We start from the raw sequence: 72,089 nt of genomic DNA on the forward strand, positions 1-72,089 counted from the left end.
ACAATGCACATAGTCTGGAGCTCACTGGGGTCCTGCATATGCTTTAATCAGGCTTGTCCATTTGGCTATCCGAATGTTAACGAAACGGACCGACTTCCGTGCGCATCAGCGGCTGTCGCATTAAAACAGCTTAATGCGCTTTTACCACTCACGCAGCCAGGTTTCCTGCTCCTTTCCTGGGTTACAAAGTGAGGTGACGCAGCCTGTCCTCTGAGTCTCCCCGCCTCTCAGAGACTTATTTCTGGGTAAAAAAAGCCATGTGCTCCGCCCCCTGGATCTCTGCATGTTTGTGTGCCTGTGAGTCTCTGGCTACTGTCCACATGCCCGCATTATGAGGCACTATTTTCGGATACATTTTCTCATTTTCACCACTTTTCCCTGGGTAAAATTAGGTCTGTCACTTTGGCTAACCGCACCACTGTCGGTCGTCTCCCGAGAGTGGACGACCATTGCCTGTAAATAGGGTTAGGGTTAGGAAGAGATGTAGGAAGATGGATAAAGAGATAATGAGGGTTAAAGGGATGTAAGTAGGTCGTGGTGAAGGGATTTAGGGATGTGGGTAAGGATGAGGTAGGAAGGGGAATGGACGAATGGAAGGAAAAGGGAGGTGGGTCATGAAAAAAGAGATGAATGAGTGAATGAGGCTGCATGTGTTGACCGGGTAACAGTAGCTCAGCAGTTAATCAGAGGTGTGGTTGAATTGTCGCTCTGCTTCATAAGAAATATTCATGTTGGATGCACATGAGCTCTTTTTGTACATCTTAATGGGACCAAATATTCATAAGTTTAGTGTGCAGAGCATGACAATAACTCTTTTTTGCAGAACAACATGCGGGTAGATGTGTTAAAAAGTCATTCATTATACTTCATTAGAGTTCATTTAGACAATAGTTACTGTTTCCATTACTCATGTCTCTGTTTTGTATCTGGTCAACATCAGTGGTTTAGACCTGCAGAGCTCTGCTGCTGCTGCCACCACAGCCACAACAACACCTCTTGGTTCTCAGAGGTACAATTCATAGAAAAACCACCAGGCCTCAGACCACTGTGTGTGCATTCAAACACCATTAGCAAGTCTGTTTTCTGATAAAAATGATATTAAAAAAACATACTGCAAGTATTTATGGAAACGAATAATTCATAATAGTAATAATACAGAAACAACTACAGAATATATAATGCTATATGTACATTCTCTGCACGGTATTGCTTTAAGCACCTACCTGCATCAGAGGAACCTCCAGAGCTCTGCTGCTGTTATTAACCACATTCTCACGGAAACACTTCTCGTCCGGTTCTCAGAAGAGAAATAAAGAAGCAGCCGGGGAGAGACTCCGACAGTCGAGAGCCAGAGACCGAGAGAGAAGCACGATGTCTGAATTCAGAAGGATCATGATGTCTTCATTCCTGATGCTGCTGCTCCACTTTCCAGGTGAGGATGCAGAGAACACACACTGTTTACGACTGTTAATGAAAGCTAGTGAGGGCGTGTCTCAATTGAAATCGATGTATCCTTGGGCAAGATGCTGAACCCCAAGTCTCTCCCAATGGGGAACGGTGTGTGAATGATACCTTCTGTCGTGGAGTTTGAATCTGTTTCTACATTTAATATCCACTTTCCTCTATCGGGGTGTGGGTTATGACGCGCCTCTCTTTGCTTCATAACTAACTTTGCAGAGATCGTTGTAGCGTTGAATCACATCAGGTTTATTATTTGATGAAGGCTGCATACAAACATGAAGACAAACTTCCTCGCTTCAAAGTAACTAAAAGTTCTCCGTATCAAAAAAGAACAAAAAGAACACGGTCAAAAGACTCTACCACTTCCTGTCTAATCACACCCTCAGCTGTGAACCAACGCCATGACATATATAGACATACAGACATAAAGACATGCACGTCATATCTGACAGCAAATAAGTGAGGCTTAAACTAACATCTTTTAAAGCGTAGTGTGACTCACTAAAATAAATAGTTAAGAGTTTCCTCTAAAGCCTTTTAGTAATAAGACAAACATTCAAACCATAATGATGAAAGGGAAATGTCTCTAACCCCTTCAGTGAGCAAGGGGCACATTGCTCTGTATGAACTGGGTGTGAATGGGTGACTTGTTGTATGTAAAGCTCTTTGAGGGGGTGAGAGACTGGATAAAGAGCTTTATAAATACAGTCCATTCACCATTTACCAATTACATGAAATAAAACAGCTTTGATATCACTAACGGTACTTTACTACGTACTGTTCCTTTAACTGAGAGTGATGAGTTGTGTTTGTAACGTGGTGACTTTAGTGAACTCTTGCTCACTAAAACCCACATAGCAATATTCTTTAAAGTGATCGTCACACTCACTATGAACACTTCAGTTAGTGATGTGGATCTGTAATTAACTCTGGTTTTAATGTGTCGTTAAAATATTCATTAAACAGATCAACCAGAACTCTAACTCTTTACCTTTTTATATAATACATCATTATTCTGTCAGCATTTATGACGTCTATATTTCTTTCTGCTTTTTTCCCCAACAGCTGCAGATGGGAAAGATCACTCCTTCACCGTCAGACCTGGAGATGAAGTCACTTTGCCTTGTGACAATGTGATAGATGATCAGGATAAGTGTGAGAGAACTACCTGGACCTTCAGTGATTCAAGAAGCTCAGTGACGCTGTTTGAAGACGGACAGATTCACAAAGAAGCCAATGCTAAATCAGACAGACTGAGAGTTACAGAGAAATGTTCTCTGGTTATAAAGAAGGTCACAGAGGAGGATGCTGGTCGTTACCTCTGCAGACAGTTCAGATCAGGACAATATCAAGGTTCAGACTCTCCTGTTTATCTGTCTGTTGTTACCAGTGAGTATTTACATCATCATGTTTTCAAACTGTCTTGTTAAAACAATATGCTAAAACATTAAAATAATAACGATTACAGTGATGAAGTTAATGTTACTCTTCTTATCTTTCTCTCACAATATCTCCATCTTCAGTGACTGAACATCAGAGCAATGATGAGGTGACGTTAAGCTGCTCTGTGAAGACATATGGAGACTGTAGACTCTCAGTGAAGTGGCTGTATCAGGGTCAAGATGTGGATAAAGATCACAGAGAGATAAAGACATCACAGTCTTCCTGCTCTGCCTCTGTGACATTTCAGACTTCTCTTTTTAGTTACACAACATGGTCTAAGTTGTTTAAATGTGAAGTAAGAGATGGTGAAAATGTGCAGACCTTCAGCCCTCAGTCCTCAGGTGAGAACATGATGATCTGTTTAAAGTCACTTTTTACTGTTGATGAAAATGACTTACAGTTTTGTTATTTTATGGAAGTTTCAGAATAAATAGTTTGTTCAATTGTGTTCATCTGCTCAGGTATGAAAACAAAACCAGCAACGACCAAACCAACAACAACAACAACAACAACAACAACAACAACAGCTAAAAACAACATAAATTCAGGTAAGGTTAACTTTATTTACTTGTAAAATGTTTGATGGTTACAGGACAGAACTGGGTTACGTAATGTAACCCAGCTTCTATGAGTATAGGCGCAGCCCTCTAAGGCTATCGCTATTGGGTAATCCCTCCTGCACGTGTGCAGCACTGACAGATTTAATCCACGCCCACCTATGACGTGGGCCCCACCTCCGGGCTCACTTCCGTATAAATAGGAAGTAGTCCCTACAATCTGCTCCCACACAAACAGCTTTTCTTCAGCTATTCGCGGAGCCAGTGGGGCCCGAACCTTAGAGGGCTGCGCCTATACTCATAGAAGCTGGGTTACAGTACCTAACCCCAGTTCTTTTTCGTATAAGGCTTCGCTCTCTAAGGCTATCGCTATTGGGTTAAGGGCGAAGCAGGATGTAGTCCACGCCCCACTGGTTCCGTCCGTTACCAGAAGCACAAAACACACCTACTCAATTAATAACCCATGTCCATTTCGCCATGCGTAATGGAGCATCACATTCTCAGGGAATATAGCATTACAAAATGAATATTCTCCATCAGGGAACGAAGGTAGGCTTACTTAGGCTACCTGTCATTTATAGAAGATAGAGACCGAGTCTCCTTAAATAAAACGATCAAGAGAGGGGAAAAAGGGCAGCTCTCTAAGTGCCTACAGGCAGGAGAGAATGCACACAATTCAAAACCCCGACATTACTCATTCTGACAGGCTATTCAGTCCTGAGTGTGTCAGAGAGGAATGGGAGACATCCCTCAAATAAAAACGAATAAAAGAACAGGGTGAAGACCAAGATGCAGCAGTGCAAATGTCTTCCACTGTCATTCCTCCGTGCAACGCCGAAGAGGTTGAAACTCCCCTGGTGCCGTGCGCTTTAATGTTCTCCGGGGGATCCAACCCAGCGGAGACATACGCCTGTGACACCGCCTCACATAGCCAGTGTGACAGGCGCTGTGTAGATAGAGGCTGCCCTAATGAGCGCTCTCTATAATGTACAAACAGACTCTGGGATTTGCGTAAAGCAGCCATGCTATAAGCCAATTCCTGTCCAGCAACAGCTGGAGGAATGACAGCACGTGAGGCAGGGGACACGTAACGGGGTCCAAGCCTTTCCCTACACACCAACGCTGGAACGCTGTCCATTTGGCTGTGTAAGACGCCCTGGTGGACGCGGCCCTAGACCCCTGAATAGTACTCACAACATCTTTAGAGAGGCCAAGCCTCCCCCGCTCAGGGGCCATGCTAACACTGGGTGACTGCTGATCGCTCCCTCCACCTGGGAGAGAGCATCCCCCCACCACGGAATTTCTCACGCTCTCCCTGACAGCATCCGCTGTATGCATGGAAACCAGGACGCTCCCGTGCGCTCCGGGGCTATTAAGACCGCTATCAGCCGCTCCTCCTGCACTCGGTCCAGGAACCGAGGGATCAGAGGGACTGGTTGGAAAGCGTACAGTAACACCCTGGGCCAAGGTCTGTGTGCGAACGCGTCCACCCCCAGGGGGGGGTGATCCTGCCTTCTCAGGGAGAACCAGAGAGCACATTGCGCGTTCCCGCGTGCAGCGAACAGATCCACCTCCGCTCTTCCGAACCTGCTCCATACCTGGGAGACCAGCTCGGGGTGGAGGCTCCAGTCCCCTTGTCGAGGACCTCCTCTGGACATGAGGTCTGTCCCTCTGTTCAGCTCGCCGGGAATATATACTGCTCTGACAGAGATTACGTGTGTGCGCGCCCAGCACAACAGCCTCCTGGCTGTGTCCAGCAGCTGCGCTGATCGTCCACCTCCCTGCCGATGCCTTGTTGTCCGTTCGAATCAACACATGATGATTCCACAGCAACGGGTCGAAGTGCCGGATTACTCTCCATATGGCGAGTAATTCTAGCGTGTTTATATGGAGGGACATGTGAGGCGGCCACTGTCCCCCCACTGCCTGCGACATGCATGTTCCTCCCCACCCTGAGAGCGATGCGTCTGTAAACACCGAGGTGTGTGACGTCACTCTGCTCAGGGGAACCCCCACTGACAGGACGTGGGGATTTTTCCAGTAGGTCAGATCTAAACCTACGGACAGAGGAATGTAGACCATGCGTCTCTTCTGACGCACGGGGTCGATGCGCAGGCGAATAAGCCACCTCTGAAGTCTCCTCGTGTGAAGGAGACCCAGGGGAATCACCACGTGACCAGCTGACATCATGCCCAACAGCTGCATCACGGAGAGGGCTGTGACCACCCTGCCGGGTGTGACGCGCCCGAGGAGAGCTGTCAGATCCTCCACTCTCCGCTGTGAGAGTCGTGCTCTCATGCGGGCTGAGTTGAATTCCACCCCCAGATATATGATAATCTGGGAGGGAAGAGGACAGCTCTTCTTCCAATTGATTATGAAACCCAGGCTTGACAGGTGAGATACAAGTTGTACCGTCTGTAAAGCAGCTTCCTCTCTGGAGCGGGCCAGCAATAGCAGGTCGTCCAGATAAAATAACACTCTCATCCCTCCTCTGCGTAGCGGCTCCAGCGCCGTCTCTACACACTTTGAAAAAGTGCGTGGAGCCAGAGAATATCCGAACGGCAGTCGGTTGAACTGGTACGCTATTCCCTGGAATGAAAAACGCAGGAATTCCCTCTGTTTTGGGATGATGGTTATGTGGAAGTAAGCATCCTTCAGGTCTATGGAGGTGCAGACCAGGAGCGGGGGCTCTTTGTTCCCCTCAGACTCGACGCCTGTAGATTCTGTCTCTGTGGCGGAGGAGCGGAGACCTGGGACAGAGCCCCTGCAGCTGCCGAAGGGCGATTCTGACGCCGTTGCTGTTCTCGCCGTTGCCCGCGCTGAGACTGTTGCGGGGGCTGCGGGTGCTGTCGTTGCTGTCGCTGCTGTTGCTGAGGACGTTTGTCCTGAAGCCAGCTAGCGTGACGCCTTATGTCGTCTGCCTGCTCCGCGGCAGACTTCATAGACTCCACCATGGTGTGGAACTGTGGCCCAAACAGTCCTTCCGGACTGACTGGAGCCTCCAGGAGCTCCTTTCCTGCACCCTCCGGTATATTCCCCTGCTGTAGCCAGAGGCACCGTTGAACCTGTGTCGCCCATGTCGCAATCCGCGCCTGCGAGACTGCAACTGCTGCGCACAGGCTAAGTGCAGTACTAGCCGCATTACCTATCTCCTCAGCCTCCACTGAGGACATAGTTTTAGACTGCTCTGACATTTCCACCATGGAGTTTGACAGCAACCCTATATTGTTTGCCGCCGCCGCCTGGAACGCACACTGATGCATGCGGTCGGTCTGTCGGGCGACAAACCGATCTTTGGCGGCAGCCAACATGGGTTGCCGTCCGGAAACCGTGCTGGCCTGCCTAGCCCCAAAGAATGCCGTGAGGTTCGGCTCTAGAGGAGGCACGGTCGGGAATTTCACGTCCGTGAATCCCTCCACTCTCGTGAGTGGCACGTATGTCCCTATCGGAGCTTTCATTGCTCCAGGGCCCCTCGCTGCCCCCTCCTGGTACTTCCTTATGGCCGGGAAGCGTGGCCAGATCGGGTCACTCCTAACCCTGTGCACCCGGGAGAACAACCCGGACATATCATCCGGCGGTGAGCTCTCCTGAGCTAGGGGAACGGGGAGATTTCTCCAGGCGGCCGCCTTAGATATAATCTCCGGAAGTTCTAGGAGGATCCCGCCAATCAATGGCAACGCCGTGGCGTTGGAGATAGGGATCACTGGATCGTACACCGGCCCTGCACCGGGCCCCATACCTGTCTCCTCCGTCCGGAGGGGAGAGATGATGGGGGAATCACCCGGTGATCCCTGAATGGAGGGGACGTAGTCGTCCGACTCGTGCCCTCCACTCGGATCCAGGAAAAATCAAGGACTTTGTCCCCGGAGTACTCCTCCTGGACGGGCCAATCGTCCTCGGCGGCCGCAGCAGCGAGAGCGTCCGCTCTCTGCTGTCTGAGGGCCAGCGGGAGACGGGCACAATGCGAGCAAGACACCCCGGGATTGAGAGCAGCGTTCGCATGCTCTAATCCCAGGCAGGACTCACACTGTGAGTGCCTGTCAAAACTCATAATGTAACCTGTTCCGCATACGAGGCAATCCCTGACACAGCCTTGACTTTCCTGTCCAGTCTCCATTTTACCGGAAAACAGAAGCTTTTTAGGAGGAATGCTTGCTTTTCGGTAAGTAGCTCTTAACAGAACTGTTTTTGCCTGACAATGCTTCTGCAACGGAGTGCTGAAGAAAAGTGGGAGTAGATGGTAGGGCCTACTTCCTATTTATACGGAAGTGAGCCCGGAGGTGGGGCCCACGTCATAGGTGGGCGTGGATTAAATCTGTTAGTGCTGCACATGTGCAGGAGGGATTACCCAATAGCGATAGCCTTAGAGGGCGAAGCCTTATACGATATAGAAGGGAACAGCTGTTTCTCTTCTGTCCAGTAAATCCAGGTAGAGACTGAACAGAACAGAGACAGTTAGAAAATACATGTTGTTGATTCAGAGTTTAAAGACAAAGAGATAAAAACCTCTGTGTATATGTAACTCTTCTAACTCCTCTCTTCCAGGTTGGTGGTGGTGGTGGTGGATCATCGTTGTGATCGTGGGTGTTGCAGCACTCACAATAATCACTGTGGCTGTCATCAGACGGAAGAGGACTCAAGGTGAGGACATTCACACATTATACTTTACAAACAACAAGCTTTTGATGAACTTGAATCTTAACTGTGGAAGATTAAGTCAATTTTCTCTTTTTTTTTTTCTTGTAAGGGACGAGAACAGAGACCGATGATGACATGGTACATTTTAAAATACAATAATTGAACTTTTACACAATTGTTATTTTAGAAATGTTTCCATCTAAAAGAGACTAAGTAACTACATTTCTGAATTTGTTAATCAGAAAGTAAGAGGTAATTAAATAACTAATCATAATACATTTTATTTGTGTAGGCTGATCCTGAAGATGGTGTTTCCTACGCCTCCATCAGCTACACCAGGAAGAGCAGCAGGAAAGCCAGGGTGAGCTGTCTCATTGATTACACTGGTGATGTTAAATGAAGAGTATATTAAAACCTATCATTTACTTTTAACTAAGTTGTTATATATTTATGATTTATTAATCTGATATCAGTCTCTCTGATTTTAATCTTAACCCCGCTTTGATATACATATATTCTATGTGTATCCACTGTCACAAGCCGAAAATCACATTTTGAAACATTGGCTATGACTGTACATAAGGAGTGGAGTAATTACCATTACATCACTCATTGGTTTGAGGAGTGCCTTTTTAAGCCTTGGGTTTTGTCATTTCGTTTGTTATTATCCTTGTTTTTGCAACCAGAAGTGGCATGACAGGGTGAATCTTTATACAACTGAACGCTGTAATACAATTTGTTATGTTATAACTTTACCAAAAATGTCTAAACATTCACCAAAAACATAAAAAATCCCTTTCGTAAAATGACAATATACAGGGTTAAAGTTGTAAGGTGAAAACACGAAGAGCAACCAATCACGGTCAATGTCGTGGTACAAACGTGTCAATCACAATGTAGCCCCGCCCTAAATCACACTTTGCTTTATCGTCTATTTTACTTAAAATGTGAACATCATTTACCAAAAAACGTCATTCTTTATTAAAGAAGACCTAAAACTAGGGATTGAGATGATAAACTCATCAGGAGAATGTTTACTAAGGTAATACATCAAGTGGGCAGTAGGGTCATTTCCTCATAGACTTCTCTCGACTGCTTTTTGGAACCAGATGTGTTGCCCCCTGCTGGCCATGAGAGGGAATGCAGGTTTAATGCACTTCCAAAAGCTGAAGCAGAGGGAATGACTCAGTTGTTACATGGAAGCAAAATCAGGAATTTCAGAACTCTTTTATTTGAATTTCATGAGATTTACTCTTTCCCTCCAGTCTCACCTTCATGATGATGATGAAGATGATGCAGTGACCTACAGCACTGTGAGAGCTCCCTCCTCTTCCTCTGCTGCCTCCGCTGATCCCAGCCTCCTCTACGCCACCGTCAACAAACCAAGAAAGAAACCGATGTAATGTTTAAATCAATAGCTTGATCGCTTGGATCAAAGATGTAGAGTTTAAGGGCACAGCTAGCAGAGTTTAATCAGATTTATATTAACCTTGTTTTTGCTTTCTTTGGCTTAAATGCAGCAAAGTGAGAGTACAGCAGCAGCTTTAGGAAAACATGTGAGTCCCTCTAGAGGTGGGTTGTGAAAAAGGTTCAGACATGTTGGAGATTTACTGTATTCTGAATAATTAGAGCATGGGCAAAATGTTTTTTTTTTAATTAATTCTTGCTTTGTTTAATTAACCGTTGTTTAGTTATAGCATTTAATGGAATATTTCATTTTCTTTAGTATATTTGATTGTGTTGTATTTGACCAAATGAAGTTACCTAACAGCCTTACCAGACTGCAGATGTATTTCCATGTAACACCTTTTCAGTGAAATATGTTTAGCTTTGTTTGGAGTTTTATGTTGGAATTAAAAAAACGTTCTCAGGTGAAAATAAACTCTTTTAAAGGAGTTCTTGTTCAGCTGTCTTTAGTTTCAAACACTTTTATTTCTCACCAGTAGGAGGCAGCAGAGATCCTCCCAACATGTGGAGGTCTCTACTGTCCTCTCACACTGAGAAGCAGATCTCTGCAGACACAAACACAAACACTCTCTCATGTGTGAATAATGTGAGTATAGGTTGAGTTAGTGAACTGTGTGCTTCTGAAAGTGCTGCATCAGAGGGAGCTCGTGCAATGAGACTTTACTTTACTGTAAAACAAAGCATATTCTTTACTTTGAAAGATATACTTTCCAAGAAGCAAGCACATTTAGAAAATCAAATCAGTATTCAATTATGCAATCGAAACTTTAGGAAAAGAAAAGTTAAACAAATGTTCAAATTAATAAATTTGCATTCAAATATCTTACTGTCAAAAATAGTCCTGCTTTTTTTTGTGGTGCAAATATCTCGTTTTTTGGTGGATTGTCATGTTTTCAGATTAGATTTAGAATGGGAAGTGAAAATAGAAGTAGTGAAAGCATGGGGGAATGAAAGAGGGAAGGAGAAAATATATTAAAAGGACAAAAAGTGAAGATATGGAGTGAACATTTAGTGATATTTCATGTTTGTCTGCAAATAAACTAAGACCCAGAGCACCAAAAGATGAGTTTCAGGAAAATGAACACAACTACCAGATATTTAGAGATAATAAGGCGGACAGTATTTCCCCTTTGATATGAAAACATAGTAAGTAGGAAAAGAGAGTGACGTTTTTTTTAAACAATGCTATTTTCTCCCCTTATCTTTTACCAAAGAACATACTTAAAGGTGGGGTAGGTAATTCACTTCAGATTCACTTTTTGTTATATTCCATGGAATGCTCTTAACATCCCGATAGCAATGAATATATTAAATGCTTTGACAATAAATACATAAAAACATTTCATCTCTGGAAGCCGTAGCGCTGTAAAAAGCACGACCAATCATCTGAGCCGGCCCGGCTAAAGTAACTGGATGGCCTACCTGCCTGTCAGCCTTCCATCTGTGCACAAACTTATCTCGTGCCCTCATTGGTCATGTGCGCGTTCGTGTGTGTTGGAGGAGGGGCCCTGTGAGGAAGTAGCAGATTTTTTCCAGTTGTGTATTTTCAAATTCTAGCGCACTCGAGCTGGTTTCTCCAAAATGAAATACCCCACCCAAGTTTTTTCTTAGCAGATTCATTTGAACTATTTAACAGCCAGCACCACCATTTGGTAGAGCACATTTTGTGTCTTGATATCTAGTTGAAAATAAATAAAAGAGTCTTACTCCATCTGATTCAGCCAGCTCTACCATTTGGTTGACATGTCTTGGGGTCGGGGGGCCTGATCATTTATTCCGGCAAATTACTCAGACCTACTAATTGACCTAACAGAAGTTATTGAGTCGATGTAAGTTTACTGCTTGGCTCAGATCCACCAACGTCAGCAAGATCTCACCTCTATCAAATCCTGAAGAACCAGGTTCAATGAACTGCTGTTTCAATTCAGAGGACCCGCTAAATCTGTTTAAGAGATCCCGAAGGGTTTTGATATCAGTAAATGAGGTGTGGCCCTACCTAAGTGTGAGTGTGGCAGGGTGCAATCTTACCTTTGAAGCAGGAGAGGAGAGCGCAGGTGTCTTTTAAGTTGTCCCAATCCAAAAGGTTGGATCAGTTTATTTGAAGAAAAATTGTTCCACACTTATACAGGGTTTCTACCTTCTCTCTTTACAACATGACATTCCTACAAAACACATTATGCTGTGGTCATGTTCTAATATGAAACCTCAATTCACAGTTTTACATTTATTACACTAAATTGTTACTTCAACTGCCCAATTCAGTTGTGACATTTAAAATCGTCCGACAGAATTTAGAGGCATCTCCTCATAAATGACCGGGGATAATAAAAAGCACATTCAAACTTTCATTCAACAAATCAATTCATATACACATCTAGTCCCGCATGAATTCGGAGGACCTTTCCTCACAGGTGGCAGGGTGCTAAACTTTCAACACACATCAATTCATTCCGCATTCAACTAAGAAGTGTGAGTGTGTGTGTGTGTGTGTGTGTGTGTGTGTGTGTGTGTGTGTGTGTGTGTGTGTGTGTGTGTGTGTGTGTGTGTGTGTGTGTGTGTGTGTGTGTGTGTGTGTGTGTGTGTGTGTGTGTGTGTGTGTGTGTGTGTGTGTGTGTGTGTGTGTGTGTGTGTGTGTGTGTGTGTGTGTGTGTGTGTGTGTGTGTGTGTGTGTGTGGTGTTTGTGTGTGTGTGTGTGTGTGTGTGTGTGTGTGTGTGTGTGTGTGTGTGTGTGTGTGTGGGCATCTGTTTTCAGAAGATATTATGATAGTGTCATTCGTTCCGGTGCACTCCGACAGGACTAAGCACTACATCGAGATTAAATTAAATTAAACACATTTCTTTCACTTGGGAATACACACATACCTATGGAGTTAGCCAGATGTGTGTCAATTACTGTTCATTGTAATTTGAAAACAAATGCCAGTGTTGGACACACACAAACACACCGAACACACACACAGAGCGGAACTGAGCAAAAACACACACACATCATGCGCCTTGGTGACTGGACATCTCCTTCATAAAACGAGTAATAGGGGGAATAATCGGGTAGTTCGATGTGTGTAGAGGTGTGTGTGGTTAAACGTAGCAGCCTCAATCTCTATTCAGCTGTTCTAATGAAGGGAAACACAGTGAAGTAAACAGTAAAAGGCAAAGCTCTTTGCAGCTGTTGCTGCTCTTCTCAGATTCTGCTGAGTTACACGTTACTGCCTCCAGTGGCCTGTACGACGAAGCCAGTTCAACAGACCCTGGACATGCACAATATATCAACTCACAACCATGTGTTTATGATACAAAACTCATTTTGTAAAGTAATTGTTAAATGTCCAATGTTTAATTCTTTGTACAAAAGTATTGGCATCAAAATATATTGAAAGTAGCGACAGTAAAAGTAGTCATTGTGCAGATTGGTCCATTTCAGAATAATATATATGATATGTTTTATAATGATTGATCATGAAAGTGTTCTCAAAGCTGGTAAAGGTGCAGCTAGTTTGAATGACTTTGTATACTGCAGGGTAGCTTGTGAATTTACTCCAGGTGGAACTAAAGTCTGATTCAACATTTGATTATTTCACATCATTCATCCAGATCTGAGAAGTAACTGAAGGTATTAAATACTCTTCACAACATCAGGAGGATACGTCCGCAGCTGACCCAGAAATCAGTGCAGGTTCTGGTCCAGGCTCTCGTCATCTCACGCCTAGACTACTGCAACTCCCTCCTGGCTGGTCTACCTGCATGTGCCATCCGACCTCTGCAGCTCATCCAGAATGCAGCGGCTCGTCTGGTCTTCAACCTTCCTAAATGTTCCCACACCACGCCGCTCCTCCGCTCCCTTCACTGGCTTCCAGTAACTGCTAGAATCCACTTCAAGACACTGGTACTTGCGTACCATGCTGTGAATGGATCTGGCCCTTCCTACATCCAGGACATGGTTAAACCGTACACCCCAGCACGTGCACTCCGCTCTGCATCAGCCAATCAGCTCGCTGCACCCGCACTGCGAGGGGGACCCAAGTTCCCATCAGCAGAAACACGTGGGTTTGCTATCCTGGCTCCAAAATGGTGGAATGAGCTCCCCATTGAAATCAGGACAGCAGAAAGCTTACACATCTTCTTCAGACTGAAAACTCATCTCTTTGGACTCCACTTCGAGAGATAGAATTACTAACAAAGCACTTATATACTAATAAAGGGCTGGCTTATCTAAAGCCAGTTGAGTAGCACTTGAAATGTTTGGCTCTATGAAACCTGATGAACTTATATGATTCTCTTTTCTTCAAGGTTGTATCATCCTGATCGAATGTACTTATTGTAAGTGCTTTGGATAAAAGCATCAGCTAAATGTAATGTGATGTAAATACATGTAGTGGAGTAAAAGTACACGATATACCTCTGAATTGTAGTGCGGCAGAAGTACAAAGTATGTAAACATTGAAATACTCAAGTAAAGTACCTCCAAATTCAGTAAATGTACTTAGTTACTTCACATCACAGTTTTCCTTGTTTTCAGTGTCGGGGAACAACTTCTACGTCTACGTGGCGGGAAAAAACAACGGTGCTCATCAAGCCTTTGTGGAAAAGCTAACAGATGTGGGTCATACGGAGGTGACGAGGCCTGATATAAGTGACTACCTTCTGGTTTTCTGTCCCATCACTTCACGAATTAAAACAGACATCGATGCGGCACTGAACAACATCGCAGGTAGGAAATGTCTCGGTCAATGATTAGCTAACTTCATGATGTGAAAAACGACCTGTTTGTTTTTGTACATGATCTTATTGGACGGTTTGGACCCCTTTTTTGTATCTTGGACTCCCAAGGCCTAATATGTTCCTTATCTCAAGGCATACAAATTGGGGTTTTCATAGTGTTTTAGATCGTTATGGTCACTGATTAGCTTTGGAGCCTCAGAATCAGAATCAGGTTTATCGCCATGTTTTGGGGTTTTCTTTCTGCTGTACAGGAAGTAAACCAACTATTCTGGTGGTGATGCATCACACCTTCAATCCCCACCAAGTTGTGATCAGCAGCAGAAGAGCGGTGAACAATGCAAAGGTTTTCCTCACCGTGGACTGTCTGTTCTACGAGGGGAACCTCCTGAACTGTGAATGCAACAATATCGCGTGGGATGAAATCAAGAATGCTCTCGGAGTTTCCCGTCTCCAGGTAATCAGATAATGTGATATTAAACTGTAGTTTGGATGCTCTGAACTGAAGTCATGTTGTATGTTGAGATACTTTATTAATAAATGCACGTCACAAAATGAGATGCATTGTGGAACATGTAGTTTATGGACAACGTGCTTCTGTAAAGCGGCATTCAACCGTATAATAAACATATTATATTCTTTACAAGCTCTTGCGGGGACACAACAAATATAGTCGCGGGCCGGATTTGACACCGCTGCTCGAGGGTGACAAGTGCATGCTGTATTTTTCAATAAGATGAACAGATTCAGCAAAGATGGAAACAGTGGCAAATCGTTTCCACATACTGCACTTGGTGTTGAGCCACACAGGGCCTGGGAATGCAGTCATCTCAATCAATCAATGTTTATTTATATAGCCCAATATCACAAATGTTACATTTGTCTCAGTGGGCTTCACAGTTTGTACAGAATATCAGTATGACAATACAAACCCTCTGTCCTTAGACCCTCACATCGTACAAGGAAAGACTTCCAGAGAAAACCCAAAGTTTAAAATTGAAAAATGGGAGAAACCTCAGGGAGAGCAACAGAGGAGGGATCCCTCTCCCAGGACGGACAGACGTGCAATAGATGCCGTGTGTAAATTGAAAAGATAATACATTTGCAACATAGGTAGTCCAAATGTTTGGAAATGCATGTGTGTATAATAGGAAGATGAATCCACGAGTATATCCATCCAGGACTTATGATCCAGGACCACAGCCACGACTCAAGATCCACGACTCAGGACTGCAGGATCATCCATGACTCCGGATCCCGGCGTATATAGACATCAAAAAGAAAGACATTTGGGGAAGCTGGGTTAATCGGAACATGAGAGTACACAGGTATAGACAGAGAGAAGGAAGAAGTAAGATGTCCCCCGACAAACTAAGCCTATATCAGCAAAACTAGGGGCTGAATCTAATCAGCCCTAACTATAAGCTTTATCAAAAAGGAAGGTCTTAAGCGCACTCTTAAAAACGGATAGGGTGTCTGCCGTCCGAACACAAACTGGAAGCTGATTCCACAAAAGTGGAGCTTGATAATCTTAAAATAAACATCCAGATTGTGTCTCAATGTAAGTTTGGCTCGGTCCTCCACAGTGACTGGATGTCAGCTCAAACTGATCTGTCTCGTATCGGCCTGAATTTTTCCTCTGCTGCTCAGCTGAATGCGTGCCTGAGGTTTTCTATATGAGGTTTTCAGAGCTGCTAGTGTTCGATCGAAACACTTCTCCTTCAGTTCTCAGAAGAAAACCACTGGAGGTGAAATGAGGAACCAGAAAACATCTTCCTGTTCAACTTCCCCTTTTCTGTCGCGTATCTGCTGTTACCATCGGTACTGAGTTCTTGTTAAAGAAGCAGCCAGTTAGAGACTCTGACAGTCGAGAGCCAGAGACCGAGAGAGAAGCACGATGTCTGAATTCAGAAGGATCATGATGTCTTCATTCCTGATGCTGCTGCTCCACTTTCCAGGTGAGGATGCAGAGAACACACACTGTTTACGACTGTTAGTGAAAGCTAGTGAGGGCGTCTCTCAATTGAAATCGATGTATCCTTGGGCAAGATGCTGAACCCCAAGTCTCTCCCAATGGGGAACGGTGTGTGAATGATACCTTCTGTCGTGGAGTTTGAATCTGTTTCTACATTTAATATCCACTTTCCTCTATCGGGGTGTGGGTTATGACGCGCCTCTCTTTGCTTCATAACTAACTTTGCAGAGATCGTTGTAGCGTTGAATCACATCAGGTTTATTCTTTGATCCAGGCGACATACAAACATGAAGACAAACTTCCTCGCTTCAAAGTAACTCAAAGTTCTCCGTATCAAAAAAGAGCAAAAAGAACACGGTCAAAAGACTCTACCGCTTCCTGTCTAATCACAACCTCAGCTGTGAACCAATGTCATGACATATATAGACATACAGACATGCACGTCTGTTCCTCTCTGTCCTTCTTTGTCTCTCTCTCTGTCTTTGACTCTCTCTGTCCCTCTCTGTCTCTCTCACTCCCTCTCTGTCTTTGACTCTCTCTGTCCCTCTCTGTCTCTCTCACTCCCTGTCTGTCTTTGACTCTCTCTCTCTGTCCCTCTCTGTCTTTGTCTCCTCTCTGTCTCTCTCTGTCTCTCTCTGTCTCCTCTCTTTTCCTCTCTGTCCCTCTCTGTCTCTCTCTCTGTCATTGTCTCTCTCTCTCTGTCCCTCTCTGTCTTTGTCTCTCTATGTCCCTCTCTGTCCCTTTCTGTCTCTCTATGTCCCTCTCTGTCTCTATCTGTCTCTCTCTGTCCCTCTCTGTCTTTGTCTCTCTCTGTCCCTCTCTGTCCATCTCTGTCCCTTTCTGTCTCTATCTGTCCCTCTTTGTCCCTCTCTGTCTCTCTCTGTCCCTCTCTCTCCCTCTCTGTCTCTCTCTGTCCCTCTCTGTCTTGGTTTCTCTCTGTCTCTCTCTGTCCTTCTCTGTCTCTCTCTGTCTCTCTCGGTCCCTCTCTGTCCCTCTCTGTCCTAGTTTCTCTCTGTCTCTCTCTGTCCTTCTCTGTCTCTCTCTGTCCCTCTCTCTCTCTCTCTCTCTCTCTGAGAGTGAGTGTGTGAGGAGTTCGGTGGTGGTGAGCTGAGAGCGTGGTGAGGTTTGGAGGTAACTTTTCGTAAACGTTTTCTCATTTTTCTTCCTCTACTTTGTTCATTGTATGATTGTTCATTGGTCTTATCTGTTGTGAATGTAGTTTAGTTTTTCTTACGTGAGGGAAGCGTGTTTCTCTGCAGGGATGGCTTCCTGTGAGATGCCGTCCCTGCACCACGGGGTGAGGGTAATCCCTCAGGAGAACAGCACGGTGGAGAGTGTGCTGCTGGCGGTGGGGGAACAGGTGGGACACGCAAACATATCCTACGCATCCCGCATGAATAAAGCTGTGGTGGTTTTTGTAAAAAAGCAGGAGTTGGTAAGCCAGTTAATTGAAAGTGGTTTAAACATAAATGATGAGTTTATACAAGTGTCCCCGCTGGCAGTGCCTTCTACCCGGATTACCATATCGGGAGTTCCTCCATTTATTCCCAACGAAACGCTGGAGAAAGAGCTCAAACGCTACGGGAGAATGGCGAGTGGTTTCCGCACGGTGAGTCTGGGCTGTAAAGACACCAAGCTGAAGCACGTTCAGTCTCTGCGGGGACAGGTGTTTATGTTTTTGGACTGCACATCACAAACACTGGATGTGTCTTTCCGTATTAAATATGAGGAAGGTTTCTACATGGTGTATGCGAGTGCTGGCAGTGTCAAGTGTTTTGGTTGTGGTGATGTGGGGCGCAAGAAGATCGCTTGTCCGCAGAGACTGATAGCAGCACTTCTATTGGAAGGAAATATTGTGAATGAGAGTGGAGAGGGAACCAGCGGGGTTGCTAGGCCCGTGCGGGGAGCTACCGGAGCTACCGGAGTTACAGCCCCTGTTTCCGGAGCTGAAGTACTCGTGTCTGCATCCGCCGTGCCCGCCGCGCTCGTTGCAGCCGTGTGCGCGGCTGCAGCACCGGGGGCCGCGGTGCCCGCTCCTGCTACACCCGTGCCCGTGCCCGCTCACGCTGTACCCACACCCGGTGCAGACGTGCTCCTGCCCGCACTCGCTGTGCCCGCACTCGCTGTGCCCAGTGTAGCCGTGCCCAGTGTAGCCGTGCCTGTGTTGCCCGCAGTAGTGGTGCCAGGCGGTTTTGTGTTTGGTCCCATGATGGCCGTTAAAGCCGCAATGTCTGTGGGTGTTAAGCCGTTGTTTGCGGGGATTAATATGAAAGCAGTTGTGGAGGCTGAATCTCAGGTCAGGGCTGGATGCAGAGAGGGTGTGATGGAGTGCTCAGAGCAGGAGCTGCAGCTGCAGGTTGTCCCTGGGAAACAGGCTCAGCTCTCACAAAAACTGGACAGTGAGGCAGAGCAGGGGGGCAAATCAGCTGGTTATGATGGAGTAGATATGGAGTATGACTCTGAATCGGATAGTGTCTCCGTATCTGACAGTGTTTCTCAGAGTGAGGATCTCTAATCTTTTGAACAAATCCAGGAGTTTCTGGAGGAAACTTTCGGGAAATCAGTAAATGTAAAAAATGATTTCCCAGATGTTGAAAAGTTTATTAAGTCAGCCAAGACAATTCAGAGGGTTGTTGGGCTAGACTTACTTGATGAAAAAAAACGGTATCGCCTCAAGAAACACATCACTACACTGAGGAAAGCTTTAAACAAAAAGATCAAAGTGCCTAAAAAAAGGAGTCGTAAATAATTGAATATGATCATACAACACCGGGTGTTTCCTCCTTACTGTCTTTTCCTATCTTTTTTGTTAATGGCCTGTCTCTCTTCTCCTCACATTCAGGGTTTAAGGGTAGCCTCATTCAATATGAACGGGGGCAGAGACGCTCAAAAGAGAGCCTTAGTAACGGAAGTTATTCAACAGAAAAATTTAGATGTAACATTTTTACAAGAAACTCACAGTGACAGCAGAAATGAAACTGACTGGGGTCTATGGTGGGGGGGGGGGGGGGCCGCACGTCCTTAGCCATGGGACAAATTTGAGTGCAGGAGTAGCTATTCTATTCTCACCGCTTTTAAATATAAAAATAATATCCAGCACAGAGGTAGTGAAGGGTAGAGTTATTCTAGTGAGAGCTGAAATAGATGATTTTCTGATTAGCTTTATTATGCACCAAACCAAGGCTCTGAGCGTGAAGAGCTCTTTAAAGTATTGGAACAGAAAAGAAGTGATATTGGTCAAGGGGAGTTTATTGTTTTGGGTGGAGACTCGAATTGTTGCACTGACTTTACTTTGGAAAGGACTGGAGTTGAGCCACATCTTCAGTCTTCCTCTGTATTGTCTCATGTTCTAAAGAAAAGTGATTTAGTGGATGTGGAGGAGGATGCATCCTACATGCCAGCAATACACATGGGTTCAGATATCAGATGGTAGAGTTAGTGCAGCCAGGTTGGACAGGTTTTATTTACCCAAGCCCTTTTCTGCTCGGGTTATAGTTTTGATGGAGCTGATCTTATCTTCCAACGGAAAACCCAGATCTTTTTGGCATTTCAATAAAAGATTATTACATGATTTGAATTTCTGTGAACATTTTCAAATGTTTTGGGCTTACTGGAGATCTAGGAAAGATAGTTTTTCTTCCCTTACTCAGTGGTGGGAGGTAGGAAAAGCCCAAATTAAGGTTTTTTGTCAACAATACAGCTCCTATTCAACAGCCAACATTAAGAGAGTAGTGGAGAGTTTAGAAAGAGAGATAATAGATTTGGAAAGTGTCTCATATGCTGATCCACAGAATAATGCCAGTTTAAAAGGAAAAAGACAGGAGCTTAACTCCTTTATGCAAGAAAGAGCCAAAGGAGCTTTAGTCCGAGCCCGTTTCACCAAACTCCAGGACATAGACGCACCCACTGCCTTCTTTTTCAGTTTGGAAAAATCAGTGGTAAAGAGAAAACAGATGTTGTGTCTGCGGCTTCCTGAGGGAAAGGTGACCACGGAGCCGGCTGAGATGAGGAAGCATGCAGTAGATTTCTACACGGATTTGTTCAAGGCTGATGAATGTGATGTGGATTCTGCTGCAGAGCTTCTGCAGGGACTTCCTCAGCTGAGCTCAGAGGAACAGAACACGCTCAGCTTTGAGCTGACTTTTGATGAACTAACTGCCGCTGTGTCTCAGATGGCGTCAGGAGAGGCTCCTGGAATAGATGGATTATCATCAGACTTTTTTAAGCATTTTTGGAGTCTTATGGGACAGGACATTTTGGATGTTTTTAAAGAATGTTTTGAAGAAGGGATGCTCCCAGCTTCCTCCAGGCGTGCAGTTCTCTCTCTGCTTCCTAAAAAAGGAGACTTGACCTCTTTAAAAAACTGGAGACCAGTGGCTCTTTTATGTACGGACTATAAAATCCTCTCAAAGGTTTTATCAAACAGATTAAAACTTTGTATTGGTCAATTGATTGTTGTGGATCAATCGTACTGTGTGCCAGATAGGTCTATGCTTGATAGTTTGTTTTTAATGAGGGATGTCTTCGACATATGTAAATTATATAATATCAATGCTGGCATCATATCAATTGACCAAGAGAAGGCTTTTGATCGTGTAGATCACAAGTTTCTCTTTACAATACTGCAGGCTTTTGGTGTTGGGGAGGGGTTCCTGTCCTGGGTAAGGATTCTGTACCATGAAGCGTTTTGTGTAATAAAAGTGGGGGGAGGGTTGAGTGTTCCTGTGCCGGTTGGGAGGGGGATCAGGCAGGTTTGTCCTATCTCAGGTCAGCTTTACAGTATTGCCATTGAGCCTCTTCTCTGCAGGTTGAGGAGCCGACTGAGGGGTCTCTGTCTACCAGAGATGTCTCACAGCCCTCCTGTTGTTGTGTCAGCATATGCAGATGATATAGATATAATTATCCAGGGTCACACAGATGTACAGGAACTGAAAGAAAGCCTTGCCCTTTATGAAAAAGCATCTTCAGCCAGGGTCAACTGGGGAAAGAGCGAGGCTGTTTCAGTGGGCCAGTGGAGAGTAGGGGACATTCCTAGTCTTCCTGGCGGCATCAGGTGGGGTAGACGAGGGATTAAAGTCCTAGGGGTGCAGTTAGGGACTGAGGAGTTTCAAAAACAGAACTGGGAGGGAGTGCTTGACAAGGTGGAAGCTAAGTTGTCTAAATGGAGATGGTTGCTACCTCAGCTGTCATACAGGGGAAGAGCTCTGATTGTGAATAATCTTGTTGCCTCTTCTCTTTGGCACAAGCTCATAGTGTTGGCACCACCACCAGGGCTGGTGAAAGAACTACAGCGGTGCCTTATAAACTTTTTCTGGTCTGGACAACACTGACTGAAGGCTTCGGCCCTGTATCTCCCTGTGGCAGAGGGAGGGCAAGGGCTGATAGACATTCAGTCCAGAACAGCTGCTTTTAGACTGCAGACTGTTCAGAGACTGCTGTACGGCAGCGGGCAGTGCTGGTTGGATCCTGCTCGGCTGCTCCTCAGGAAGGCTGGAAGGCTTGGGATGGATAAACACCTTTTCCTAATCAGGACGACTGAAGCTGACCTGACGGGACTTACATCCTTTTACAGATCCGTTCTTAACGCCTGGCAGACACTAAAGGTCACACGGACCCCGGACCAGAGACCGGGAATGTGGTTGTTCGAGGAGCCACTCCAAAAGAATGACCTCTTCCCAACTTCAACCTTTTCATCTGCAGCTTTGGGAACAAAGTTTGTTGAGGCTGGAATCACCAAGCTGGGTCATCTAAAAAGAACGTCAGTTGAAACTCTTTGTAACACCATAAACATCAGGTCTTCCAGAGTGCTACAGAGGATCGTTGAAGACATCATGCAGTCCCTGTCGGCGCCAGAGAGGGCATTCATTGGGGATCCTGCTAGATTGGACACTTGGAAAGAGGAAAATGACTACGAGTATCCCTCACTCACCGTTAGTCCTGCTGTCGGAGAGTGGCAAGAGGAGCGTGGAAAACTTCTCTCACTAAAAACTCCAATTCTGGGCAGTTTCAGTTCCTGTGGGAAAAAGCAGCTTTACCAGTGCTGTGTCAAGACGCTTAACATCCGTCTTCTAGCTGAGGTCAAGGAGTCAAGGTGGAATGAGTTTTTCCCTTCAGACTTTACCCCTAAAGGCAGGTGGAGGGTCCTGTATAAGCGTCCTGTTGAAAAACGGATGGCTGACCTCCAGTGGAGGATTATACATGGGGCTTTAGCTACAAACAGACACCGAGCTCACCTTGATCCAAGTACTGGGGAGGAGTGCCCTTTTTGCCAGCAGAGTGAAACAGTTGAGCACCTGGTAGTTTCTTGCTCGCGGCTAGCAGGCTTATTTGGGCTACTGAAAGGATGGGTGGAAGGTTTAGGGGAAGTGTTTTCACTTCCTCTTTTTGTATATGGGCCTAAATATGTGGCAAAAAGAGGAGTAACTCTCTCTCTGATTAATGCTATTTTTGCAACTGCTAAGCTAGCAATTTGGAGGACCAGGAAGAACCAGATGCTAGGGCAGGGCTGGACAGATGTTGTTCAGAGTGTGAAGGGTTTAGTGGCTGCTCGGCTAAAAGTAGAACATGCCTTTTACAGTGTGACAAACAACCTGCCTGCTTTCAGGACTCTTTGGGGGGTCATTCATGTTCTATGTACGGCAAGGGAAGATGGTACGCTGGAGCTGAATTAAAAAAAAAAAAATGTGGTTTTTTTTATGTGTGAGATGTGATATGAATATTTTTTAAAAAAGAAAAAGAAAAAAAAAGAAAGTCATGAATGTGATGAATTTGTAAGTTCTTATTTAAAATGACTTTAATAAAGGTTTTATTAAAAGTCAAAGTCTCTATGTCTCTCTCTGTCGCTCTCTGTCTCTCTCTGTCTCTCTCTATTTTTATCTCTCTGTCCCTATATGTCTCTATCTGTCCCTCTCTGTCCCTCTCTGTCTCTCTCTATTTTTATCTCTCTGTCCCTCTCTGTCCCTATATGTCTCTATCTGTCTCTATCTGTCCCTCTCTGTCCCTCTCTGTCTCTCTCTGTCCCTCTCTGTCTCTCTCTGTGCCTCTCTGTCTTGGTTTCTCTCTGTCCTTCTCTGTCTCTCTCTGTCTCTCTCTGTCCGTCTCTGTGTCTATCTGTCCCTCTCTGTCTTTGTGTCTCTCTGTCCTTCTCTGTCTCTCTCTGTCCCTCTTTGTCTCTTTCTCTGTCCCTCTCTGTCTCTCTCTGTCTTTGTCTCTCTCTCTGTCTCTCTCTGTCCCTCTTTGTCTCTCTCTGTCTCTATCTGTCTCTCTCTGTCTCTCTCTGTGTCTCTCTTTGTCCCTCTCTCTCCCTCTCTGTCTTTGACTCTCTCTGTCCCTCTCTGTCTCTCTCACTACCTCTCTGTCTTTGACTATCTCTCTGTCTGTCCCTCTCTATCTTTGTCTCCTCTCTGTCTCCTCTCTGTCCCTCTCTGTCTCTCTCTGTCTCTCTCTGTCCCTCTCTGTCTCTCTCTGTCCCTCCCTGTCTCTCTCTGTCCCTCTCTGTCTTGGTTTCTCTCTGTCTCTCTCTGTCTTTCTCTGTCTCCCTCTGTCTCCTCTCTGTCTCTCTCTGTCTCTCTCTCTGTCATTGTCTCTCTCTCTCTGTCCCTTTCTGTCTCTCTCTGTTCCTTTCTGTCTCTATATGTCCCTCTCTGTCTCTCTCTGTCTCTCTCTGTCACTCTCTGTCCCTCTCTGTCCTTCTATGTCTCTCTCTGTCCCTCTATGTCTCTATCTGTCCCTCTCTGTCTCTCTCTGTCCCTCTCTGTCTCTCTCTGTCCCTCTCTGTCTTGGTTTCTCTCTTGTCTCTCTCTCTATGTCTCTCTCTGTCTTTCCCTGTCTGTCTTTGTCTCCTCTCTGTCTCCTCTCTGTCCCTCTCTGTCTCTCTCTGTCCCTCTCTATCTCTCTCTCTGCCATTGTCTCTCTCTCTCTGTCCCTCTCTGTCTCTCTCTGTCCCTCCCTGTCTCTCTCTGTCCTTCTATGTCTCTCTCTGTCCTTCTCTGTCTCTATCTGTCTCTATCTGTCTCTCTCTGTCCCTCTCTGTCCCTCTCTGTCTTTCTCTCTGTCTTTCTCTGTCTCTCTCTGTCTCCTCTCTGTCCCTCTCTGTCTCTCTGTGTCTCTCTCTGTCCCTCTCTGTCTCTCTCTCTGTCATTGTCTCTCTCTCTCTGTCCCTCTCTGTCCCTTTCTGTCTCTCTCTGTCCCTTTCTGTCTCTCTATGTCCCTCTCTGTCTCCTCTATGTCCCTCTCTGTCTCCCTCTGTCTCTCTCTGTCCCTCCCTGTCTGTCTTTGTCTCCTCTCTGTCTCTCTCTGTCTCCTCTCTGTCCCTCTCTGTCTCTCTCTGTCCCTCTCTGTCTCTCTCTCTGTCATTGTCTCTCTCTCTGTCCCTCTCTGTCCCTCTCTGTCTCTCTCTGTCTCTCTCTGTCCCTCTCTGTCTCCCTCTCTGTCATTGTCTCTCTCTCTATGTCCCTCTCTGTCTCTCTCTGTCCCTCTCTGTCTCTCTCTGTCCCTCTCTGTCTTGGTTTCTCTCTGTCTCTCTCTGTCTTTCTCTGTCTCCTCTCTGTCCCTCTCTGTCTCTCTCTGTCATTGTCTCTCTCTGTCTCTCTCTGTCCCTCTCTTTCTCTATCTGTCCCTCTCTGTCTCTCTCTGTCCCTCTTTGTCTTTGTTTCTCTCTGTCTCTCTCTGCCCCTCTCTGTCTCTATCTGTCCCTCTTTGTCCTTCCCTGTCTCTCTCTGTCCTTCTCTGTCTCTCTCTGTCCCTCTCTGTCTCTATATGTCCCTCTATGTCTCTCTCTGTCTCTCTCTGTCCCTCTCTGTCTTGGTTTCTCTCTTTCTCTCTCTGTCTCCCTCTGTCCCTCTCTGTCTCTCTCTCTGTCCCTCTCTGTCCCTCTCTGTCTTTCTCTGTCTCCTCTCTGTCCCTGTCTGTCTCTCTCTGTCCCTCTCTGTCTCTCTCTCTGTCTCTCTCCGTCCCTCTCTGTCTCTCTCTGTCCCTCTCTGTCTCTCTCTGTCCCTCTCTGTCTCTATGTCCCCCCATGTCTTTGTCTCTCTGTCCCTCTCTGTCCCTCTCTGTCTCTCTCTGTCCCTCTCTGTCTCTCTCTGTCCCTCTCTGTCCCTCTCCGTCCCTCTCTGTCTCTCTCTGTCCCTGTCTGTCTCTCTCTGTCCCTCTCTGTCTCTCTCCGTCCCTCTCTGTCTCTCTCTGTCCCTCTCTGTCTCTCTCTGTCCCTCTCTGTCTCTATGTCCCCCCATGTCTTTGTCTCTCTGTCCCTCTCTGTCTCTCTCTGTCCCTCTCTGTCTCTCTCTGTCCCTCTCTGTCTCTATGTCCCCCCATGTCTTTGTCTCTCTGTCCCTCTCTGTCCCTCTCTGTCTCTCTCTTTCTCTATCCGTCCCGCTCTGTCCCTCTCTGTCTCTCTCTGTCCCTCTCTTTCTCTATCTGTCCCTCTCTGTCTCTCTCTGTCCCTCTTTGTCTTTGTTTCTCTCTGTCTCTCTCTGCCCCTCTCTGTCTCTATCTGTCCTTCCCTGTCTCTCTCTGTCCTTCTCTGTCTCTTTCTGTCCCTCTCTGTCTCTATATGTCTCTCTCTGTCTCACTCTGTCCCTCTCTGTCTTGGTTTCTCTCTTTCTCTCTCTGTCTCCCTCTGTCCCTCTCTGTCTCTCTCTCTGTCCCTCTCTGTCCCTCTCTGTCTTTCTCTGTCCCTCTTTGTCTCTCTCTGTCTCCTCTCTGTCCCTGTCTGTCTCTCTCTGTCCCTCTCTGTCTCTCTCTCTGTCTCTCTCCGTCCCTCTCTGTCTCTCTCTGTCCCTCTCTGTCTCTCTCTGTCCCTCTCTGTCTCTATGTCCCCCCATGTCTTTGTCTCTCTGTCCCTCTCTGTCCCTCTCTGTCTCTCTCGGTCTCTCTCTGTCCCTCTCTGTCTCTCTCTGTCCCTCTCTGTCTCTCTCTCTGTCCCTCTCTGTCTCTATGTCCCCCCATGTCTTTGTCTCTCTGTCCCTCTCTGTCCCTCTCTGTCTCTCTCGGTCTCTCTCTGTCCCTCTCTGTCTCTCTCTGTCCCTCTCTGTCCCTCTCTGTCTCTCTCGGTCTCTCTCTGTCCCTCTCTGTCTCTCTCTGTCCCTCTCTGTCTTGCTCTTAATAACAATAACATATCTTGCATTATCAACAAATATTGTTTCCGGTTTGTTTCCCGCTGGCGCCAACTGTCTGACAGCGCACATCTGACAGCAAATAAGTGAGGCTTAAAGAGCATCTTGCAGGTTTTTATTTATTCTACATTTATGCTTAAACTTGCTTGAAAATTACAATTAAAAAAGTGAATGCAGCATTTGATATGTTTTACGAGACATAAGGGCAGGAATTCAGAGGGAAAGGAGCAATTTTGAGCTCTGCTCTTAAAAACGGCTTTTTTTAAGGTCATACGTCAAACGCATCATATTACATCACGCAGGGGACACATCTCCGCTCTCTGACCGCGCGGGTATAGTAGAGTTACGTTGAGTAGAGCGGTTGTGTTTTAAGGAGCTGGTATTTTCCGGTAGTTTTACATTGTATTTCACCATTTAATCATCGTGCAGTATTGTGTTTGTGCAGGTTGCACAAATACCAGCCTGTCAGGACATCGAGTCCACAGTAAAAAGGACCGGAGCTAGCGTTCGTTCCTGGGTGCGTTGTGCATCCACCTCCCTGCAGCACATACTCTCCACAGCTTTATCAGGAAACCGTATTACTTCGGTCTCTATGCGGAAGTGAACATTTCTTACAAAAACGACGCCAGATGTCACTGTAGTGTATATTTCTGTATATTTTTTTGAAAATCTAGTGTATTCATCATTTTCCTTCACATTTATTCACTGGTTTCTTTAACCTGGAAGTTGCTCTTTAAGCTAACATCTTTTAAAGCGTAGTGTGACTCACACAAATAAATAGTTAAGAGTTTCCTCTAAAGCCTTTTAGTAATAAGACAAACATTCAAAGCATAAAGATGAAAGGGAAATGTCTCTAACCCCTTCAGTGAGCAAGGGGCACATTGCTCTGTATGAACTGAATGGGTGACTTGTTGTATGTAAAGCTCTTTGAGGGGGTGAGAGACTGGATAAAGAGCTTTATAAATACAGTCCATTCACCATTTACCAAGTACATGAAATAAAACAGCTTTAATATCACTAACGGTACTTTACTACGTACTGTTCCTTTAACTGAGAGTGATGAGTTGTGTTTGTAACGTGGTGACTTTAGTGAACTCTCGCTCACTAAAACCCACATAGCAATATTCTTTAAAGTGATCGTCACACTCACTATGAACACTTCAGTTAGTAATGTGGATCTGTAATTAACTCTGGTTTGAATGTGTTGTTAAAAGATTAATTAAACAGATCAACCAGAACTCTAACTCTTTACCTTTTTATAAAATACATCATTATTCTGTCAGCATTTATGACATCTATATTTCTTTCTGCTTTTACCCAACAGCTGCAGATCTGAAACTATACCACGTCACCGTCAGACCTGGAGATGAAGTCACTTTGCCTTGTGACAATGTGATAGATGATCAGGATAAGTGTGAGAGAACTACCTGGACCTTCAGTGAATCAAGAAGCTCAGCAGCAGTGAAGCTGTTTGAAGCCCGTCAGATTCACAAAGATGCAAAAGCTAAATCAGACAGACTGAGAGTTACAGAGAATTGTTCTCTGGTTATAAAGAAGGTCACAGAGGAGGATGCTGGAAGTTACCTCTGCAGACAGTTCAGATCAGGAGAACAAGAAGGTTCAGACTCTGTGGTTCATCTGTCTGTTGTTACCAGTGAGTATTTCCATCATCATGTTTTCAAACTGTCTTGATAAAACAATATGCTAAAACATTAAAATAATAACGATAACAGTGCTGAAGTTAATGTTACTCTTGTTGTCTTTCTCTCTCAATATCTCCATCTTCAGTGACTGAGCATCAGAGCAATGATGAGGTGACGTTAAGCTGCTCTGTGAAGAGATATGTAGCTTGTAGAAACTCAGTGAAGTGGCTGCTTCAGGGTCGAGATGTGGATAAAGATCACAGAGAGATAAAGACATCACAGTCTTCCTGCTCTGCCTCTGTGACATTTCAGACTTCTCTTTATAGTTACACATCAAGGTCTAAGTTGTTTACTTGTGAAGTAAGACATGGTGCCAACGTGCAGACCTTCAGCCCTCAGTCCTCAGGTGAGAACATGATGATCTGTTTAAAGTCACTTTTTACTGTTGATGAAAATGACTTACAGTTTTGTTATTTTATTGAAGTTTCAGAATAAATAGTTTGTTCAATTGTGTTCATCTGCTCAGGTATGAAAACAAAACCAGCAACGACCAAACCAACAACAACAACAACAACAACAACAACAACACCAGTTCAAAACAACATAAAACCAGGTAAGGTGAACTTTATTTACGTGTGAAGTGTTTGATGGTAACAGAAGGGAACAGCTGTTTCTCTTCTGTCCTCAGGGGATAACATGATGAGCTGTTTAAAATCATTCATCCTGATGTGAATAATTACAACAGATATGTTTCTCTGAGGTCTTAACATCCCATCATTCTGTTATGATGACGATTATGTTTTGTTATTAAAACTGTACACTATATGGTTTTTCAAACAGGACAAGATAACAAACCAGTAAATCCAGGTAGAGACTGAACAGAACAGAGACAGTTAGAAAAGACATGTTGTTGATTCAGAGTTTAAAGACAAAGAGATCAAAACCTCTGAGTATATGGAACTCTTCTAACTTCTCTCTTCCAGGTCTTTTGAGGCTCATCTTGGTGTCTGTGGGCTTAGCAGCTCTCATCATCACCGTGGTTACAGTCAACATGTGGACAAGAGCTAAAGGTGAGGGCAATTACACATGAAGAAAAAGTGAATAAATAAAAGTTACCTGGATTTGAAACCGGTCGAAGTCTACATGTTTGTCTCTTTGATTTCTTTTCAGAGAACAAAACACAGTTGGAGGACAACATTGTGAGTATAAACATTGGATGAGATGATGTAAATATATATTTTCCTATTAGCAGTGGACATATGACAGGCAGAAGACGATGCAAGATAAGAATCATTTTCAGGTTTGAGTTGAGTCAACAGGTGAATGAGAAGTGTGTTTTTGGATTTCATCATGATGATCACTGTGAGCCTCTCCGCTCACACAGGGTTCAAAGAGGGACGGAAAGAGCAGGGTTTGGGTTGAACACAGGCGTTTATTAGCACCAAGACCAAGTACACAACACGGCTCTCAAAACGTTGCCCGTGTGGGAACCTTCACAGGTCCTTTGGCGACCTTCTAGGATCCCGCCTACTGCAAGACAGGCCAGAACCAGGGCCCTTTCTAATTTCTCTAACTCGCCTCCTCTACTCCTATCCTCGACTCCTATCCTCAAGACTTAGTCCCGCCCACAGGAGATGCGAGCGGAGGAGCCGAGGAGGGGAGCCGAGGAGAGAGGAGGGGAAGCAGCAGGCGGTTAGAGAAATGAGAACTCCTCTCCTCTGAGCGGTCATTTTAATTTAAAGAGACGTCCATTAATGATGACAGGAGGCACAGCAGCCCTCTGTCTGATGGACAGATGTGTTCATGACCACTTATATATTTACTTTTAATTCATTGACAGTGCGGTATAATGAGACAATAACAGGCTACAGATCCGGACACACACACACACACACACACACACACACACACACACACACACACACACACACACACACACACACACACACACACACACACACACACACACACACACACACACACACACACACACACACATATATATATTTATATAAATATATACAATTTCAGAATCCAACAGAGCCCTCTCATAATAACGTAACACTATCAGAGACTGGATGTATCCCCCCCCCCCCCCCCCCCCCCCCTCTCTCTCTGGTCGCTACAATGGGGAATTGAAATTAAATTACGGGCCAAAAGTTTTATTTACAAGTATTAAAAGTAAGCATAGGACAACAAACCAACTGAGGCCCGTCTGTCCGCCGCATCTATCCACTGTTCCACACACACACCTACACACTGTACCACACACACCTACACACTGTACCACACACACCTACACACTGTACCACACGCACCTACAGCTCCTAAAGCATATACTCAGGCTACAGCCGTTGTGTATTTTATTATGTGAAGCACTAAATGGTTTTAGAAAAATATCGACTCTTTGTTTGTAGATATCTACTAAACTAGTCATTCTCTACCGAAAATAATGATAGTATTACCGTATATAAAATGAAATACTTTACTTTGAATTATTAGTGTTTGGTATGTTTTCCATCTACATTCACAAATCCGAAATCAAATCAAAAAATCAAAAATTCTATTAATATGTAACAAATATATTCCATTTCAGAGCAGAAGAAACAGCCTTCTAGGGTTGTTTGAACAAGCAATACTTTGAAATGCAAAAGTCTGTGTGTGTGTGTGTGTGTGTGTGTGTGTGTGTGTGTGTGTGTGTGTGTGTGTGTGTGTGTGTGTGTGTGTGTGTGTGTGTGTGTGTGTGTGTGTGTGTGTGTGTGTGTGTGTGTGTGTGTGTGTGTGTGTGTGTGTGTGTGTGTGTGTGTGCACACTTGTCAAAGCATTAAAGCATGGTTTTTACTAACCGTCATTAGTTACTTCGGCATCATTTTGAAACATGTATTACAATTAAATCACGGTAAAATAGGTACATTTGGTCGTTGTTGGTTTCCACCACAGTATTCACATGGATATAAGCCCCGCCCACGGTGAAACTCCAGCCGTTAGAGCAGGGGTCACCAACCTTTTTTAGGATGAGGGCTACTTTAAAAAAATAAAGCAAGTCGGGGGCTACTTTTACTCCTCTTTTTTTTGTTTTTTGCAGTGTATATATTTTATATTTATATATTATATGCTAACCTTTAACCTTTGTGTGCTGTTTGGGTCTGTGGGACCCGTTTTCAGTGTTTACTAAAAGAAAATGTATGCAATTTAATAATTTTAACCTGCTTTATTTGGGGGTGGACCTCACATCCTCTAGGGGGGGCCTCACATCCTCCAGGGGGGATCTCATATCTTCTAGGGGGGTCCTCACCTCCTCTAAAATATATTTTTTTAAATGTTGAAGTGAAATGCACCAATCTGCTGCACTTTGAGTACAAAATGAATTTATGGATACAGCTCTCAACACTCATATGAAAGGGAGCTGTATACTTTGCATTACTCCAATCATCTTTAGAATATTATCACAACCAATAACAAATCATTTAAACTGGTTTATTCTTATCTTATGTTACCTAATTAGCATTCTTTCTTTTTATTTATGCATATTTTACTAATCACTCCCCTTTTAAACTGTTTTTTTGTACTGTCCTATAGTACACACTGGAATGACTTCTTACTTTATCTATATTAAATAGATAAAAGTGTGCTCTCCCTAGCTCTCTCTCTCGCTCTCTCTCTCTCTAGCTCTCACGCTCGCTCACAGAGGCTGTGTGCTCCTCCTTGGCGATGACGGGTTGCGTTAAAAAATAAGAATAAACATATTTGTAAAGTGGGAGGACACAAACGGGAAAGGTGCGGGACATGTCTCCCCTGTCCCCAGTGGAGATTACGCCATGCGTGTGTGTGCGTCAAGTGGAATAAATATATGCAAGTTACAACACACAGAGTAAAACTCTGCTCCTCATGTGTTGTATCGGCTGGCATGATAGGCTGTTCAATGGGGCTGATGTGTTGTGTAGATTGATTCTGCCAGAAGGAAAATCAGCGGGGAGGTGCCACATTGCTTTTCTTCCCGACTGCAACGCTGGTCCCGCAAATCAAGCAAGAACGTGATTGGTCGATATTCATTGTGGGGGTGGGGGAGGAGGGGTGTTAGATAGATATTGAGTTGTAGTAAGTAGATAGAGTTCGCTATGATTTAGGTTTCGTTTATGCATAGAGTAGATTATTTTAATTACATTTCCTTTTTTGTTTTGGATTTGCTTGGCGAGCTATTTTTAGAACATGCGCGGCGGGCGACTCACGTTGCCCCTGCGGGCGACTCACGTTGCCCCTGCGGGCGACTGAGTGCCCGCGGGCACCGTGTTGGCTACCCCTGCGTTAGAGCAATGTGAATATTCGCATCGCGTCCGTTGTGAATGCAGCATAATGCAGTTCAGAAACCACTGTTCTGAGGGGCTACGACGGCCATGGCCATCATCACCGCCGTGAAAATCTCACCCTGGTGATGCGTAGCCAGAATACCCAAAACAGGAAGCTGTCATACACTCAGCTATCATAGCAGCTAATATGAAAACTCAGTTTTTGCCATAAAAATTGAATGATGGATTAACAGAAATCATTTCAAAGTGACACAGACACATTGGATTAACCTATGGATTAACCTTCAACCGCGTTTTTCTCGTTGTAATGCCATTGAACACAGCTTTTGATCAGAAACAGCAATAGGTAAGACATTTCTCCCGTTTTTGCTCCATAAAGCTACGTGTTGTGATGTCTGTGTTTGCTTCCCATGCTGCAAGTTCTGATGATACTCAGTGATGATACTAATACCTCTAGAATCTGTGGAATCTCAGCTTGCTAGCTAATATCTTGTTTGTGCAGATCCGTAGTAAGTAAGTATTTATACATAGAGTTCTGTGCTAAGTGCGGAAGCATTTTCTCAGGGCTAATTTAGACGCTTCCTGTGAGACTTGTGCTTTGTTTCGGTAAATGGTTCATATCGTCAGTTAGCTGAGTTTCTTCCCGTTAAGTGAGTATGACACATTCATAGTATATTAAATGTAGTTAAATCAACACCTCTTTATAATGCTTATAATTAAATGAAATGCAACCAGTGGTAGCATGTAGATGTTAAAGAGAAGAGGCCCGAAGACAGAGCCCTGAGGAACCCCACATGTCATATTTGTCCACTGAGATGTGTAGTTACCTGTCCTTTAAGTAGGATTCAAACCAATGTAGAACTGTTGCCGAAAGCCCCACCCAGAAATATGTTGTGGAAAATAAAAATAAAACAGGAAAACACAGACAGATCGTGACGAGTGGAATTATTCAAGTAAATACTCTCTCTCTTAAATACAAAACCTTAAAGAGTAAATGTACTTACTTTCCAGCTCTGATCTGTGTTTTCACCATGTCTTTGTTCCATGTTGACAGGAGCAGAATGATGAAGATGAAGATGAAGATGAGGTGGACTATGAAAACGATGGAGAGCCTTCTGCCTCTGTGTGACTGATCAACAACATCAACTCCCCTCAGAGTCCACTGCTGTCAAACATCACCTCCTCATATGTTACAGCCTTTATGATGATGATGAAGATGATGCAGTGACCTACAGCACTGTGAGAGCTCCCTCCTCTTCCTCTGCTGCCTCCGCTGATCCCAGACTCCTCTACGCCACCGTCAACAAACAGAGAAAGAAACCGATGTAATGTTTAAATCAATAGCATGATCGCTTGGATCAAAGATGTAGAGTTTAAGGGCACAGCTAGCAGAGTTTAATCAGATTTATATTAACCTTGTTTTTGCTTTCTTTGGCTTAAATGCAGCAAAGTGAGAGTACAGCAGCAGCTTTAGGAAAACATGTGAGTCCCTCTAGAGGTGGGTTGTGAAAAAGGTTCAGACATGTTGGAGATTTACTGTATTCTTAATAATTAGAGCATGGGCAAAATGTTTTTTTTTTAATTAATTCTTGCTTGGTTTAATTAACCGTTGTTTAGTTATATCATTTAATGGAATATTGCATTTTCTTTAGTATATTTGATTGTGTTGTGTTTTACCAAATGAAGTTACCTAACAGCCTTACCAGACTGCAGATGTATTTCCATGTAACACCTTTTAAGTGAAACATGTTTAGCTGTGTTTGGAGTTTTGTGTTTGAAATAAAAAACGTTCTCAGGTGAAAGTAAACTCTTTTAAAGGAGTTCTTGTTCAGCTGTCTTTAGTTTCAAACACTTTTATTTCTCACCAGTAGGAGGCAGCAGAGATCCTCCCAACATGTGGAGGTCTCGACTGTCCTCTCACACTGAGAAGCAGATCTCTGCAGACACAAACACAAACACTCACACATGTGTGAATGCAACACAGTCTCACTCCCTGAACGTCCAGGAGCGACGTTTGGTCAGGGTCCTTTAGCGTGCAGTTGTGACGCGCCGAGTCTCCTTCAGCTTCATAAACGGACGCAAAGAGCTTTCAACTGATTGCAATGTATTCCCATCGGCGGCGGTATTTGACGCTCAGGGAAGCACCGCATCGGTCCATGTCGGCTGCCCTTAAAGGCAATGTGAGCTTCCATTCCCATTGGATAACGGAGGATTTTACACCCGGAAGTAAGTATTCTCCTTACTGTAGATTGATTTGACAGTGATATCTGCACTACTCATCAACTCAAAAACACCAGATTATCCTTGCTAATTACACAACATTGATTGGTTTAAATTGTGTGCAATGCTTTTGTATTTTCTCCCTTCGATTCGGAGAAACAAATGTTTTTTCAGAGTTTAGGAAGGCCGACGACACTACACTACCCAGAATCCTCAGCTATCGTTCCGCTTTGCTCGGCAAACCCCCGAAGACACTGTTCCACACATTTAAAAACACTTAAACAATTAAACAATGTTTACCCAGGATTCAATCACTTTTCCTGGCTTGTAAAGTGCTGTGAAGCGCCGGCTGTTGAATTGAAACAGTTTAATGCACTTTTAACACTCATGTACCCAGGATTCATGCTCCTTTCCTGGGTAATAAAGTGAGATGAAGCAGCCTGTCCTTTGGGTGCGCTCTGTGGGTCTCGCAGCCTGCTTCTCCGGTGTGCTGGAGAGTCATTTTCAGGCTCCTCTCCACAGTTGTCCGCCTAAAAATGATTTTTAATCATTATCTTTTTCATTTAAATGATTCATTTTATCATTAATATGGTTCCCTAACACAATGCATATAGTCTGGAGATCAAAATGAAAATGATTTGTATTCACCATCATGGGGCTATATAAATCAAATTCCGGGTAATTCGGATCACAATTGTACCTTTTACTATTTAAATGTATTTGTATTATATATGTTTTGGCTATAAAAGTGACATTTCTGGGTGACTTTGTCAGTTTATGGAGCTTATCCCACAAATCCTGGAGTTTCCAGGCCGAATTTGGGAGCTCATAGGCGGCCTGCCATGCCCCCACACGTGGAAAGAAGAAAAAATTAAAGAAAACGGTCAATTATATCTTAAAATAATAAAAAATGAAGTTTTAAAAAAATTCTCGAAAAAACGACTAAGTGCCAACGGAGAAGGGGCTCGACAAAGCTCAACCCTTCGGCGCTTCGGGCCGAAGCCTCGGACACTTTTCCACTCCCCCGTTGCAACTTAAAACGGAGAGGGCAAACCAAGCCTCCCCTACTCAGTCAAAAAAATTCATTCATCAATTTCAGACTACTGTCTGCACGAAATCGGAAACCCGGTTTTTGAGAGGACTCAGAAAAAAAACGGGTGTCTGATTTCATGGAGGAATGTATCCGCTCCATGTGCACTCTGGCTCGGATACATTTGTTGCCTGGAGACCCCCCAGCATGGTTCTTACCAAACTTTAAGTTTTTGAACTGGTCTCTGGAGGAATGTAAGAGGAGTTGGCCGGGGACTCTACCCGCATTATGAGGCCCTATTTTCGGATACTTTTTTTCACTTTCACCCCTTTTCTATGGATGAATTGAAATACATTGCCTGGAGGATAGGACCGAGAGATGACAGACTCTCTGGCCGCCTCACAAGTCACTATTTGTCGGACACTTTCTTTGCTTTACCCCAGTTCTATCACTCTTTCCTCCTTTGACCATAAAACATGTTTCCTGCTGGGGTACTGCCTGGTTCCGGGGCACCCCAAACCCTCTCATGGTCGGGGCACCATGAATTGATGCATCGGCCCCAATGTCGCCATCACCAGCCCCACGTTGGTGCGGGGGTGGGACCATTTCACCGGTGGTAACCCAAGTCCTCCCTTGGTCCGTGTACCATGTATTGAAGCATTGCATGGTTGCAATCACCGATTACGCTAACGCATATAAACGGAGAAATAGAAAATCATTTAAATACAATTCATTGTGTCTGTTTTAGTAAGGATGTTGTCCGAATGCCCGGTGTGCAAACTCTGCTATCTGGCTTTGAACAAGCACCTTAAGCACAAACATGCAGTGCGGAACCTGGAGGAAAGAGGCATCTTTCTTAAAATGGCCAGTGGCAGAATAAATGTTCGGACCAAACCCTGCCCCATCACAGGGTATTCGTGTGCTGGGAAGAGACTAGACCATCACTTAACTCATGACCACCCTGAGTTCTCCCGAGATGAGGCACATCAGGTCATGGCAAGGCTGAAGCATAGTGTGGCCCTGCAGTTGCTCCATGACCTGGATTTTGACACCACAAAATCCACCACCTTTAAGTGTTACCAGGGGCATGAGAACATCCTCCACAGGAAGGGGGTGGTGGTGCCTTGAAGAAGGCAGAATATGGATGCCGATGGGCGGACGGTAAAGCACCGCAAAATCCATCCCCCTTTTAGGGTTACCATGGGCATGAGGTTCTGGAGGGTGTGATCATCTGGGTTTAGTCCGTGGGGGAGTGCTTAAGTCCGGGGTGCCCGGGGACTGGTGTGCCGATGTGAGGGAGACATGCTGAAGGTGTTTAGTCCGTCCTTTGGGGGTCTGTGAGCCGCCAAAGAGAAGGGCTTTTCTCGTTCTCTCTCCTGGAGGTGTGAAATGAGTGCCCATGTTAGGGACACATGCTGGAGGTGTTAGTCTGTCTTTTGGGGATCTTGGAGCAGCCAAATTGGCCAATTGGCCATCATAAGATGCATCAACACATGTGGTGACAGAATCAACACATGTGGTGATTGGCCAGAGTCAACCTCATAAGCCTCACTCACTCTGCAACATCTAGGATGCACTATTTTCGGATACTTTTTGTTCATTTTCACCCCTTTCTCCTGGTTCTCACTCCAAATGTGACTCTGGAGGAATGCAAGGGGAGTTCACAGGGGACTCTACCCGCGTTGTGAGGCGCTATTTTGGGATACATTTTCTAATTTTCACCCCTTTTCACTGGTTCTCAAAAAAATTACTCTGACACATTTTGACTCTGGAGGAATGCAAGGGGAATTAGGTCTGTCACTTTGGGTAACCGCACCACTGTCGGACGTCTCCCGAGAGTGGACGTCCATTGCCTCTAAGTAGGGCTAGGAAATGCTCCGGTTTTTGGACAAAATTAACATGGGATCACTCCGGTCAATGTACGTACTTCATCTCACTGGAATATTAATGGCCAGATTGAATACAAAATCGACCCAATTTCTCCGGTCAATGACAGGAGAGTTTTGAAAGTGACAAAGCACTGTTCCACACATTTAAAAACACTTAATCAATGTGTACCCAGGATCCATGCACCTTCCCTGGCTTGTAAAATGTGGTGATGTGCCCTGGAGGTATCCTACTATTTAAAACATGTATACACTCATGTACACCATTCATAGGGTTCACTCAATGCACACAGTCTGGAGCTCACTGGGATCCTGCATTATGCTTTAATCAGGCTTGTCCATGAGTTTGTTCACGAAACGGACGGACCCACCGTTTTCCCCTAAAAATGATTTTTAATCGTGGCCTTTGCGTTCAAATGATGGATGTTATCATTCCCATGGTCCCTTAACACAATGCACATACTTTAATCAGGCGTTTTAACACTTTTCCCCACGAAAATGATTTTTAATCATTTATTTGGGGCTATATAAATCTAATTCCGGGTTATGCGGAGCACAATTGTACCTTTGACTATTTTAATGTATTTGTATTATACATCTTTGGGCTATAAAAGTGACATTTTTGGATGACTTTGTTTATGGAGCTTATTCCACAAATCCTGGAGGTTCCATTGAGGGCTCAGAAGGATGCCCTTATTGATGAGGTGAAGACCCTCCCCAGAAGCCTCCGGTAGTGAGACCCCGGTGAAGACTGTCATGCGGTCAGCAGAAGCCTCCGGTAGTGAGACCCCTGTATGCAAGAAGACCCGTGCGTCTGTCTCCAATAAGCTGAAAGCTAATCTGGCTAAGGACTGGCCCTCTCCCCCAAATCACTGGTCCACTGGGAAGGGACGGGGGAATACCATGCGTGAAATCACGTTGCCTAAAAGCATGGAGACGTACATTCAGATATACAGAGGTCATTGTGAGGGTGTCGCACCGACAGTAAAACGGAAAGAGAATTGTATGTCCAATGTCAGCCGGATAAAGAACTTCCTAGTATTCATGGCCCATGGTGTTGACCGGCTGTCAGACTGGCTGTCTCTAAAAGACACAAAGAGGGTCCGTGGCTGGAGCGAGTATATTTCAAAGTCGGGCCGGGCAGTCACAACATCGCTGTTGTTCCTGAAGACTGTGAACCATTTCCTGAGGTTCTTGTCTGCGTCAAAGCTCCGGGGGTGCAGGCTCACCCAGTCTGATATGACCCACATCATCAGAGAGGTGACAACCAACGTGAACGACTTGAAAAGGTCTGTCACTGTCCACCAGTTTAAGGTGAAGAGGAACAAGCTGGATCGTCTGCCGAGCCAGGCGGAGCTTCTCGCCGCCATGGCGGCCGCTGAGAAGCGCATCCCTGATCTCCTTGACCTGATGGCTAGCAATCCGACCTCAATCACCCAGTACCTGCTATATGGCTATCTAACCCTCCATTGGAGCCTCCTGTATGGCCACCGTCCGGGTGTGTACGCAAACATGACCAACACGGAGGTCTTTGAGGCGGACAGAAGGGGCACTGCTGAGGGCTACATCATCCACGTGCAGGATCACAAGACTGCCAAGACATTTGGCGAAGCACAGCTGGTGCTTACAGTAAAGGAGTTTAGCTGGGTCATGCGGTGGATGGGGGTAAAAGAGGGCTTGTCGGGTCCTCGGAATGAATTATTTCTTTTCACAACGGGGAAGCACGCTTCCAAGAACCTGAACGCTCACTTGAAGAGGGCTTGGGCTGATGCTGGGCTAGAAACAGCCGTCACCTTCACAATCCTGCGCACTGCCCTGGCTGACAATATCAAGCATCACCAAGATCCAGAAAGCAGGTCGATTCTCGCTAGGTTTATGTGTCACGACGTAAGCACTGCAGACCGGTTCTACGCGAATACGCCTGGAATAAAGGAGGGATTGAAGATCCGCTCCATGTTCAGGGCGGCAGCAGCTGCAGCAGCATCATCAGAAGGAGGTCTACCACCGTCAGCTACCTCCGAAGAGGGCTCAGGGTGGAGAGCAGCGATACCTCTTCTTCAGGGCCGGTTGATACTCCTGATGAGGGGACAGGGGCAGTGGACTCAACCTTTTTTCCCCGGTGCACCATACAAGTTAGACGGCTAATATGGCCCCCAGGCCCCCGCTAATCATGTTTTTATTATGTTTATTATGTTTATTATGTATATTTTGTATACTGTTTTTGTAAAAATCGTGTGATAATTAAGTAAATAATAAAACATTAGTATAACCTTGAAGGTTCCGTGGGGTGGTGGTGCCGTGAATATGGCAGAATATGGATGCCGCTGTGCGGACGGTAAAGCACCGCAAAATCCACCCCCTTTAGGGTTACCAGGGGCATGAGGTTCTGTAGGGTGTGATCATATGGGTTTAGTCCGTGGGGGAGTGCTTAAGTCCGGGGGCCCGGGGACTCACGGTGCACAAGGTTATGGAAGTGCCACTGTTGCCGGAGGTCCTTAGTCCGTCCTTTGGGGCTCTGTGAGGGGCTACAGAGAGGTGGTTTTCCCGGTCCCTCTCCTGGAGGTATGAAATAACCTGAGCTCCATGTGAGGGAGAGAGGCTGGAGGTCATTAGGCCGTCCTTTGGGGCTCTGTGAGGTGCCCAAGAGAGGTGCTTTTCCCGGTCCCTTTCCTGGAGGTGTGAAAAAACCTCTTTGCTCCTATTAGGAAGCCGAGCTGGAGCTACTTCGGGGGTCTGTGAGCAGCCACAGAGAGGTGCTTTTCCGGGTCTATTTCATGGAAGTCTGACATGAGCAGAGTGTGCATGCTTTGAAACTAATACACCCACGCTTAGCATGCTATTTTAGGGTATAAATCTTATCTTATCACCATGGATGTACCTGTATTTAAATAAAGCTTACAGCACCGGGTATTCCCAGGCGGTCTCCCATCCAAGTACTGACCCGGCCCGACTCTGCATTACTATGGGTCTCTGAAACAATCAGACTTTTACCACACTGTTAGCAGGCTTTAATCAGATTTTTAGCACTCTTTTCCCCGCAGAAACTAGTTTAAATCACCGTGGTCACCATGGTGGGGATTTAGGAATGTACCTGTGTGTGGTGCGGAGCTTCCCTGCACTTTAAATCCATTGATTTGCTCTGTTTTTGTTGTATTTTTTACTGTTAATGCACTGTGCTCCCTGGGATGATGCGCCCTCCTGTGGGGAAACATGAGAACTGCACTCAAATCACTTTGTGCTTTTTAAACAGTTTAAAATAGTTTTTTCCACATTTAAAAACCGCTTTCTGCCTTGGAAATCATTTCTAATCATTATTACCGTTATGGAGGGGCTGCAGGAACACTTTCCCCGCCTTGCAAACATTTATTCCTGGGTAAAATAATCCATTTGTTCCGCCTGCTTTCCGTCAGCACCTGCGGCTGTCAGATTAAAACAGTTTAATGCCCTTTTAACAATCACGTAGCCAGGATTCCTGCTCCTGGACCTCTGCATGTGTGTGTGCCTGTGAGCCTGGGGCCCTAAGAGCAGCAACTCTGCCGTTTTTACCTGCTTGTCCATTTGGCTATTCAAATGTTAACGAAACGGACGGATTTCCGTCCATTTGGCTATCAGATTGTTAACGAAATGGACAGATCCACCGTTTTCCCCCTAAAAATGATTTGTAATCGTTATTTTTGCATTTAAATGATTGATGCTATCATTAATATGGTTCCTTAACACAATGCACCTAGTCTGGAGCTCACTGGGGTCCTGCATATGCTTTAATCAGGCTTGTCCATTTGGCAATTCAAATGTTAACGAAACGGACGGATTTCCGTCCATTTGGCTATCCGAACGTTTACGAAACGGACCGACTTCCAGCGCATCGGCTGTCGCATTAAAACAGCTTAATGCGCTTTTACCACTCACGCAGCCAGGATTCCTGCTCCTTTCCTGGGTTACAAAGTGAGGTGACGCAGCCTGTCCTCTGAGTCTCCCCGCCTCTCAGAGACTTATTTCTGGGTAAAAAAAGCCATGTGCTCCGCCCCCTGGATCTCTGCATGTGTGTGTGCCTGTGAGTCTCTGGCTACTGTCCACATGCCCGCATTATGAGGCACTATTTTCGGATACATTTTCTAATTTTCACCACTTTTCCCTGGGTAAAATTAGGTCTGTCACTTTGGCTAACCGCACCACTGTCGGTCGTCTCCCGAGAGTGGACGACCATTGCCTGTAAATAGGGTTAGGGTTAGGAAGAGATGTAGGAAGACGGATTAAGAGATAATGAGGGTTAAAGGGATGTAAGTAGGTCGTGGTGAAGGGATTTAGGGATGTGGGTAAGGATGAGGTAGGAAGGGTAATGGACGAATGGAAGGAAAAGGGAGGTGGGTCATGAAAAAAGAGATGAATGAGTGAATGAGGCTGCATGTGTTGACCGGGTAACAGTAGCTCAGCAGTTAATCAGAGGTGTGGTTGAGTTGTCGCTCTGCTTCATAAGAAATATTCATGTTGGATGCACATGAGCTCTTTTTGTACATCTTAATGGGACCAAATATTCATAAGTTTAGTGTGCAGAGCATGACAATAACTCTTTTTTGCAGAACAACATGCGGGTAGATGTGTTAAAAAGTTATTAATTAAACTTCATTAGAGTTCATTTAGACAATAGTAACTGTTTCCATTACTCATGTCTCTGTTTTCTATCTGGTCAACATCAGTGGTTTAGACCTGCAGAGCTCTGCTGCTGCTGCCACCACAGCCACAACAACACCTCTTTGTTCTCAGAGGTACAATTCATAGAAAAACCACCAGGCCTCAGACCACTGTGTGTGCATTCAAACACCATTAGCAAGTCTGTTTTCTGATAAATAATTATATTAAAAAAACATAATGAAAGTATTTATAGAAACGAATAATTCATAATAGTAATAATAAAGAAACAACTACAGAATATATAATGCTATATGTACATTCTCTGCACGGTATTGCTTTAAGCACCTACCTGCATCAGAGGAACCTCCAGAGCTCTGCTGCTGCTGTTAACCACATTCTCACGGAAACACTTCTCGTCCGGTTCTCAGAAGAGAAATAAAGAAGCAGCCGGGGAGAAACTCTGACAGTCGAGAGCCAGAGACCGAGAGAGAAGCACGATGTCTGAATTCAGAAGGATCATGATGTCTTCATTCCTGATGCTGCTGCTCCACTTTCCAGGTGAGGATGCAGAGAACACACACTGTTTACGACTGTTAGTGAAAGCTAGTGAGGGCGTCTCTCAATTGAAATCGATGTATCCATGGGCAAGATGCTGAACCCCAAGTCTCTCCCAATGGGGAACGGTGTGTGAATGATACCTTCTGTCGTGGAGTTTGAATCTGTTTCTACATTTAATATCCACTTTCCTCTATCGGGGTGTGGGTTATGACGCGCCTCTCTTTGCTTCATAACTAACTTTGCAGAGATCGTTGTAGCGTTGAATCACATCAGGTTTATTCTTTGATCAAGGGGACATACAAACATGAAGACAAACTTCCTCGCTTCAAAGTAACTCAAAGTTCTCCGTATAAAAAAAGAACAAAAAGAACACGGTCAAAAGACTCTACCGCTTCCTGTCTAATCACAACCTCAGCTGTGAACCAACGCCATGCCATATATAGACATATAGACATAAAGACATGCACGTCATATCCGACAGCGCACATCTGACAGCAAATAAGTGAGACTTAAACTAACATATTTTAAAGCGTAGTGTGACTCACACAAATAAATAGTTAAGAGTTTCCTCTAAAGTCTTTCAGTAATAAGACAAACATTCAAACCATAATGAAGAAAGGGAAATGTCTCTAACCCCTTCAGTGAGCAAGGGGCACATTGCTCTGAACTGGGTGTGAATGGGTGACTTGTTGTATGTAAAGCTCTTTGAGGGGGTGAGAGACTGGATAAAGAGCTTTATAAATACAGTCCATTCACCATTTACCAATTACATGAAATAAAACAGCTTTAATATCACTAACGGTACTTTACTACGTACTGTTCCTTTAACTGAGAGTGATGAGTTGTGTTTGTAACGTGGTGACTTTAGTGAACTCTTGCTCACTAAAACCCACATAGCAATATTCTTTAAAGTGATCGTCACACTCACTATGAACACTTCAGTTAGTGATGTGGATCTGTAATTAACTCTGGTTTGAATGTGTCCTTAAAAGATTCATTAAACAGATCAACCAGAACTCTAACTCTTTACCTTTTTATATAATACATCATTATTCTGTCAGCATTTATGACGACTATATTTCTTTCTGCTTTTTACCCCAACAGCTGCAGATGGGAAAGAATACTCCTTCACCGTCAGACCTGGAGATGAAGTCACTTTGCCTTGTGACAATGTGATAGATGATCAGGATAAGTGTAAGAGTACTACCTGGATCTTATTTGATTCAAGAAGCTCAGTGAGGCTGTTTGAAGGCGGACAGATTCACAAAGAAGCCAAAGCTAAATCAGACAGACTGAGAGTTACAGAGAAATGTTCTCTGGTTATAAAGAAGGTCACAGAGGAGGATGCTGGTCGTTACATCTGCAGACAGTTCAGATCAGGACAATATCAAGGTTCAGACTCTGTGGTTCATCTGTCTGTTGTTACCAGTGAGTATTTACATCATCATGTTTTCAAACTGTCTTGTTAAAACAATATGCTAAAACATTAAAAATAATAACGATTACAGTGATGAAGTTAATGTTACTCTTGTTGTCTTTTCTCTCACAATATCTCCATCTTCAGTGACTGAACATCAGAGCAATGATGAGGTGACGTTAAGCTGCTCTGTGAGGAGATATGTAGGTTGTAGACACTCAGTGAAGTGGCTGCTTCAGGGTCGAGATGTGGATAAAGATCACAGAGATATAAAGACATCACAGTCTTCCTGCTCTGCCTCTGTGACATTTCTGACTTCTCATTTTAGTTACACAACAAGGTCTGAGTTGTTTACTTGTGCAGTAAGACATGGTGCCAACGTGCAGACCTTCATCCCTCAGTCCTCAGGTGAGAACATGATGATCTGTTTAAAGTCACTTTTTACTGTTGATGAAAATGACTTACAGTTTTGTTATTTTATGGAAGTTTCAGAATAAATAGTTTGTTCAATTGTGTTCATCTGCTCAGGTATGAAAACAAAACCAGCAACGACCAAACCAACAACAACAACAACAACAACAACAACAACAACAACACCAGTTAAAAACAACATAAAACCAGGTAAGGTGAACTTTATTTACGTGTGAAGTGTTTGATGGTAACAGGACAGAACTGGGTTAGGTACTGTAACCCAGCTTCTATGAGTATAAGCGCAGCCCTCTAAGGCTATCGCTATTGGGTAATCCCTCCTGCACGTGTGCAGCACTGACAGATTTAATCCACGCCCACCTATGACGTGGGCCCCACCTCCGGGCTCACTTCCGTATCAATAGGAAGTAGGCCCTACCATCTACTCCCACACAAACAGCTTTTCTTCAGCTATTCGCGGAGCCAGTGGGGGCCGAGCCTTAGAGGGCTGCGCCTATACTCATAGAAGCTGGGTTACAGTACCTAACCCCAGTTCTTTTTCGTATAAGGCTTCGCTCTCTAAGGCTATCGCTATTGGGTTAAGGGCGAAGCAGGATGTAGTCCACGCCCCACTGGTCCGTCCGTTACCAGAAGCACAAAACACACCTACTCAGTTAATAACCCATGTCCATTTCGTCCTGCGTAATGGAGCATCACATTCTCAGGGAATATAGCATTTAAAAAATGAATATTCTCCATCAGGGAACGAAGGCTTACTTAGGCTACCTGTCATTTATAGAAGATAGAGACCGAGTCTCCTTAAATAAAACGATCAAGAGAGGGGAAAAAGGGCAGCTCTCTAAGTGCCTACAACCCCGACATTACTCATTCTGACAGGCTTTTCAGTCCTGAGTGTGTCAGAGAGGAATGGGAGACATCCCTCAAATAAAAACGAATAAAAGAACAGGGTGAAGACCAAGATGCAGCAGTGCAAATGTCTTCCACTGTCATTCCTCCGTGCAATGCCGAAGAGGTTGAAACTCCCCTGGTGCTGTGCGCTTTAATGTTCTCCGGGGGATCCACCCCAGAGGAGACACACACCTGTGACACCGCCTCACACAGCCAGTGTGACAGGCGCTGTGTAGATAGAGGCTGCCCTAATGAGCGCTCTCTATAATGTACAAACAGACGCTGGGATTTGCGTAAAGCAGCCATGCTATAGGCCAAATTCCTGTCCAGCAACAGCTGGAGGAATGACAGCACGTGAGGCAGGGGACACGTAACGGGGTCCAAGCCTTTCCCTACACACCAACGCTGGAACGCTGTCCATTTGGCTGTGTAAGACGCCCTGGTGGACGCGGCCCTAGAACCCTGAATAGTACTCACAACATCTTTAGAGAGGCCAAGCCTCTCTAAGTGTTCCCGCTCAGGGGCCATGCCCACAACCGTTGGCTTAACATTGGGTGACCGCTGATCGCTCCCTCCAGCTGGGAGAGAGCATCCCCCCACCACGGAATTTCCCATGGTCTCCCTGACAGCATCCGCTGTATGCATGGAAACCAGGACTCTCCCGTGCGCTCCGGGGCTATTAAGACCGCTATCAGCCGCTCCTCCTGCACTCGGTCCAGGAACCGAGGGATCAGAGGGACTGGTGGGAAAGCGTACAGTAACACCCTGGGCCAAGGTCTGTGTGCGAACGCGTCCACCCCCAGGGGGGGGTGATCCTGCCTTCTCAGGGAGAACCAGAGAGCACATTGCGCGTTCCCGCGTGCAGCGAACAGATCCACCTCCGCTCTTCCGAACCTGCTCCATACCTGGGAGACCAGCTTGGGGTGGAGGCTCCAGTCCCCTTGTCGAGGACCTCCTCTGGACATGAGGTCTGCCCCTCTGTTCAGCTCGCCGGGAATATACACCGCTCTGACAGAGAGTACGTGTGTGCGCGCCCAGCACAACAGCCTCCTGGCTGTGTCCAGCAGCTGCGCTGATCGTACACCTCCCTGCCGATTTATGTATGCTGCCGCTGCCTTGTTGTCCGTTCGAATCAACACATGATGATTCCACAGCAACGGGGCGAAGTGCCGGATTACTCTCCATATGGCGAGTAATTCTAGCGTGTTTATATGAAGGGACATGTGAGGCGGCCACTGTCCCCCCACTGCCTGCGACATGCATGTTCCACCCCACCCTGAGAGCGATGCGTCTGTATGTAAACACCGAGGTGTGTGACGTCACTCTGCCAAGGGGAACCCCCACTGACAGGACGTGGGGATTTTTCCAGTAGGTCAGATCTAAACTACGGACAGAGGAATGTACACCATGCAGAGGCGCGGGAAGGTATTTTGAGTGGGGGTGCTGAGGTGCTGGACTCCAGTGAACACTATTACGGGCACTATAGAGCACGCACAAAAAAACTCCCCACACGCACAGTAAACCCGCGACTGTTACAATGAAGGCTCGATAATCAGCTCACGGCATATAGGCAGGGGTAAAGTGCTATTTTTTACGAGTGGGGAGCGGACCTCACCTCCTCTAGGGGGGTCCTGGGGGATGCTCCCCCGGGAAGATTGTTTTTAAATATTGAAGTTAAAAGCATCAATCTGGTGCACTTTGAGAGCAACATTAAGAGATCTATGGATACATCTCTCAACACCCAGATGAAACACAACTGTAAGCAGATGTTCTTTTTCTTTATGGATATTTTACAAATCACTCCCCTTTCAAACTGTATTCTTGTTTTACTGCCATATAGTATTTCATAACTGTTTTTCCTTTATTCTCTTATTTTTTTGATAACTATAATGATCATATGAAGGTGTGCCGCGGAAATAATCTTTTGAATAATTTTTGACCAAACCGTTTGAGACCCACTGAGATAACTTAGACTAAAGTTAACTATCTAAACACTCAGAGAGCCCTTTAGCTCACCTGAGCCTCTCAGTCTGAGAGGAGAGCTCTCCTCCAGCTTGTTGTGGAACAAACAGCTCCGTATGTCCGTTAGTGCAGCTAGCTAACCAGATGCTAACAACACGGTCCCTGCTGCTGGCACTGGTCCCTCTCTCTCTCCCCCTCTCTCACACACACTAAATGCGCTATTTCCGCACACACACAGAGCCGCGAGATTGAATGACACAAGCACACTTTTATTTCCATGCAACTCTCTGATTGGTCTGGTGTCTCGCCTCTGTTGCATTCACTAAACACGGGAAATTACAGTCCTGCCGTCCTTTCTAGTGTCTTGATGAGGTTCACGTAAAGCACGGTTAATGTATTATATTATTGAGGTAGAATTGTCCGGGGCTACAGAAAAAACATTCGGGGCAGGCCAAAATATTATTTTACCAACAATGTGGAATTTATTGGCTACATATTACACAGATTATGCACAGCGGGAGCAGCAATAACCGTCAAATAATAATTCAGACAGGGGAGCTCCGCACCCCCTGCCTGCCGCTAGGGGGTGCTGCAGCGCCCTCATCACCCCCCTTCCCGCGCCAATGACACCATGCTTCTCTTCTGACGCACGGGGTCGATGCGCAGGCGAATAAGCCACCTCTGAAGTCTCCTCATGTGAAGGAGACCCAGGGGAATCACCACGTGACCAGCTGACATCATGCCCAACAGCTGCATCACGGAGAGGGCTGTCACCACCCTGCCGGGTGTAACGCGCCCGAGGAGAGCTGTCAGATCCTCCACTCTCCGCTGTGAGAGTAGTGCTCTCATGCGGGCTGAGTTGAATTCCACCCCCAGATATATGATAATCTGAGAGGGAAGAGGACAGCTCTTCTCCCAATTGATTATGAAACCCAGGTTTGACAGGTGAGATACAAGTTGTACCGTCTGTAAGCTTCCTCTCTGGAGCGGGCCAGCAATAGCAGGTCGTCCAGATAAAATAACACTCTCATCCCTCTTCTGCGTAGCGGCTCCAGTGCCGTCTCCACACACTTTGAAAAAGTGCGTGGAGCCAGAGAATATCCGAACAGCAGTCGATTGAACTGGTACGCTATTCCCTGGAATGAGAAACGCAGGAATTCCCTGTGTTTTGGGATGATGGTTATGTGGAAGTAAGCATCCTTCAGGTCTATTGAGGTGCACCAATCTCCCTGGTGAAGACACTCCATTACCTGTTTGATTGTCAGCATATGAAACGGTCTTTTCATGATCACCCTGTTGAATGCTGACAGATCTAGGATGGGTCTCATCCCCCGGTCTTTTTCGGGATAAGAAAATAACGGGAGAAAAACCCCCAATTTTCTTTCCCCTGAGGAACCCTGGAAATTGCTTTCTTTAACAGGAGTCTTCGCAGCTCTGACTGGAGCGCAAGACACTGTTCTTGGGATGACAGGAGCGTTTCCTGAATCCCCTCGAACTGCGGGGGCTGGGGGTAAGGAAAATTGCAGAGAGTACCCTCTGCTGATCAGCCTGCTCATCCATCCATCCATTAAACATAGCCGCCTCCACTCTGAGCACCGCTCTGAGAGCGGGCGTACCTGTTTTTGTTGTGCTGTGGTAGTCATGGTGACAAGCCATGCCAGAGCCCTTGCCGCCGTTGCCCGTGAAGCAACCCAAGGGGGGCCCCTCCCTAAAGGGCTTTGAAGGGGTCTCCACACGCTGCATCACACACCGGCTCTCAACCTGTCTCTGTTTAGGAGAAGACTCATAAACAGGACCCTGAGGCGGGTTTATGCTCCAACTCGTGGAGGAGTGTGCAGTGCTATTCACCTCGTGCGTAATAGCCGCGCTAGGCTTAATACGACTGTGTGTAGGCACAACTGGAACAGAGAAAAAACCGAGCTGCTTGTTACCCGAAAGGATAGAAGCAGCCGATTTAAATGTCAAGCCCTGCTGTCTATTAACCGACTGGTTAAATACCGCAGGCTTATACAGCGAGCCTTGCTGTTTTCTAACCGACAGATTAGAAACAGCTGGCTCAAACGGCGAGTCCCTCTGTTTGTTAACCGATAAATTAAAAACAGAAGGATTATGCAACAAGTCCTGCTGCCAATTAACCGATAGATTAATGGCAGCCGGCCTGACTAGTGTGGGGGACATGTGAGACACAGTTGCTACAGACACACTGTTGAGATTTGAATCATTTTTATTAATAATCCTCTCTTCCCACATAACCCCCCCAAAGAGTAATCTTCGGTTCTGTTTCCTCGGAGGCTCTCTCGGAGGAGCAGACCAGGAGTGGGGGTTCTTCCTTCCCCTCCGACTCGTCGACTGCAGACCCTGTCTCTGTGGCGGAGGAGCGGAGACCTGGGACGGAGCCCCTGCAGCTGCCGAAGGGCGATTCTGACGCCGTTGCTGTTCTCGCCGTTGCCAGCGCTGCCCTCGCTGAGACTGTTGCGGGGGCTGCGGGTGCTGTCGTTGCTGTCGCTGCTGTTGCTGAGGACGTTTGTCCTGAAGCCAGCTAGCGTGACGCCTTATGTCGTCTGCCTGCTCCGCGGCAGATTTCATAGACTCCACCATGGTGTGGAACTGTGGCCCAAACAGTCCGTCCGGACTGACTGGAGCCTCCAGCAGCTCCTTTCCTGCACCCTCCGGTATATTCCCCTGCTGTAGCCAGAGGTACCGTTGAACCTGTGTCGCCCATGTCGCAATCCGCGCCTGCGAGACTGCGACTGCTGCGCACAGGGTAAGTGCAGTACAAGCTGCCTTACCTATCTCCTCAGCCTCCACTGAGGACATAGTTTTAGACTGCTCGGATATTTCCAACATGGAGTTTGACAGCAACGCTATATTGTTTGCCGCCGCCGCCTGGAACGCACACTGATGCATGCGGTCAGTCTGTCGGGCGACAAACCGATCTTTGGCGGCAGCCAACATGGGTTGCCGTCCGGAAACCGTGCTGGCCTGCCTAGCCCCAAAGAATGCCGTGAGGTTTGGCTCTAGAGGAGGCACGGTCGGGAATTTCACTTCCGTGAATCCCTCCACTCTCGTGAGGGGCACGTATGTCCCTATCGGAGCTTTCATTGCTCCAGGGTCCCTCGCTGCCCCCTCCTGGTACTTCCTTATGGCCGGGAAGCGTGGCCAGATCGGGTCACTCCTAACCCTTTGCACCCGGGAGAACACCCCAAACATATCATCCGGCGGTGAGCTCTCCTGAGCTAGGGGAACGGGGAGATTTCTCCAGGCGGCCGCCTTAGATATAATCTCCGGAAGTTCTAGGAGGATCCCGCCAATCAATGGCAACGCCGTGGCGTTGGAGTTAGGGATCACTGGATCGTACACCGGCCCTGCACCGGGCCCCATACCTGTCTCCTCCGTCTGGAGGGGAGAGATGATGGGGGAATCACCCGGTGATCCCTGAATGGAGGGGACGTAGTCGTCCGACTCGTGCCCTCCACTCGGATCCAGGAAAAAATCAAGGACTTTGTCCCCGGAGTACTCCTCCTGGACGGGCCAATCATCCTCGGCGGCCGCAGCAGCGAGAGCATCCGCTCTCTGCTGTCTGAGGGCCAGCGGGAGACGGGCACAATGCGAGCAAGACACCCCGGGATTGAGAGCAGCGTTCGCATGCTCTAATCCCAGGCAGGACTCACACTGTGAGTGCCTCTCAAAACTCATAATGTAGCCCGTTCCGCATACGAGGCAATCCCTGACACAGCCTTGACTTTCCTGTCCAGTCTCCATTTTACCGGAAAACAGAAGCTTTTTAGGAGGAATGCTTGCTTTTCGGTAAGTAGCTCTTAACAGAACTGTTTTTGCCTGACAATGCTTCTGCAACGGAGTGCTGAAGAAAAGTGGGAGTAGATGGTAGGGCCTACTTCCTATTTATACGGAAGTGAGCCCGGAGGTGGGGCCCACGTCATAGGTGGGCGTGGATTAAATCTGTCAGTGCTGCACATGTGCAGGAGGGATTACCCAATAGCGATAGCCTTAGAGGGCGAAGCCTTATACGATATAGAAGGGAACAGCTGTTTCTCTTCTGTCCTCAGGGGATAACATGATGAGCTGTTTAAAATCATTCATCCTGATGTGAATAATTACAAAAAATGTGTTTCTCTGAAGTCTTAACATCCCATCATTCTGTTATGATGACGATTATGTTTTGTTATTAAAACTGTACACTGTATGGTTTTTCAAACAGGACAAGACAACAAACCAGTAAATCCAGGTAGAGACTGAACAGAACAGAGACAGTTAGAAAAGACATGTTGTTGATTCAGAGTTTAAAGATAAAGAGATAAAAACCTCAGAGTATATGTAACTCTTCTAACTTCTCTCTTCCAGGTCTTTTGAGGCTCATCTTGGTGTCTGTGGGCTTAGCAGCTCTCATCATCACCGTGGTTACAGTCAACATGTGGACAAGAGCTAAAGGTGAGGGCAATTACACATGAAGAAAAAGTGAATAAATAAAAGTTACCTGGATTTTAAACCGGTCGAAGTCTACATGTTTGTCTCTTTGATTTCTTTTCAGAGAACAAAACACAGTTGGAGGACAACATTGTGAGTATAAACATTGGATGAGATGATGTAAATATATATTTTCCTATTAGCAGTGGACATATGACAGGCAGAAGACGATGCAAGATAAGAATCATTTTCAGGTTTGAGTTGAGTCAACAGGTGAATGAGAAGTGTGTTTTTGGATTTCATCATGATGATCACTGTGAGCCTCTCCGCTCACACAGGGTTCAAAGAGGGACGGAAAGAGCAGGGTTTGGGTTGAACACAGGCGTTTATTAGCACCAAGACCAAGTACACAACACGGCTCTCAAAACGTTGCCCGTGTGGGAACCTTCACAGGTCCTTTGGCGACCTTCCAGGATCCCGCCTACTGCAAGACAGGCCAGAACCAGGGCCCTTTCACATTTCTCTAACTCGCCTCCTCTACTCCTATCCTCGACTCCTACCCTCAAGACTTAGTCCCGCCCACAGGAGATGCGAGCCGAGGAGCCGAGGAGGGGAGCCGAGGAGAGAGGAGGGGAAGCAGCAGGCGGGTAGAGAAATGAGAACTCCTCTCCTCTGAGTGGTCATTTTAAAGAGACGTCCATTAATGATGACAGGAGGCACAGCAGCCCTCTGTCTGATGGACAGATGTGTTCATGACCACTTATATATTTACTTTTAATTAATTGACAGTGCGGTATAATGAGACGATAACAGGCTACAGATGCGGACACACACACACACATATATATATTTATATAAATATATACAATTTCAGAATCAAACCGAGCACTCTCATAATAACGTAAGACTATCAGAGACTGGATATATCCCCCCCCCCCCCTCTCTGGTCGCTACAATGGGGAATTGAAATTACGGGCCAAAAGTTTTATTTACAAGTATTAAAAGTAAGCATAGGACACCAAACCAACTGAGGCCCGTCTGTCCGCCGCATCTATCCACTGTACAACACACACACCTACACTGTACCACACGCACCTACACACTGTACCACACACACCTACACACTGTACCACAAGCACCTACAGCTCCTAAAGCATATACTCAGGCTACAGCCGTTGTGTATTTTATTATGTGAAGCACTAAATGGTTTTAGAAAAATATCGACTCTTTGTTTGTAGATATCTACTAAACTACAGTAGTCTAGTCATTCTCTACTGTAGAATATAAAATATATATCACTCAGTATAACAGGCCCACTGTCTTTATTTATAAAAGTAAATAATGATAGTATTACCGTATATAAAATGAAATACTTTACTTTGAATTATTAGTGTTTGGTATGTTTTCCATCTACATTTACAAATCCAAAATCAAATCAAAAAATCTAAAATTCTATTAATATGTAACAAATATATTCCATTTCAGAGCAGAAGAAACAGCCTTCTAGGGTTGTATGAACAAGCAATACTTTGAAATGCAAAAGTCTGTGCGTGTGTGTGTGTGTGTGTCTGTGTGTGCACACTTGTCAAAGCATTAAAGCATGGTTTTTACTAACCGTCATTAGTTACTTTGGCATCATTTTGAAACATGTATTACAATTAAATCACGGTAAAATAGGTACATTTTGTCGCAGTTGGTTTCCACCACAGTATTTACATGGATATAAGCCCCGCCCACGGTGAAACTCCAGCCGTTTAGAGCAATGCGAATATTCGCATCGCGTCCGTTGTGAATGCAGCATAATGCAGTTCAGAAACCACTGTTCTGAGGGGCTACGACGGCCATGGCCATCATCACCGCCGTGAAAATCTCACCCTGGTGATGCGTAGCCAGAATACCCAAAACAGGAAGCTGTCATACACTCAGCTATCATAGCAGCTAATATGAAAACTCAGTTTTTGCCATAAAAATTGAATGATGGATTAACAGAAATCATTTCAAAGTGACACAGACACATTGGATTAACCTATGGATTAACCTTCAACCGCGTTTTTCTCGTTGTAATGCCATTGAACAAAGCTTTTGATCAGAAACAGCAATAGGTAAGACATTTCTCCCGTTTTTGCTCCATAAAGCTACGTGTTGTGATGTCTGTGTTTGCTTCCCATGCTGCAAGTTCTGATGATACTCAGTGATGATACTAATACCTCTAGAATCTGTGGAATCTCAGCTTGCTAGCTAATATCTTGTTTGTGCAGATCCGTAGTAAGTAAGTATTTATACATAGAGTTCTGTGCTAAGTGCGGAAGCATTTTCTCAGGGCTAATTTAGACGCTTCCTGTGAGACTTGTGCTTTGTTTCGGTAAATGGTTCATATTGTCAGTTAGCTGAGTTTCTTCCCGTTAAGTGAGTATGACACATTCATAGTATATTAAATGTAGTTAAATCAACACCTCTTTATAATGCTTATAATTAAATGAAATGCAACCAGTGGTAGCATGTAGATGTTAAAGAGAAGAGGCCCGAAGACAGAGCCCTGAGGAACCCCACATGTCATATTTGTCCACTGAGATGTGTAGTTACCTGTCCTTTAAGTAGGATTCAAACCAATGTAGAACTGTTGCCGAAAGCCCCACCCAGAAATATGTTGTGGAAAATAAAAATAAAACAGGAAAACACAGACAGATCGTGACGAGTGGAATTATTCAAGTAAATACTCTCTCTCTTAAATACAAAACCTTAAAGAGTAAATGTACTTACTGTCCAGCTCTGATCTGTGTTTTCACCATGTCTTTGTTCCATGTTGACAGGAGCAGATTGATGAAGATGAAGATGAGGTGGACTATGAAAACGATGGAGAGCCTTCTGCCTCTGTGTGACTGATCAACAACATCAACTCCCCTCAGAGTCCACTGCTGTCAAACATCACCTCCTCATATTTTACAGCCTTCATGATGATGATGAAGATGATGCAGTGACCTACAGCACTGTGAGAGCTCCCTCCTCTTCCTCTGCTGCCTCCACTGATCCCAGCCTCCTCTACGCCACCGTCAACAAACAGAGAAAGAAACCGATGTAATGTTTAAATCAATAGCTTGATCGCTTGGATCAAAGATGTAGAGTTTAAGGGCACAGCTAGCAGAGTTTAATCAGATTTATATTAACCTTGTTTTTGCTTTCTTTGGCTTAAATGCAGCAAAGTGAGAGTACAGCAGCAGCTTTATGAAAACATGTGAGTCCCTCTAGAGGTGGGTTGTGAAAAAGGTTCAGACATGTTGGAGATTTACTATATTCTTAATAATTAGAGCATGGGCAAAATGTTTTTTTTTAAATTAATTCTTGCTTGGTTTAATTAACCGTTGTTTAGTTATATCATTAAATGGAATATTGCATTTTCTTTAGTATATTTGATTGTGTTGTATTTTACCAAATCAAGTTACCTAATAGCCTTACCAGACTGCAGATGTATTTCCATGTAACACCTTTTAAGTGAAATATGTTTAGCTGTGTTTGGAGTTTTGTGTTGGAATTAAAAAAACGTTCTCAGGTGAAAATAAACTCTTTAAAAGGTGTTCTTGTTCAGCTGTCTTTAGTTTCAAACACTTTTATTTCTCACCAGTAGGAGGCAGCAGAGATCCTCCCAACATGTGGAGGTCACTACTGTCCTCTCACACTGTGAAGTAGATCTCTGCAGACACAAACACAAACACTCTCTCATGTGTGAATGCAACACAGTCTCACTCCCTGAATGTCCACGCTTGGTCAGTGCCCCGTGGCGTGCAGTTTTGACACGCCGAGTCTCCTTCAGCTTCATAAACGGACACAAAGAGCTTTCAACTGATTGCAATGTATTCCCATCGGCGGCGGTATTTGACGCTCAGGGAAGCACCGCATCGGTCCATGTCGGCTGCCCTTAAAGGCAATGTGAGCGTCCATTCCCATTGGATAACGGAGGATTTTACACCCGGAAGTAAGTATTCTCCTTACTGTCGATTGATTTTACAGTGATATCTGCACTACTCATCAACTCAAAAACACCAGATTATCTTTGTTAATTAAACAACATTGATTGGTTTAAATTGTATACAATGCTTTTGTATTTTTATACAATATATATATTTAAGCAATAGCTCACGACAGGCCGTGGTATATGCTCATTATATCACAGCTAAGGGGCGTGGTTCGGCCCGACGCGAAGCGGAGGGTCGACAACCCTACTTTTCCAGTTAGTCTACCGGCTCTTCACGTAGCTCTGCATGTCGTCGTTTAGGTGCTTTCTTGAGATAGGCACTGCTCAATCCACTCCTCCATAGTAAGACCCCCCGGAGGTCGAAGTTAATCTTAAATGTTTCCATCTTAGGCTTTGTAAGTTTGTTTCGTAACTGAAGAAATGCAAATATATTTATAAATATGACAAGTCAAATCAAGCAATCTGATTGGTCGATAGTGTTTTTGCGGACCTCTTTCATTACAGATTTGAAAACATTGTTGCTTGCTTTAAAAGTAGCACAATTCATTATGTCAAACCTTGGAAAGTATAGATATCCCTGCCCTAACGCCAAAGGAACTGCACACTGAATATGTTTTGCCGTTTGATGTCTATGTCTGGACCGCTTCGTAAAAAGGAGGGTTTCTGCCCCGTTACTTCTCCGCTGCTTTCTTGTTCAAGCCATCGGTATACTGTTTTTCGTAGACGCGGAGGGATACTGACTTGTTGTGAAAAGTAACTTACAATTCTACCCATGGTATACGCTCAGTATATCACGCCTAAGAACCAATCAGATTGCTTGTTTTGACTTGTCCGTTTTATAAATATATATATATAATATTACACATCTGGCTTAGGTCTTTATTTATCTACAGAGATCGGGCCTCAGAATAGACCGGAAACTATTCTTTTACCGTTCTGTTTTAATTTCACAATAAAGTTAAAAGTAATCATTTGTTTTGATATTATTGTTTTTTATTAACTACTAGACCGCTGGGTCATGTTAAGACCATCTTTTCTGTGTTGCTTTGGTTTTTCCCATCACTTTTGTGTTACAAATATCAAAACAATAACGAAATATACCCGTCGTAAACTAAACTAGAAACAGCAGTATATTTTATTTTGTTAACACTGTAAATTTGACAGCTTTTTAACCCAAACCACCTACTGGTTAAAGCACTTTATTACACGTTTAGAGTAATTGCAATGCAGGTAGATTGTGTTGCTTGTTTTAAAATGCCTTTTTCTTAATGTCTTTCATTTTTGTAAAGCACTTTTGAATGTGTTATATTTGATGAAAACATTTAAATATTAAGAGTACATACAAAATAGTGGGAAAGTAGAAGGTCAATGATATAAATATAGAATAGAACATATAAAGAAGATACTGTAAGTGATCTCTACAATAAAACAGTTTATTGCCTGATAGGAGGATGTGCAACACAGACAAACTAATAAGGCTTTATTTAAATATTAAATAATAGTTTAGGTCTTCTTTTAAATAAAAAAAAAGCTTTGGGGGGATCTATAGATAAATATTAAGTCTGACAAAGTACTTGTCTAATATATTGCATGGTTTGTTTTGGAACTTGACAATCAACTTCACTGCAATGTTAACTTTGTTGAAGCACTTATTTTAACCGACATTATACATATGTATTATACTCTTACAGGACACGTTCGATTCCTGTTTTGGATAGTGTGCCGTTGATGGGTTTCATTCCATTTCAAAGTGCTGTTTGAGCTCCGTGTAAACTTTGCGCACTGCCACTCCAACATCCAATCACAGAGCTTGAGGACTAATCATGGGGTTTGTGAAGCAAAGCACATGGTGTAGTCCCAAACAATAGCTGAGGATTCTGGGTAGTGTAGTGTCGTCGGCCATCCTAAACTCCGAAAAAATATTTGTTTCTCCGAATCGAAGGGGGAAAATACAAAAGCTTTATACACAATTTAAACCAATCAATGTTGTGTAATTAACAAAGATAATCTGGCGTTTTTGAGTTGATGAGTAGTGCAGATATCACTGTAAAATCAATCGACAGTAAGGAGAATACTTACTTCCGGGTGTAAAATCCTCCGTTATCCAATGGGAATGGACGCTCACATTGCCTTTAACTGCCGCCGACATGGACCGATGCGGTGCTTCCCTGAGCGTCAAATACCGCCGCCGATGGGAATACATTGCAATCAGTTGAAAGCTCTTTGCGTCCCTTTATGAAGCTGAAGGAGACTCGGCGCGTCACAACTGGACGCCACGGGACCCTGACCAAGCGTTGCTATTAGACGTTCAGGGAGTGTTGAGATGAACGAACGTTATGAGAGAGGGACCGCCTACTTCCATCTACGTAACATTGCCAAAATCAGGCATATCTTGCCTCAAAACGATGCATAGAAACTAGTCCATGCATTTGTTACTTCTAGGCTGGATTATTGTAACTCTTTATTATCAGGGTGTACCAAGAAGTCAGTTAAGTCGCTTCAGCTGATTCAAAATGCTGCAGCTCGTGTACTAACCAGAGTTAGGAAAAGGGACCACATTACTCCTGTTCTGGCTGCCTTACACTGGCTCCCTATAGAACACAGGATAGAATTTAAAATTCTTCTTCTCCCCTAAAAAGCCCTTAATGGGCAGGCGACATATTACCTTAAAGTGGACCTATCATGCTATATTCGAGCAATATATTGTAGGGCCATACCTATATAAAGTATATAAATATAGTTTTTTTTTCAAAATACCAAAACGATCCTGCATTTTAGCCATGCCTCATTTCGCTCTATTTGCTCTTTCCAGCCCTGTTTTTGCAGGAGGCTGATTCTGTGAGCTGCAGCTGACCACGCCCCCCTGCAGGAGGGGGAAGGGTGCTCCGAGATCAGCTGCTAGGCTGCAGCGGGGAGAAGATGGGGAGAAAAAGATGTCTCCGTCCTCCGTGTTTTATTCTTATAGAAGTAAGAAGAGAAGTAATGGGGCAGAAACCCTCCTTTTTGCGCAACGGTCCAGACATAGACATCAAACGGCGACACATATAGACAAGTTTACGCGCCAAAACACGGGTAGCGCCATGACACTACACAAATGCACTTCATTTCCGCCGGAAGTCTTTTGCACAGCGTCTGTCGGTGTAAACCGATGTAAACAGTCAGACGGGCACTGGTGTAAACACAGCGATTTCGATGCTAACAGTGATGCTAGCTTGGGAACACGATTCTACTTCTTTGACTGGAGATGGCGTTACTCTCCCCCACCCGAATTCAGTGCAAAACTGGGAGGATAACATGACGACGTGGCCCAGCATAAAACCAAAATAAACTGCCTTATTTAGGTCATGCCCACAGGAGCCAACAGTTGTCTGTTGTTTACATAATGCACAATTTACATGATCTCTTTATGCTGTGCAATATATCATATGTACCTGTACTGTTTGAGTGAAAATAAAGTTTGATGTAATTTAATTTCATTATTGCACTGTTATTGCATTATTGCATTTCATATGTTCCTTAGAGTGCTACAATTTCTTTTAACACAGTTCATCATTCATATTAAGCTCATACTGTACATAAATAACACTGAATTAATTAATTGTTGAGAGGAAACTAAAGAAATGGCTTCAACAAGAAAGATCACATGTTTAATCCTAACAGGTATTACAAATTAAAATATAAAAGCAGCCCACACAATTACATCACTATGAAAATATTCATATATAATATTAAAAAATACAATGCATGCAGTATTTGTTGTGTTTATCTGTATTTAATGAACAACATGGCTGGGTGCTGGTTTGTGGTCGTAGCACTCTCTATCTAACCACTCGTTCAGGTGCTTTCTCGAGTGATTGCAACCAACTACCGCACACGTAGTTCCCGAACCACTTTTCTTCATGTTGTAATTGTTATATCCTCTTTGTCTCTGCGATATCAGTGCTTTGTCGGCACAACGGAGCTAGCTAGCAAAACAAACCCAGTCCGCCAAAACGGAAGTGCATTGCATCGAAGGGAGGAGTTCAGGATGTAGAGCGGAAACGGCTCAATAACTTGTGTATTCAGTGTGCAGTTACTTTGGCATTAGGGCAGGGATATCTAGATACTTCCCAAGGTTTGACATAATGAATTGTGCTACTTTTAAAGCAAGCAACGATGTTTTCAAATCTGTAATCAAAAAGCTCCTCAAAAACGCTATCGAAGCAGTTCCTGCTGTTGCTACGTAGTTCAAACACTAACAACGGACTATTTTTCTTAGCGGATGCATGTAAATTTAAATCAATACATACAACTTTTTTTTAAATCAATAAAATATTTTTCTAAATCCATAAAAGCATTTCAATTAATATTGGGAGTCATGTCGTTACTTTGTTGAGAATGTGGCCGTGTAAAAAGCGGGATAATGTGCACATTGCACATTGTATAATGTGCCTTCATGCCGATCTAGATCCCTCCGCTTCGCGTCGGGCTCATGAACAGCCTGTCGGTGTGCAGCAATGGCCGGCCGTGGCCCAAGCTCTCATTCCCCTGATAGGTGGAGAATTGACCAATAGCCGTAGCGCCACCGTCCTGACTTCAGGACAGTGTTCAAATCTGGATCAGTCTGTATCAGATCCGTTGCAGCCCCTTTTTAGAGATTTGGGTATGGAGGAAAATAGAGAGGGTTGTGTTTTCTGACACTTGGTGAGTTCCCTGGAACACCGGGGACACATGTTCATGTAGAAAAGACGTAAAAAAGTGCATTTTGCATGATAGGTCACCTTTAAAGAACTCATTATACCCTACTGTCCTACTAGGGCATTGCATTCCAAAAATGCAGGGTTGTTGGTTGTTCCTAGAGTCTCTAAAAGTACAATGGGAGCCAGAGCCTTTTCTTATCAAGCTCCACATTTGTGGAATCAGCTTCCAGTTTGTGTTCGGGCGGCAGACAGCCTATCCGTTTTTAAGAGTGCGCTTAAGACCTTTCTTTTTGATAAAGCTTATAGTGATAAAATAAAATAATCTAATAAGAGTGCATTGACGTAGACACGTTGTGCCTCTTCACCTATACATTTGACTTCTTACTCTTTCACTTAAATCCTAAAACTTAGATCTTATATTTAAAACTTTATCCAAAACATTTCCCCTCTCTGACCTCTCGAGGTTCTATTAGAGGGTAACAGGTTGCAGTGAATGCTTAGCCCGGCCTGGGAGTGTGGAACGTAGCCACAGACCTACTCCTCACCTCTAACCAATTCAGGTTCCAATGGGGACCTTTCTCCCTGTGTGTGCCTCTCCACCTCTGTTTCCTACTTCTTACTTGCTACCCTTTTCCCTCAATCTATCCTAAGGGAGTGCATGTATGTAGACACGTTAGTTTAGCTGCTATAGGCTTGGACTGTATGGGGGGGGGGCACCTTACCCCGTCTTACTGTCTGTTTGTACCTGTGTACTATCATGTTCTGATTAACCCAGTTTCCCCCAAATGTCTTTTTTGTGTCCATATATACGCCGGGATCCTGAGTCCTGAGTCCTGATCTGAGTCCTGGACTTCGAGTCGTGGCTGAACCTGTCTCTGCGGTCCTGCCTGACTCTCATCATACAACTTCCCTGATGGCTCCCACAAGATTGCTGACATCCTCATGGATTCATCTTCTTATTATACACACATGCATTTCCAAACATTTGGTCTACCTATGTTGTAAATGTATTATCTCTTCGATTTACACACGGCATCTATTGCACGTCTGTCCGTCCTGGGAGAGGGATCTCTCCTCTGTTGCTCTCCCTGAGGTTTCTCCCATGTTCCCCTTTAAACTGTGGGTGTTCTCTGGAAGTGTTTCCTTGTACGATGTGAGGGTCTAAGGACAGAGGGTGTCGTGTTGTCATACTGATATTCTGTACACACTGTGAAGTCCACTGAGACAAATGTAACATTTGTGATATTGGGCTGTATAAATAAACATTGATTGATTGATTGACGAAGGGATAGAGCTGAACAGATGAAGGAAGGGAGAGATAAAGGGTCAAAAGGGATATAGGGAAGGTGGGATGAAAGGGAAGTGGTGAATGTTGAATGGAAGAAGAGATGCTACGATGTATGGATGAAGGTATGTAGGAAGGGAGGGATGGATGGATAAAGGAAAGTAGGGAGGGAGTATTAAACTGATGTACGGATGTCTGGAGGAATATATGACGGGATGATAGGAATGTACAGATGTAGAGAAGAAGGGTCATGGGGTTTAGAGAAGAAGCAATGAAGGGATGTAGGGAGGAGGGTGGAGGATAAATAGAAGAAGGAATTGAAGAATGTATGGATACATGGATGGAGGGAGGGATGATGGATGGTTCCAATGGGTTTAGGAAAAAAGCAATGAAGGGAAGAATGAATGAGATAAGAGATTCAAGGAGGGTTAAAGGGGGGAACAGACGTAGGAAGGGAGGGATGAGGGTCGAAGGGAAGTTGGGATGAAGAGATGAAGGGATGAAGGGATGTAGGGATGAAGTGATGAAGGAATGCAGAGATGAACGGTAGAAGGATTTTAGGGAAGTTGGGATGAAGGGATGAAGGGAGGGTGGAATGAGGTGACGAAGGGATGAAGGGATGAAGGGATGAAGCGATGAAGGGCCTGCTCCCTGGCGCGGAAAAAATACCTTTGGCTCCACTACAGTACCTCTTCATTAGTGCATATCTATAGGTCATGAAGGATTGCATGATTGAGGGATGTAGGGGAGGGACGGATGAAGGGATGTTGGGGGGGTAGTGAAGTATCGGCCTTATTTGACAGGAATACCGCTGACACTTTGAGTTTTCACACCAACTCTTTGCACTGGTTCCAGATACATGGCCTGAACACTTCAGGAGTTATTGCCTGACCGAGGGGGTCTCCAATCAGAAAGGTGTACAGGGATGTGGGGCTAGGGTTAGGAAGAGATGTAGGAAGACGGATAAAGAGATAATGAGGGTTAAAGGGATGTAGGTAGGGGGGGTGAAGGGATTTAGGGATGTGAGTAAGGATGAGGTAGGAAGGGGAATGGACGAATGGAAGGAAAAGGGAGGTGGGTCATGAAATAAGAGATGAGGGAATGAGGCTGCATGTGTTGACCGGGTCACAGTAGCTCAGCAGGTAGTCAGAGGAGTCTAGTTATCTCAGTGGGTCTCAAACGGTTTGTTTTAAAAGGGGAGTGATTTGTAAACTATAAAGAAATAGAAAATCTGTTTACAGTTCTGTTTCATCTGTTTGAGAGATGAATCCATAGATCTCTTCATTTTGCTCTCAAAGTGCACCGGATTGATGCTTTTAACTTCAATATTTAAAAAAAAATCTTCCCGGGGGAGCATGCCCCCGGACCCCCTAATGGAGGTGAGGACCCTCCTAGAGGAGGTGAGGTCCACTCCCCACTTGTAAAAAATAGCACTTTACCCCTGCTTACACCTATATGCCGTGAGCTGATTATCGAGCCTTCATTATTTGTAACAGTCGCGAGTACACTGTGTGTGCGGTAGAAAATTAAACTGTAGTGCTGGTGCATTAATGGGAAACCCTTAATGTTTGAGCACCCTCTATGAAATGTCAAGCTACCCCACAGCACCCCCCAGAGAAAATCTCTGGCGCCGCCACTGTTCATAAGTAATATTCATGTTGGATGCACATGAGCTCTTTTTGTACATCTTAAAGGGACCAAAGATTCATAAGTTCAGTGTGCAGAGCATGACAATAACTCTTTTTTGCAGAACAACATGCGGGTACAAGTGTTAAAAAGTCATTAATTAAACTTCATTAGAGTTCATTTAGACAATAGTTACTGTTTCCATTACTCATGTCTCTGTTTTGTATCTGGTCAACATCAGTGGTTTAGACCTGCAGAGCTCTGCTGCTGCTGCTGCCACAGCCACAACAACACCTCTTGGTTCTCAGAGGTGCAATTCATAGAAAAACCACCAGGCCTCAGACCACTGTGTGTGCATTCAAACACCATTAGCAAGTCTGTTTTCTGATTAAAATGATATAAAAAAAACATACTGCAAGTATTTATGGAAACTAATAATTCATAATAGTAATAATACAGAAACAACTACAGAATATATAATGCTATATGTACATTCTCTGCACGGTATTGCTTTAAGCACCTACCTGCATCAGAGGGTAAAACCACCAGAGCTCTGCTGCTGCTGTTAACCACATTCTCACGGAAACACTTCTCGTCCGGTTCTCAGAAGAGAATTAAAGAAGCAGCCGGGGAGAGACTCTGACAGTCGAGAGCCAGAGACCGAGAGAGAAGCACGATGTCTGAATTCAGAAGGATCATGATGTCTTCATTCCTGATGCTGCTGCTCCACTTTCCAGGTGAGGATGCAGAGAACACACACTGTTTACGACTGTTAGTGAAAGCTAGTGAGGGCGTCTCTCAATTGAAATCGATGTATCCTTGGGCAAGATGCTGAACCCCAAGTCTCTCCCAATGGGGAACGGTGTGTGAATGATACCTTCTGTCGTGGAGTTTGAATCTGTTTCTACATTTAATATCCACTTTCCTCTATCGGGGTGTGGGTTATGACGCGCCTCTCTTTGCTTCATAACTAACTTTGCAGAGATCGTTGTAGCGTTGAATCACATCAGGTTTATTCTTTGATCAAGGCGACATACAAACATGAAGACAAACTTCCTCGCTTCAAAGTAACTAAAAGTTCTCCGTATCAAAAAAGAACAAAAAGAACACGGTCAAAAGACTCTACCACTTCCTGTCTAATCACACCCTTAGCTGTGAACCAACGCCATGACATATATAGACATACAGACATAAAGACATGCACGTCATATCCGACAGCAAATAAGTGAGACTTAAACTAAAATCTTTTAAAGCGTAGTGTGACTCACACAAATAAATAGTTAAGAGTTTCCTCTAAAGCCTTTTAGTAATAAGACAAACATTCAAACCATAATGAAGAAAGGGAAATGTCTCTAAGCCCTTCATTGAGCAAGGGGCACATTGCTCTGTATGAACTGGGTGTGAATGGGTGACTTGTTGTATGTAAAGCTCTTTGAGGGGGTGAGGGACTGGATAAAGAGCTTTATAAATACAGTCCATTCACCATTTACCAAGTACATGAAATAAAACAGCTTTAATATCACTAACGGTACTTTACTACGTACTGTTCCTTTAACTGAGAGTGATGAGTTGTGTTTGTAACGTGGTGACTTTAGTGAACTCTTGCTCACTAAAACCCACATAGCAATATTCTTTAAAGTGATCGTCACACTCACTATGAACACTTCAGTTAGTGATGTGGATCTGTAATTAACTCTGGTTTGAATGTGTCGTTAAAAGATTCATTAAACAGATCAACCAGAACTCTAACTCTTTACCTTTTTATATAATACATCATTATTCTGTCAGCATTTATGACGTCTATATTTCTTTCTGCTTTTTCCCCAACAGCTGCAGATGGGAAACAATACCACTTCACCGTCAGAGCTGGAGATGAAGTCACTTTGCCTTTTGACAATGTGATACATGATCAGGATACGTGTGAGAGTATTACCTGGATCTTCATTGAATCAAGGAGCTCAGCAGCAGTGACACTGTTTGAAGGCGGACAGATTCACAAAGAAGCCAAAGCTAAATCAGACAGACTGAGAGTTACAGAGAAATGTTCTCTGGTTATAAAGAAGGTCACAGAGGAGGATGCTGGTCTTTACTTCTGCAGACAGTTCAGATCAGGAGAATATCAAGGTTCAGACTCTGTGGTTCATCTGTCTGTTGTTACCAGTGAGTATTTACATCATCATGTTTTCAAACTGTCTTGTTAAAACAATATGCTAAAACATTAAAATAATAACGATTACAGTGATGAAGTTAATGTTACTCTTCTTATCTTTCTCTCACAATATCTCCATCTTCAGTGACTGAGCATCAGAGCAATGATGAGGTGACGTTAAGCTGCTCTGTGAAGACATATGGAGACTGTAGACTCTCAGTGAAGTGGCTGTATCAGGGTCAAGATGTGGATAAAGATCACAGAGAGATAAAGACATCACAGTCTTCCTGCTCTGCCTCTGTGACATTTCTGACTTCTCTTTTTAGTTACACAATATGGTCTAAGTTGTTTAAATGTGAAGTAAGAGATGGTGAAAATGTGCAGACCTTCAGCCCTCAGTCCTCAGGTGAGAACATGATGATCTGTTTAAAGTCACTTTTTACTGTTGATGAAAATGACAGTTTTGTTATTTTATGGAAGTTTCAGAATAAATAGTTTGTTCAATTGTGTTCATCTGCTCAGGTATGAAAACAAAACCAGCAACGACCAAACCAACAACAACAACAACAACAACAACAACAACAACAACAACAACAACAACAACAGCTAAAAACAACATAAACTCAGGTAAGGTTAACTGTATTTACTTGTAAAATGTTTGATGGTAACAGGACAGAACTGGGCTTATGTACTGTAACCCAGCTTCTATGAGTATAGGCGCAGCCCTCTAAGGCTATCGCTATTGGGTAATCCCTCCTGCACGTGTGCAGCACTGACAGACTTAATCCACGCCCACCTATGACGTGGGCCCCACCTCCGGGCTCACTTCCGTATAAATAGGAAGTAGGCCCTACAATCTACTCCCACACAAACAGCTTTTCTTCAGCTATTCGCGGAGCCAGTGGGGCCCAAACCTTAGAGGGCTGCGCCTATACTCATAGAAGCTGGGTTACAGTACCTAACCCCAGTTCTTTTTCGTATAAGGCTTCGCCCTCTAAGGCTATCGCTATTGGGTTAAGGGCGAAGCAGGATGTAGTCCACGCCCCACTGGTCCGTCCGTTACTAGAAGCACAAAACACACCTACTCAATTAATAACCCATGTCCATTTCGCCATGCGTAATGGAGCATCACATTCCCAGGGAATATAGCATTAAAAAAATGAATATTCTCCATCAGGGAACGAGGGTAGGCTAAATCGGCTAGCTGTCATTTATAGAAGATAGAGACCGAGTCTCCTTAAATAAAACGATCAAGAGAGGGGAAAAAGGGCAGCTCTCTAAGTGCCTACAACCCCGACATTACTCATTCTGACAGGCTATTCAGTCCTGAGTGTGTCAGAGAAGAATGGGAGACATCCCTCAAATAAAAACGAATAAAAGAACAGGGTGAAGACCAAGATGCAGCAGTGTAAAAGTCTGCTACTGTCATTCCTCCGTGCAACGCCGAAGAGGTTGAAACTCCCCTGGTGCTGTGCGCTTTAATGTTCTCCGGGGGATCCAACCCAGCGGAGACATACGCCTGTGACACCGCCTCACATAGCCAGTGTGACAGGCGCTGTGTAGATAGAGGCTGCCCTAATGAGCGCTCTCTATAATGTACAAACAGACGCTGGGATTTGCGTAAAGCAGCCGTGCTATAGGCCAAATTCCTGTCCAGCAACAGCTGTAGGAATGACAGCACGTGAGGCAGGGGACACGTAACGGGATCCAAGCCTTTCCCTACACACCAACGCTGGAACGCTGTCCATTTGGCTGTGTAAGACGCCCTGGTGGACGCGGCCCTAGACCCCTGAATAGTACTCACAACATCTTTAGAGAGGCCAAGCCTCTCTAAGTGTTCCCGCACAGGGGCCATGCCCACAACCGTTGGCCTAACATTGGGTGACCGCTGATCACTCCCTCCACCTGGGAGAGAGCATCCCCCCGCCACGGAATTTCCCACGGTCTCCCTGACAGCATCCGCTGTATGCATGGAAACCAGGACGCTCCCGTGCGCTCCGGGGCTATTAAGACCGCTATCAGTCGCTCCTCCTGCACTCGGTCCAGGAACCGAGGGATCAGAGGGACTGGTGGGAAAGCGTACAGTAACACTCTGGGCCAAGGTCTGTGTGCGAACGCGTCCACCCCCAGGGGGGAGTGATCCTGCCTTCTCAGGGAGAACCAGAGAGCACATTGCGCGTTCCCGCGTGCAGCGAACAGATCCACCTCCGCTCTTCCGAACCTGCTCCATACCTGGGAGACCAGCTCGGGGTGGAGTCTCCAGTCCCCTTGTCGAGGACCTCCTCTGGACATGAGGTCTGCCCCTCTGTTCAGCTCGCCGGGAATATATACTGCTCTGACAGAGAGTACGTGTGTGCGCGCCCAGCACAACAGCCTCCTGGCTGTGTCCAGAAGCTGCGCTGATCGTACACCTCCCTGACGATTTATGTATGCTGCCGCTGCCTTGTTGTCCGTTCAAATCAACACATGATGATTCCACAGCAACGGGGCGAAGTGCCGGATTACTCTCCATATGGCGAGTAATTCCAGCGTGTTTATATGAAGGGACATGTGAGGCGGCCACTGTCCCCCCACTGCCTGCGACATGCATGTTCCTCCCCACCCTGAGAGCGATGCGTCTGTATGTAAACACCGAGGTGTGTGACGTCACTCTGCCAAGGGGAACCCCCACTGACAGGATGTGGGGATTTTTCCAGTCGGTCAGATCTAAACCTACGGACAGAGGAATGTACACCATGCAGAGGCGCGGGAAGGTATTTTGAGTGGGGGTGCTGAGGTGCTGGACTCCAGTGAACACTATTACGTGCACTATAGAGCACGCACAAAAAAACTCCCCACACGCAAACACACAGTAAACCCGCGACTGTTACAATGAAGGCTCGATAATCAGCTCACGGCATATAGGCAGGGGTAAAGTGCTATTTTTTACGAGTGGGGAGCGGACCTCACCTCCTCTAGGGGGGTACTGGGGGATGCTCCCCCGGGAAGATTTTTTTTAAATATTGAAGTTAAAAGCATCAATCTGGCTCACTTTGAGAGCAACATTAAGAGATCTATGGATACATCTCTCAACACCCAGATGAAACACAACTGTAAGCAGATGTTCTTTTTCTTTATGGATATTTTACAAATCACTCCCCTTTCAAACTGTATTCTTGTTTTACTGCCATATAGTATTTCATAACTGTTTTTCCTTTATTCTCTTATTATTTTGATAACTATAATGATCATATGAAGGTGTGCCGCGGAAATAATCTTTTGAATAATTTTTGACCAAACCGTTTGAGACCCACTGAGATAACTTAGACTAAAGTTAACTATCTAAACACTCAGAGAGTCCTTTAGCTCACCTGAGCTCCTCAGTCTGAGAGGAGAGCTCTCCTCCAGCTTGTTGTGGAACAAACAGCTCCGTATGTCCGTTAGTGCAGCTAGCTAACCAGATGCTAACAACACGGTCCCTGCTGCTGGCACCGGTCCCTCTCTCTCCCCCCCTCTCTCACACACACTAAATGCACTATTTCCGCACACACACAGAGCCGCGAGCTTGAATGACACAAGCACACTTTTATTTCCATGCAACTCTCTGATTGGTCTGGTGTCTTTCCTCTGTTGCATTCACCGAACACGGGAAATTACAGTCCTGCCGTCCTTTCTAGTGTCTTGATGAGGTTCACGTAAAGCACGGTTAATGTATTATATTATTGAGGTAGAATTGTCCGGGGCTACAGAAAAAACATTCGGGGCAGGCCAAAATATTATTTTACCAACAATGTGGAATTTATTGGCTACATATTACACAGATTATGCACAGCGGGAGCAGCAATAACCGTCAAATAATAATTCAGACAGGGGAGCTCCGCACCCCCTGCCTGCCGCTAGGGGGTGCTGCAGCGCCCTCATCACCCCCCTTCCCGCGCCCATGACACCATGCTTCTCTTCTGACGCACGGGGTCGATGCGCAGGCGAATAAGCCACCTCTGAAGTCTCCTCATGTGAAGGAGACCCAGGGGAATCACCACGTGACCAGCTGACATCATGCCCAACAGCTGCATCACGGAGAGGGCTGTCACCACCCTGCCGGGTGTGACGCGCCCGAGGAGAGCTGTCAGATCCTCCACTCTCCGCTGTGAGAGTAGTGCTCTCATGCGGGCTGAGTTGAATTCCACCCCCAGATATATGATAATCTGGGAGGGAAGAGGACAGCTCTTCTCCCAATTGATTATGAAACCCAGGTTTGACAGGTGAGATACAAGTTGTACCGTCTGTAAGCTTCCTCTCTGGAGCGGGCCAGCAATAGCAGGTCGTCCAGATAAAATAACACTCTCATCCCTCTTCTGCGTAGCGGCTCCAGTGCCGTCTCCACACACTTTGAAAAAGTGCGTGGAGCCAGAGAATATCCGAACAGCAGTCGATTGAACTGGTACGCTCTTCCCTGGAATGAGAAACGCAGGAATTCCCTGTGTTTTGGGATGATGGTTATGTGGAAGTAAGCATCCTTCAGGTCTATTGAGGTGCACCAATCTCCCTGGTGAACACACTCCATTACCTGTTTGATTGTCAGCATATGAAACGGTCTTTTCATGATCACCCTGTTGAATGCTGACAGATCTAGGATGGGTCTCATCCCCCGGTCTTTTTCGGGATAAGAAAATAACGGGAGAAAAACCCCCAATTTTCTTTCCCCTGAGGAACCCTGGAAATTGCTTTCTTTAACAGGAGTCTTCGCAGCTCTGACTGGAGCGCAAGACACTGTTCTTGGGATGACAGGAGCGTTTCCTGAATCCCCTCGATCTGCGGGGGCTGGGGGTAAGGAAAATTGCAGAGAGTACCCTCTGCTGATCAGCCTGCTCATCCATCCATCCATTAAACATAGCCGCCTCCACTCTGAGCACCGCTCTGAGAGCGGGCGTACCTGTTTTTGTTGTGCTGTGGTAGTCATGGTGACAAGCCATGCCAGAGCCCTTGCCGCCGTTGCCCGTGAAGCAACCCAAGGGGGGCCCCTCCCTAAAGGGCTTTGAAGGGGTCTCCACACGCTGCATCACACACCGGCTCTCAACCTGTCTCTGTTTAGGAGAAGACTCATAAACAGGACCCTGAGGCGGGTTTATGCTCCAACTCGTGGAGGAGTGTGCAGTGCTATTCACCTCGTGCGTAATAGCCGCGCTAGGCTTAATACGACTGTGTGTAGGCACAACTGGAACAGAGAAAAAACCGCGCTGCTTGTTACCCGAAAGGATAGAAGCAGCCGATTTAAATGTCAAGCCCTGCTGTCTATTAACCGACTGGTTAAATACCGCAGGCTTATACAGCGAGCCTTGCTGTTTTCTAACCGACAGATTAGAAACAGCTGGCTCAAACGGCGAGTCCCTCTGTTTGTTAACCGATAAATTAAAAACAGAAGGATTATGCAACAAGTCCTGCTGCCAATTAACCGATAGATTAATGGCAGCCGGCCTGACTAGTGTGGGGGACATGTGAGACACAGTTGCTACAGACACACTGTTGAGATTTGAATCATTTTTATTAATAATCCTCTCTTCCCACATAACCCCCCCAAAGAGTAATCTTCGGTTCTGTTTCCTCGGAGGCTCTCTCGGAGGAGCAGACCAGGAGCGGGGGTTCTTCCTTCCCCTCCGACTCGTCGACTGCAGACCCTGTCTCTGTGGCGGAGGAGCGGAGACCTGGGACGGAGCCCCTGCAGCTGCCGAAGGGCGATTCTGACGCCGTTGCTGTTCTCGCCGTTGCCAGCGCTGCCCTCGCTGAGACTGTTGCGGGGGCTGCGGGTGCTGTCGTTGCTGTCGCTGCTGTTGCTGAGGACGTTTGTCCTGAAGCCAGCTAGCGTGACGCCTTATGTCGTCTGCCTGCTCCGCGGCAGATTTCATAGACTCCACCATGGTGTGGAACTGTGGCCCAAACAGTCCGTCCGGACTGACTGGAGCCTCCAGCAGCTCCTTTCCTGCACCCTCCGGTATATTCCCCTGCTGTAGCCAGAGGTACCGTTGAACCTGTGTCGCCCATGTCGCAATCCGCGCCTGCGAGACTGCGACTGCTGCGCACAGGGTAAGTGCAGTACAAGCTGCCTTACCTATCTCCTCAGCCTCCACTGAGGACATAGTTTTAGACTGCTCGGATATTTCCAACATGGAGTTTGACAGCAACGCTATATTGTTTGCCGCCGCCGCCTGGAACGCACACTGATGCATGCGGTCAGTCTGTCGGGCGACAAACCGATCTTTGGCGGCAGCCAACATGGGTTGCCGTCCGGAAACCGTGCTGGCCTGCCTAGCCCCAAAGAATGCCGTGAGGTTCGGCTCTAGAGGAGGCACGGTCGGGAATTTCACGTCCGTGAATCCCTCCACTCTCGTGAGGGGCACGTATGTCCCTATCGGAGCTTTCATTGCTCCAGGGTCCCTCGCTGCCCCCTCCTGGTACTTCCTTATGGCCGGGAAGCGTGGCCAGATCGGGTCTCTCCTAACCCTTTGCACCCGGGAGAACACCCCAAACATATCATCCGGCGGTGAGCTCTCCTGAGCTAGGGGAACGGGGAGATTTCTCCAGGCGGCCGCCTTAGATATAATCTCCGGAAGTTCTAGGAGGATCCCGCCAATCAATGG

This window comes from Notothenia rossii (genome assembly GCF_949606895.1).
Source record: "Notothenia rossii genome assembly, chromosome: 8".
Classification (NCBI taxonomy): domain Eukaryota; kingdom Metazoa; phylum Chordata; class Actinopteri; order Perciformes; family Nototheniidae; genus Notothenia; species Notothenia rossii.